Consider the following 68,644-nt stretch of genomic DNA (forward strand, 5'->3'; position numbering starts at 1 on the left):
GTGCTGGCTTTCTCTAGATGCGGCAAGCAGGCGCTACTCTTCGTTGTGGTGTGCAGGCTTCTCATTGCGGTGGCTCCTCTTGTTGCGGAGCACGGGCTCTAAGCACATGGGCTTCAGTAGTTGCAGCACGTGGGCTCAATAGTTGTGGTACACAGGCTTAGTTGCTCTGTGGCATGCGGGATCTTCCCAGACCAGGGCTTGAACCCGTGTCCCCTGCACTGGCAGGGCAGGCAGATTCCTAACCACTGCGGCATCAGGGAAGTCCCTGGTTCTCTGTTCTGATTTATACGTTTCAGGATAAAATCTGCGTATTTTTCCCCCATTTTTCTTACTGTTCTCGGCCCCAATACCCCAGAGATATTGTCAAAGGTGGAGAATGGAATACAGACCAAAGCAAATAATTCAAATAGATTTTTTTAAGCACATAGCATAGATATTGGTCTGAAGGTTAAAGCTCTTTCCATTTGCAAGACCCAGTCACTTGAGAAGGGATGATGTCTACAAGAATTCTAAAAATCTGGCTTGGCTTTGCTTATCAGGAGCAACGAGTGACTCGGTGTAGCTTTTTAACTCAATCTTAAACAGTCTGGGTTGCTAGAAACACTGTAAAACACCACCTGCATTTTTTCTCACAGTTGACATTTCTTCCAATCAACAACAGAAATCCTAAGATTTCTCAACAAAGTTATCTGAGGTGTAACAGAAGGGCCTAAGCCCTCCCTCTCTCTCATGCAGAATATTGCCCTGAGAGGCTGACTTGCTATAATTCAAGAAATTGGCAATATTGTAGAGGAAACATCTACTGAGCCAATGAGTGTATAATTTCTAAGAACAGTGTCCTGGGAAAAAAGAAGACCATGGGAGCTCATACACTGAACAAACGGAAAGACAGAACCCACCATTAGGAGCAGACCCTGACCAATTCTCACAACTATGGAAATCTTTGGGCTTTTGTGTTCTTGTGAGATTTGAAATAAGAATACACTGGATACAATAAATATTTATTGGATAAATAATAATGCTGCTATAATTTCTAAATGTCTTATACAGATTCTATCAATACACCACTAATCTAAGTTCTTAGAAGTTTAACATTACATAGAAACTTCAGGACAACCTAGGAGTCTTTGGCTCCATTTAACAGAGGAAGGACCCAAGTAGATCATTTGACCTCTCTCAGCCTCAGTTTTGCTTCTGGAAAAGGGGCCTAAAACCACTTCCTTTTCCAACCTCCAGGATTGTTGTGAAGACAAAAAGCAATCATGTAAAACAATTAGTCAACTGTGAACTTTTACATACTATTGTTTTGCACCTATCCAAACATGTTTAAGAATCCACATAAAATAACCTACATTAGGCTTATATATAACAATATGTACACATATCATGTATATTATGAAGTGTATACTCATATTTATATAATTATACATGTAGTTAAATCTGAAAATAGTCCCCTGTCTACCAAGAATGTCTCCCTTTATTAGCTGAGACAATTCACAGTAGGCATACTCTCCCCACAAATACAAACAAGCACAAGGGGTTTTGCAATTAAAAGCAAACATACTGTTTTGCCATCTGAACTGTTTTCATTTTTGGAAGCAGAGCAAAGGGTGATAGGAAGGTGGGAGGTCTAAGGAGGGCTGGTGAGTGGTGGAGACGGGCAGAAGCATATAGAAAATCTGAGCAAGGCAAGCAGAAGGAAGAAGATGAAGACAGAAACTAAGATTCCAAAAACGTAGCTGCCTTGCTTCTGATTCCACCGTCCTGTACCACCCGGCTTTCTCTTATTTGATGTCCTCTAATTGGTTCCTCTTCCAGCACAAACTGAAGAAAGGGAATCCCTTCTGCTTTCTTGGAGTCTTCTGATCTAAATTACAGGTCTGCATCAAGATGTGTGGAGAAAGGATGACCACTGGTTTCTGCACCTGGGCAAGTTCAAGGCAGTATGGTCTACTTCTGGAAAGGCCTGGATTCTCTTTACTTCCAATGGAAGAAAAAAACCCAGCCCCAGCAATGCCCAGAATGGACTGTAGAAGGCAGATGGGCACCGGGTTCAGGAGAATGTACAGATAGACCAGTTCTTTGCAGTCGTTGTCTGAGTCTCCTCTACTGCCCACTCTGTAAATTGACAGAGGATGGGGCTCCCTGCAGGAACAGCAGGTGGCCTTGGCTCGGCCCTCTGACTAACCGGAGCCGAGTACAAAGAGCCTGATGGGTTGACTGAGAATCAGTGATTGGCAGCTGGGAGCCTGGAGTCTCCAGACTTGATGAAGCACAGTTACAGCTCTCCCAGCTCACCTTCCATCACCCGCACCATGAGGTACAGCTCAGCCAGACCCACCACAGAGGCCACGATCAATGCTGCCAGTACCTGCTGGGAAGTGAGAGAACCAGGCTTAGGGGATGCAGGCCAGCTTCCAGCTCTGCAGCCTCTAGCACCTAATAAGGATGGAGAGGACCTCAACCCAGCCCATAAGTTGGGGGGGAAGGAAAGAAAAGAGAATGGGGATTCTCTTGAGGTTATTACCTACCTCTATGACTATTGGCTGGATCTAATGTCCCCCTTGTTTATCACATAAATACCTAACCTGTTCAAGGCATTTTCACATATGTCCTCCCTTTCCCACTAACACTCCCACCTGGGGCACCCTGCCCTGACCAGTACCTACTCACCGAGGTCATTTCTGTGAAGATATACTGGCTTCCAAGGTAAGTGCAGACGAAGGCAGCTGCCACCGTGACAATGAAGTTAAAGATGGTGATGACCAGAGCCTTCACTGACCTCACTTTGGGGAGGAGCCCAGGGAAGAAACCGTTAGGTCAGCATCCTCCAAGAGGCCCTTTTATCTCATGGCTGCCTCCCCCCTCAGCTGGGTTTCCCTCCAACAGCAAGCCTGAACAGCTCAGGCTTAAACCCAGAGCACTGGAGTGGGAAGCAGGGCCATGACTGACCAGTCCCAGGGACAGGCTTTAGCAACCTGATTTCCTAGTACCTCACCTTGCTTTCCCAGGTCACTGAGGGTTCCACCATGCCTTGAATCCTGGGAAAAAGAAAAAGCAAAGGATTTCAGAACGGAAGCAGCTCAGAGGCAGCCCAGCAAGTATTCATTTGTCAGTCTGGGCTCAGCCCTCTTTATTACCCAACACATTAGTTCTGCCTTCTCCATGGATTTTGTCTGGGACCAGTTGGATTCTTCTCTGGACCACAGGTCAAGCATTTCAGAGAAGAGACATAGGTTCCCAGTACCCATGTACCCCTCTCCTGCTCCGGGGCAGGAGCATACAGAGAATAGGATGGAGCCATGTCAGAAGAATGGCTCCAGGCTCATCCCCACCCTCTATAACCTTTAAGACTCAGTCACCATCTGAGCCCAGAGTCTCAGTAAATGAGTTGGGAATTGTATTTGGCTTGTACGCAGCACAGAGCTTCTACGGTCCCTTAATAGTATACAAACCAAGTTTCCATGTTGTTTCTTTCATTTGTACCTTTTCCCAGAGCAGGGCCCTGCTTTCAGGGGCTACACAGTCCATGTATTGAAGAGCGGGCCCTTACCTGACAGGTGACATTGCGGGTGATCCGCTTATATTCCTCATTGGCCAGATGTATCTTAATCTTCTCCAGACGGGCAACTAGCTCTGGGTTCTGAGGCAGAAAAATCAAATGAGAAGAATGATACTCCCAGCTTGCTAGAAAGCATGTCACAATCACTAGTTTCAGGGGACAAAGTACTAAGAAGACCCACGTACCAGTTCTGCCTCCAGTGCTTTGGAAACTTTTTTTTTTTTTAGATTTCAGTTCTCCAAGCTGTCAGACTAGGAGGACAATATCTGGTTCCCCAACCCCAGCATTCAAGGATTTAAAAGACAAATTTTTGAGCCCAAATGTTGATTCATAAATTTGGATGTATCATGAGTAAACCCAACTCAACCAACACCCACTCTCACAAATATATCCCTTACATACCCGAGGAGGCTTCGCAACCTCTGGGAGATAGATTTCACTGCCTTCTAGGAGCTCATGAAGGTACAGTGTGGAACCTAGGAAGAAAAGATTTCCACAAACATAATGATGCATAGAGCTGAGGTTGAAGGATTAACATCAGAGAAGGGTCTAGCTCTTCAGTTCTTTCTACCAAAATAAAACATGGCCATGCCTATACCAATTCATCTCCAGGATCATTTTCAACTGGGAAGAAACTAGGATAATCCCACATAAGTATCTCCTAGTGCTACATACTGACTTTAATTGTTGGCTCTCAATTACCCTACCAATGTCACAGCCAATAACATGTAAGCCATTTATATTTGCCTTTAAGTTAGGTAATTTCTGTGGCCACAACACAACTTGCCCTAAATAGGTTTAAGGCGTAGTGGTGGCAAATACTCACAGGACACTGTACTAGATGATCTCTAAGGTCCTTTTTAGTTCCAATAATTGAAGAATCTACCCTTCACACTTCTGGGTAGGCTGTTAATTCCAGCAAAAGACCTTACATGTCAGTTAGTCCTACTGCCCCCTTTTACATGTTCAGGGAACTGAGGCCCAAGGAAGAGAAATGATTTCTCCAAGAAGAGTTAATAGCAGAGTTAGGACTAGAACCCAGATGCTACTCCCCGTTCAGATCTTTCAACACACTTTTCCATCATCCTATATCTAAAAACAAAAACAAACAAAAAAAATCCCATTAGGGAATTCCCCGGTGGTCCAGTGGTTAGGACTCCGCACTTTCACTGCTGAGGGCCCGGGTTCAATCCCTGGTTGGGGAGCTAAGATCCCACAAGCTGAGCGGCGCAGCCAAAACAAAACAAAACAAACAAACAAAAAAACCATCAGATTTGGCACTCTTGCTAAGAAATCCAGATTCCCAAACAGGGCAAGCTCACTATGCTAAGTTGTTTTTTAGTGTGGCTTAAAAGAAAGAAACTGAACCTGTGCAGTGGTATTGGGTTAGAACTTGGACTTCCTCAAGGGTCAGGTGGGCCTAAGCGGGCCTGGAAGTAAAGAGGAGACTCAAGAGAACAGAAACTGCACAAGTAAATTTTGTCATCCACGAAGAATTCCCATGGAAATTATGAAGGGAGTGGGCTCCCCAGGGCTTATGAGGTGACTCTTGGGCTGGCCAGATGATCATTCCATGGGTGAAGGAGAGTGATGGATTTGAAACCCAGTCCCCCTAAAACTGAGTTCCCTTAATGAGTTTATAATTAATCTCTCTATCCAAAACTTTATTCCCTTTCTTGTCCCCTCTAACCTCAGTCCTTTGCTAACAATACTAATGAACCAGAGTCAGATGACTAAAACTGCTATTGCTGATAACATCTTTAATGTACTAAAAGTGCTGTTATAGATATCATCATAAACCTGCAAACTCAGGTTGTTTCTCCAGGGCAAGGTAAGCTAACAGACGCCGGAGCCATGGACCACCTGGCCTGAGAATCTTTAATCAGAGACATCCTGACTCGCAAAACGACAATTAGGAAATGTCACATGACAGTGATTATTCCCAGTCTCTTTGTTCTTCTCCCTTAAACGAAAACCCCTTAACTCAAAGACCAAGCTGAAATGGATCTGAGGCTTGTCTCCCACTCCCTTGCTTGGCACCCTGCATTGAACACTGTACTTTCCTTCACCACAACCTTGCCTCAGTAGATTGGCTTTGCTGGGAGTAATGCAAGCCGCGAGTCTGGATCCGCAACAGATACATCCCTCATAAAAATGCTAGAGGTAGGAAAAAAGACCTCAGGAGAGACTAAACTCTGGAAAAAAGGAGGCGACTCTGGACTGGAGACTGGGGCTCACCCCTTTCTCTCAGGTACTGATGCAGGTCCCGGATCAGGCGGAAAGAAACCAGGCGAGCGGGGCCAGCCGGACGATCGCCGCCCTTGTGCTTCTTCCCTAGCACGGCCTCAAGTTCTTCCCGCAGCTTCCCGGGCAGCTGCTCTGGCTCCAGCTCCCCGCCGGGACTCAAAGCGCGTACGAGTCGCTCGCCAACTAACAAGGAAGACGCCATGACTACCCGACTTTAAGGTCAGGTGACCCCGGGACGGAACTTCCGGCCGCCTGTGCCGGAAGGAGCGCGAAGCTCGCGGGGCGGGGCAGAGGGCCAAGGGGGCGTGGAAGCGGCGCGGGGCAGTGTGGGGCGGGGGCGGAACGCCGCCCGGCGGCGGGTCGAGACTTGTGTCAGCAGCCCAGCGGGTACTCGGGCGGGACATGGCGGGCTGTGTGGCCCGGCGGGCCCTGACCGTGGGCAGTCTCCGGTGGTCCCGGTCGCTGACCGGGGCCCGAGGGCCGAGGCCGCTCTGTGCGGCGGGTGGAGCTGGGACCTTCCCACCAGTGGCGACCACGACGACGCGGAGGCACCTCTCGTCCCGGTGAGGGACGAAGCAGGGGGGCCGAGCCCGGAGCCCAGGGAGCGTGTCCCGGGCCAGAGGGGAGGCCAGGGAACCCGGCCGGCTGGGGGTGATTGGAGTTCGACCCGGGAGAGGGTTCTGGCCGGGAGCCGACTGCGCTGCCCGCGACGCGTGCCAGGAGCGGACAAGGGAGCGCGGCCCAGAGCCTTGGGTTGTGCAGGGCTGGCTCTGAGGGGGAACTAGGAACCCTCCCGGAGCGAATCTTACTTCCCAGAATGTGGGAATCCGAGCGCCGCTGTTACTGGGCAGCCCTTTAATTAAGTCCTAGGGCTTTCCCCCAGCCCGTGACTGGGCCAAGGCCTCCCACAGAAAGATGCTAGAAGTGGGAAACAGGATCCGAATCTGCGCCCTGCGTGGGTCCCAGTTTTCAATGTGACCTTGGGGACACACTTTCTCTTTATGTGACTTGGGGAATGGGGTTTGAGGCCATGGGGATGGTGTGAGCAGTGTCTCTAGGGATGGGCCAGGCAGATCAAATTGGGGCGGGTGAATCAAGTGGCAGGAAGCATAAAGTTCACATCTCCAAAATAGTAAGAAAACAGTGCTTTGAAGGACCCCTAGAAAGAGCAGCCCTGTCCGGAGAGACCACTGTAAGAGCTGACCTTTTAGTGGGTGAGATTAGACACGGACACTGGAGAGAGATGATAGCTATTTCCAATTTAAGGCTCCTGTAAAAACTGATTAAATCTGAACAAAAACTAGATTGAGAGAATAATACTAGGTGTAGTGCAGGGGTGAGGACTGCAGTTTAGAGGGGGAGATGGACATGGAATTATAACACAAAATAAGTATTTTTTGAGCACCGTTTATACACTAGATTTTGAGGGAGCACAGGCTAATCAGACACAGGCATTGCTCCCAAAGAACTTGCAGTCTCTAATGGAGATAAGACAGGGACACAAATAACTGAAATGCAAGGTGGAAAGGGCAGTTAAAATGCTGTGGGAGTTCAGGAGGGTGGGTCAGGGAAGGAATGGAGGCAAGGGATACAATTAAGCAGGGTCTGAGGGCATGATATGAGGAATGCTGAGAGTCAAGAGAGAAGAAAGTGATCTGGGAGCAGTCAGATCTTATGGAGGCATCTGTGGCGGGACCTCAAAGGAGGAAAGGCAGAATCTCTGTGGAGTGGTGGCTTGGCAGGACCCTTACCTGCTTCAGCTGGCCCCACTGCTGCTACCCTTCTCTGCTGTCATTGCCCTGGCCCCTCAGTATCCTAGTAGCTTTTACTGATGGATTAGTACCCTTCACTTCTTAGCTGTTCAGTTGCTTGTTCTTTTCCTTCCTAATCAGAAACCGACCAGAGGGCAAAGTTTTGGAGACAGTTGGTGTGTTTGAGGTGCCAAAACAGAACGGAAAATATGAGACTGGGCAGGTGAGTGCTGGGCTGCGTCATCTTTCATTTTCACTGCGTACTCTGCTTCTGAAAGGGTCAGATTTGGTCACAGGCCTGAAAGTTATGGTTTTCTGCCTTGGTGTTTGGTGCCAGACCAGAATCAAGTTGTTTTTTTTTTTTGTTTTTTTTTTAAGATGGGTTTTCTATTTTCCTGGATTTGAATACATTTCATGTGTCATTGGGTTCTGTTTCCAAGTTAGTGTGGACAGAGATGGTTTGGACTGTATTGAGGAGAGAGTCCTGTTGCTGAAGAGTCGTCTAACATAGTGGCTGGTAGGAAGCCAGTGGAGGGAGCTTTCAGAAAAGCAAACCTGCTTTCTGATGCTTTGTCATAGTTGAACTGATTGCAGTGAAGTAAGCTCTGGGTGTGAGGCTCTTTTTCTGTGTCAGCTTTGTGCCAGATCCACTGAGATAGATTTAGGCCCCTTGTAGGTAAGGAGGACTTTTTGTTTATTCAACTTTTTTTTTCCGTATGCCTACAATGGACTAAGCTTTATGCATTGGTGTTAAATCAGAAAGCAATGCCTTCATGGAGTTGACAGTCTAGAAAGGAATTACAATATGCAAATGGTCAACGGCTGTACAGTGTGCTAACTGGAGAGGAGGTGAGGGAAGGCTTCCTAGAGGCCTCAGCTATGGCCTAAAGGATGAGTAGGGGCTTCCCTGGTGGCGCAGTGGTTAAGAATCTGCCTGCCAATGCAGGGGACACGGGTTTGAGCCCTCGTTCGGGAAGATCCCACATGCCGCAGAGCAACTAAGCCCGTGTGCCACAACTACTGATCCTGCGCTCTAGAGCCCGTGAGCCACAGCTACTGAGCCTGTGTGCCACAACTACTGAGCCTGTGCTGTAGAGTCTGTGCTCCACAACAAGAGAAGCCACCGCAATGAGAAGCCCACGCACTGCAATGAAGAGTAGCTCCCAAAGCCTGTGCACAAAGACCCAATGCAGTCAAAAATAAATAAATTTTAAAAAAAAAGGATGAGTAGAAGTCAGCCAGGTAAAGAGGCAGTAAGCACGTTCCAGAGTTGGTCTGGGTGGATCACAGAGTTCAAGGGAAAGAGTAGCAAGACCTTGTGCTGGAGTTGCCAGCACTTGTGCCACTTAGCGGTCGGGGCCCCACCTGGATGGACCTGCTGGACTGCACACTGACTGAGGCCTCTCTTTTCTCCCAGCTTTTCCTTCACAGTGTTTTTGGCTACCGAGGTGTTGTCCTGTTTCCCTGGCAGGCCAGACTGTATGACCGGGATGTGGCTTCTGTAGCTCCAGAAAAGTAAGTTTCCCTATCATTGTGCCTCACAGTATCCTCAGGAGGAGGCCTGACTCATGGCAGACATACATAATTGGGGTCCCAGCACTGAAGGCAGCATCCTTCTGGGCCTTAGGAGCGGTCCCAGAACACTCCCTTGGCACTAATACCCATGGAGACAAAAGTCTTAAGCTAGGAGGTCCCTTTAGGTCTCCCCAGGATGCTCTCCCAAGGCATTCTCAATTTGCATTATAAGTACCCCAGAGGGCATCTGGGGGACTAGGCTTCTTGATTTCTTGATGTTCAGTTAGAATCTTTCCCTTAGTCTCTTATCATCACTAGAGTACATTAAAAAAGAAAAGGCCCAGCTCCATTAAATGGTCCCAGACAGCCCCTGGGATGCGAGAAGAGTGGGGCACGCTGGGCTCCAGGGATTAAGGCAGCAGTTTGATTTTCTCAGCTTGGCCCTTGTTCTCTAAGAGGCATCCAGAGAGTAAGACAAATAATGACTCTACACCACACTCTGTTGCTTGCCGCTGACTGAGGAATGCTGGGCCAGGGTGTGCTGCACAGCTACCCAGCTGGTGCTAAGCTCCTTCAGCTCGGGCACTGGTCTGTTGGGGTGAGGGGGTGGTAGGGAGCTGGGGCAGGCACTGCTTCCGTTTCTCTGGGGTTGATCTTGGGCTGCTTCTCCTGCCCCATAGAGCAGAGAACCCTGCCGGCCACGGCTCGAAGGAGGTGAAAGGCAAAACTCACACTTACTATCAGGTGCTGATTGATGCCCGAGACTGTCCACATATAGTAAGTAAGCAAGATGGTTGTGCCCGGGGTTCCTTTCCATGGGAAAGCCCAGAACCGTGATGGGGACTAAGAAGGAGAGGGGTCAAACAGGCCCAGATCAGCACTGGGCCCTAAGTCCTCAGGACTGGATAGTGACCGAGAAGATCCCTGACTCGCTTCTTGCCTTAGTCTCAGAGATCTCAGACAGAAGCTGTGACTTTCTTGGCTAACCATGATGACAGCCGGGCCCTCTATGCCATCCCAGGTGAGTAAGGAGCATCTGAGTGGTGCCTGTCAATGAGGGGGGTCTGATGTGTCTCAGGGAGAGGATTCTGAGGCCTTTCTGCTGTCCTTTAATCTGCTGGGAGGGAGTATAGATGCTGAGAGCAGTGGTGCCAGGGTCATCCCACCCTGCCATAAGGCCAGGAATTGTGTTTCTTTTCAGCCCCATTCCTCCCCGCCTCCTATGTGAGTTTCACTGTCTCTTTGTCTCTGTCTCTCTGCCAGGCCTGGATTATGTCAGCCATGAAGACATCCTCCCCTACACCTCCACTGATCAGGTTCCCATCCAGCACGAGCTCTTTGAAAGATTTCTTCTATATGACCAGACAAAAGGTAACCTCTATCGTAGAGGGAAGGTGGAGTGGGAGGGCCCTTTCTTCAAAGAGAATATCCCAGAAGCAATTTCAAAGCTCTATTTCTACAATCTTATTTAATCTCCCATTAGACCTGTCAGGTAGATGGCTATTATCTCCTCCTCACAGATATGGAAACAGACTCAGGGATGATGAGAAGGGACTCCAGGTTGCTAGGTAGTGGCAGAGTGAGGTCTGAAAACCAGGGCTCCTAACTCCCAGTCCATTTCTCTTCCTCTGACGTCACATACCTCCTCAGGGCTTATTCTTGGTAGGCAGTTTTGTGCGTTCTTCCAGCCTGTGCTCTTGCTCACGTTTGGGTGTCTTGTTTACCTGGGCCACCACTGGGAAGGGCTTTCTAGGAGGAGCAGTTGGGCAGGGTGTAACACCCTGGACGCTGGCCTGGACTAACCAGTCGATCTCTTGCCCCAGCACCCCCTTTTGCAGCTCGGGAGACGCTACGGGCCTGGCAAGAGAAGAATCACCCCTGGCTGGAGCTCTCCGATGTCCACCGGGAAACAACCGAGAACATCCGTGTCACCGTCATCCCCTTCTACATGGGCATGAGGGTATGTGCCCAGCCTGGGACCTCCCCTCAGGGCGAGGCCCCCGGGTTCTGTGTGGTGTCCCCAGTGACTGCTGGTGTGGGTTCCAAATTTAAACCACGTGCCTGTGGTTCTGCTTTCCAGTGCTGCATGTATTGACTGGGATTGAGCAGCCTCTTGGCAACAGCTGACACCAAGACCTAGAGCAAGGAAACTCACAGACCCCAGGAAGGAGGCCTTCTGGCTGACTCTTCCTTCTCTTCCGGCTCAAAGGGAGCCATGTCTATGAAGAATATACACATACTTGTTTAAATCAGTGTAGGCTTATCTTCCCACTTTTTATGCATTTATTGAGCTATTTCTTGCTTGGCCATAAGCTAGGTCCTGGGGATACAAATATAAATGAAACCCTGTCCCCTGCCTTTCAGGAGCTCATGGTAGTGGCGGGAGGCCAACATACAGCATTCCAAGTATTGAAATAAGGTTGGGATATGGAAAGGCCGAGGAGGAGGGCAGCAGCCTGGACCAGCAGTAATGTGGGGGAAGACAGGGAGGGTGGTGAGAAAGGGAAGAGCCCCATGGCTGGTTTTTGTTGGCATCCAGCTCTGTTCGTGATCTTGATAGGATGAAGAGGAAGGGCGCCAGGGATGGACCCAAGGGAGGCTGCCTCCCTCTGGGCTTGTTGGCCATAGTTGAGACATCATCAGCCCACAGATACCTGTGGCTTTGTTCTGTCTTTGCAAGTACCTGGAATACATCCACTCTCTTGGAGAGATGTTGATTGGAATAGACTTGTTCCTGCCCTCTGGGCCTGAAATTCTTTGTGTTTTTTCCCCCAGGAAGCCCAGAATTCCCACGTCTACTGGGTGAGTGTCTCCCTCGGGAGGAGGGGAGCTCAGGAGGTGTACCTGGGGGCACAGGTTGGGAGGTGGGCAGGTTTACCTCTGGGGGCGGGAGGTGAGACGGTGCAGTGCCGGTGTCGGTCTTTGTTGCCCTGTGCTCTCCTAGAATTCCAAGGGAGCTGGCCCAGGGTCTATTCCTTCTCAGATGTGAACTCTCTCCCCTACCCCCGCAGTGGCGTTACTGCATCCGCTTGGAGAACCTCGACAATGACGTAGTACAGCTCCGGGAGCGACACTGGAGGATATTCAGTCTATCCGGCACCTTGGAGACAGTGCGGGGCCGAGGGGTGGTGGGCAGGGTGAGCATCTTCGGGCCAGTAATGCTCAGTTTCTAGTCCTGCCCAGCAGGCCTAGGAGCTTAGTGCATGGTTTCCTCCTCCTCTGTGGTTAGGGACAGAGGCTTAGTGTGTGAAAGCTTAGGGCTGTTTGGGGTGAGAAACCTCACCCGTGAGATCGGTTTTCTTATAACGCATTTCACAGATGAAGAGACTGAGACTGAGACTGTTGTTTAACTAGCCCATGGTCCTGTAGCTAGTAGAGGCAGGGCCTGGGTTTGAATCCAAGTGAGTCTGCCATCAAAGCTTGTGGTTGCCAGCCTTTTAAAAAATCTACTGGGATGCCCTTGGGTGGGGCATGGACCCGCCACCACTCCTGGTCGTCCTTCCTCTGCCTCTTTACACGTGTTCATCCTCTGCTGGTCCTTGAAGAGATCTGATTTTGCAATTCCTGTGTTACCCTACCCAGTCTCCAGAGAAATACAGTCATGAGAGGACCACATTCAACAGGCATTCATCCATGTTAGCAGCGAGCTGGGGAAGCAGCGTGGGGTGGAAAGAACAGGGCTGTGGGGTTAGTCTGTTTTCAAATGCCCACTGTGTTGTTTATTTACTGCATAACTTTGGGCAAGTTAACCCAAATCTCCGTTTCTTAGGGTCACACCTATTACCTTATGATTACCAGCAGACTTAAGTTAGCAGAAGTTTGCTGAGCACAGTGTGGCTCCTGGCACTTAGGTACGAGTGAATGGATGCTGGACAGGGTATTTACAGAGTAGATCCTGGGCTTAGCATCTTTGCCTGTAACCTCAGCCATTCAGCCTGAGATTATCTTTCCCACGGTCAGAATAAAAGGCCCAGGTCAATGGCTGTGCTGTGGAAGGTGCTGGTCGGCCGTTATGGTGGGAGGCATGAGGGGGCATCCAGCCCGGACTGGCAGTCAGCATGTGGCCCCGGGGTACAGGGAGCTTGTCTGGCCTGACCTATTTTGCCTGAACCCTCACAGGAACCAGTGTTATCCAAGGAGCAGCCCGCATTCCAGTACAGCAGCCACGTCTCCCTGCAAGCTTCCAGTGGGCACATGTGGTGAGTAAGCATATGCTGGGGCAGGGACAGCTCAAGTCCACGGACACTGCGGGTCAGAAAAAGTGAGAGCTTATAGCTTGCAGTTAACTCTGGACCAAGTGAAGTCCTGAGGTGGAGCTTTATCTGCTGTTCATCGCTGTGTGGGTCTTGTCTGATTTATGACTGTTTTCCAGTTCCCTGGGATTTTGTAGAACGAGGACTTAGGTCAAAGAGGTCTGGTGACTTTGATGCTGCACTGAGTTGCCCATGTAGTCGGGTTTTTTTCCCTGGTGTTTCACTCCTTAACCTGAAAGTATAGTTGGGTAGCTTATGCAGGGTGTATCTAAGGGCCAGATTCAGGAGAGCTTCATTTCTTCTTCTCACGTAGGGCCAGGATAGGTTCTTGGGTCTCTGATCAATGTTGTCCTGGCATGAGCCAGGCAGAAGAGAGCCCAGGCCTGTCTTATCCTGCCTCAGTTCTGGCGCTGAGGACATAGGGCTCTACAGGCTTCAACTCTCACTCCCTCTAAACCAGTTTCTCTCACAGGGGCACATTCCGCTTCGAGAGGCCTGATGGTTCCCACTTCGATGTCCGGATCCCTCCCTTCTCCCTTGAAAGCAATAAAGATGAGAAGACACCACCTTCAGGCCTTCACTGGTAGGCCAGCTGAGGCCCTAAGCACCCAGGCTCGGACCCCAAAGAACAGCTCACATCCCACAATTGCTGCAGAACTCTGTCATGGGCCACAGTGGGTCTCTTAATTGTTTGCACCTTTTGATTGTGGGGTTCTTATTTTGGCGGGTGGAGTATAACTGTTTTCTCCAGAAGACCCATGTAGGACTCCTCCAAGGGTGGCCTTCCCCGTAAGCCCTGCCTACGCTGTGTTCCAGTAAATCTTTCCATCAGGAACTCTGTGTTCAGCTGCCATAGGTCTGGAGGAGTTTCCTAGCCTGTCACACAAGTTGTTTAGAATGTGAGGTTTGGTCAATAAACCAGTGCACGCTTGGCCCCCCTTGCCATTTCTGCCCCCAGGGTCTCAGGCTCGCTTTTTGACCCGGCAGGGGCCCTTGGTTGCTGTCCTTACTGCCCTTCCAGGAAGCTGCCCCTTCAGCTAGAGTATCTGTCTCCTTCCTGAGGCTGGGGGTTGGCTGATGTCTCCCAGGTCACTCAGCCAGTGAGGTGGGGGCTGGACTGGACTCTTGTTCCCTTTACCCTCTGCCAAGTGCACAGCGGGAGGCCAGCGTCAGGATCAAAAAAGTGGCTCGGCTCTTTGTGCTGGCCAACTATTGGCATTTCTGGCCTCCGTGGGCCTGGGGGAGAAGTGAGGCAAGCCTGTCAGGTTTTCTGGAGCAATGGGCTTGCCAGCACAGGTCTGTCAAGCCTCCAGATCACAACTGCAGAAACTCAGCCAAGGAGCGTTAGGTATGGACAGTGATGAAGCCAGTCTACTTTCTGAGCTTCTCACAGATCTCCAAGAGCCAGAGATAAAATGTGCTGCATTTTTGCCCTGATTCTTAGGATTCCTGCTCCCCCACTACTGTAGTGATTGTTACAGAGGTTGTTTTCTTGAATTAATATTAAATTTCAGTTCCAACCCTTATTAGTGTTGTCCTTAATCCTCCACCAGGGGGAGCCTGGGTTGCAGGGCAACGGAGTGCAATGGGGCATAGGACCCAGTGAGAACGTAAGGTCAGGTGGCGAACAGAAATACAATGATGATGTCCACAGCAGCGAGCTGACCAAGCTATACTCACTGTAGGCACAGCTCTGTGCCACTGAAGTGTAACACAATTTTATTAGAAATCAGCGTTTTTCCCTCACCTATGTCGAGCAACAAAGAATTGTAGTTACATGATAAAGGAGTTCTGTCATGTCAGGACCTGTGCCATCCTTTAAGCAGAACTTGGTCAGGTAACAGAGTGATTAGAACCTAATCCTGGTCCATGTAGTTAACAGCAGGCTTCCAGTTTTCTCAGAAACTGACAAGAAGGTTTGACCTTCATCCACACTTTTTGTTTACATTCCCCTGGGCTGCTCAGAGTTGAAAAATTCACACAGCCAAGAGCTGCTTTCTAAGTGGGGCTGGGAAACTCAAAGAAAATACCCCAAACCCTTACACCACAGTCTGATCTTAAAAGCTAAGATTACTTCAGTGAGTTCAATGTTAGTATTCAATATTTAAAGACCAAAGAGATATTTTCAGTTGGACAACATAAGTGCCCAGAGTTCCAGAAAGACTACTCACCACTGAGACAGCTGAGGATCTGAATGTCAAAGCAGTAAAGAGAGGCTACAGGGGCTGGGGAGGTCAAAGGACAAGCATTAAAATGCCTCAGTGGGGAGCTGGGACTTTGAGTATTAAAGGGCTTCAGGAAGGCAGCTGAGGAAACAGACCAGGGCCCTCAAGCAGAAGCATTCCAGTCGCTGTGGGAAAGCCACAAAGCCAAAGCCAGAATCCGGTCAAAGAAATGGATTTGTCTTCATCTTGTTACTCCAGTGAAGGCTGGAAGAACCGTTTGTAGCTGATCACCAAGGTGCCTCACCTGGAAGTCTTTATACATTCAAGACAGCGACAAGTGAAAAATGCTTAATTAAAGTCACCTTTCCCCTGCCCCACCATGTCATTTCAGGTCCTTGTGAGTGTCTGCTAACCCTGGCCTGTCATTTGCCCATAGGCTCATGGGGTCAGCCGTGAAGAGCCACCTAGCTATAGTAAGAGTAAAGAGACATGAACTTGGCAAGCTATGTCCCTTCCTGACTGAGTGGGTACTGCTAAGTGCTATGCTGTTTTGTTAGGCTGGCTGAACAGCTCCCTCACTGGCGGCATTCTTTTGGAAAAGAATTCGGATAAGCAGCCTCCTAAGGGCCAAGCCAAACAGAAGGGAATGAATACCAAAGCCCTGAAGAGGAACTTGCACCCTTGCCCAAGAGCCAGTGCTTGCATCTCCACAGCCAAGTACCCAACAAGAAAAATGAAGAAACCTTTCAAGGCTCTCAGGCTACTCACATTATCCTGTGTTCAGGGACTCACCGCTGGGCAGAACCACCATTCCCCAGCCAGGACACAAAACCAATAGCATGGATGCACGGCAGGGAGATGTATGGCCAAGCACAGCGCCTCTGCACAGGGCCTCCAGGAACGTGGGGCTCTGCGCTTGCTGTCCTCAGCTGATGGCAGGCAGGTGTGGTGCCCACGGGCTCCGCAGCCTTCCTGCTGCAGCTCATGCTCCTGGCTGCAAGCAGCTCCCAGCCCCCGTGATGGCTCTTTGGGTTTAGAGTAAGTGAGGACAGCATGCCTTGGAGCCAAGGGCAAGAGAATCAAAGACAGCAATCATGTAAGACTCTAGAAGTCAGTACGTGACCCTAAGATGTAGGGGCAAAGTATCCTTTCTTACAGGGGTGTTATTAGGACCACAGGTCCTAACTCACACATCCTTACCCCCTCAGTGCTCTCTGGGCCAGCTGCTTGGCCAGTTTGGCAAAGCCAAAGATGGTCAGTTTTTTTTTATTGCTTCTTTCCCCTCCCTCAGATTGATTCTACAGGGAAAAGGGGGTTAGGATCAGAGAAGGATGACGTGGGTCAGGGCAGAATACAAATCTCCTGAATAAAAGTACAAAGTGCTTTACAGAAACAGATCCCAAAGGCATCAAAAGGGCCGAGGGTTCTGTTTTACCCAGGGTCTTGGAACCCTGGAGCAGAAATACCCAGTCTCCTCATTATTAGACTTAAAACTAGTCATTTCCTAGATTATTTTTTAAAAACCAAACTCATTAAGCCTGTGCTTAAACACCTTAGGAAAAAAGAAGCCCCACCTTCGGTAAGAAATTGGGCCTCCACAGCACCAGAAGCCACCTTCCCCACAGAGTGAACCCATTCCCCATGGACCTCCCCTGAGGCCTAAAGTAGCCCTTCAGCAGAGCAAAGGGGTGCTCAGCGAAGGGCCAAGGGGAATGCTCTTGGCAGGGGGGTGGGCAGGTCAGTCCATTCAGCCCAGGGGCAGCAGCGGCTCCCTGTGGCAGAAAGGGAGATGCTGAGCAAAGGGGCTGGGACTCAGTCATCCTGAAGTGCTCAGGGAGCTAGGAAAAGAAACGCAGTCCCTCCCCTGCTCAGGCCCTCTGACCTCCCAGGCAGGGCCTGTCATGCCTCTGGGTGCTGGAGCAGAGACCCAAGCCAGCAGCAGCGTGGGGTGGCCAATGGGGCGGGGTTCCACGCGAGAGGAGACAGGGTATCTCGTGCCCTGACTCCGGGAGGGTCTTGTCAGTCGCGATGGGCAGGCTGGTGGCCGAGCTGCCGGTCGTCATAAGTGCTATAGCGCTTGACGTGGATGCGGCGGACACGGTCCCGCAGTTCAAAGGTTTCCTCGTCTTCACTGGGGGACGCCTGGCTGCGGTTCCGGCTTGTGGCCTCCAATAGGGAGTTGTCAGGGACTCGGGGGGTCTCGTAGAGTAGAACGTTGAGTGTCTCCTCATAGATTCGGGCCTCTGGGAACTCCACCTGGGGCAAGGGGGACGAGAGGACCGAATGAGGTTTTACCCCAAAGAGGGAGCAGCATGTCAGGGCCCCTGGCCCTGTGCTGACTCCATAAGGCCTCCAGAACTCACTCAAGAGACATGACTTTCTATCTCAAGAGGGAGGGCGGGGGTCTTCTTCTGAAGGAGGCGTGAGGAGACGGACTCTACGGACACAGAGACGCGGAACACTAGCACCCTCCCCCTGCCTCACCCAATCCCAGACCAATGGACTAGTGTGTGTAGAGGTTATGGCCTTGGCTCTGTGGTCAGGCCTAGGTACAAATACAGCTCCCCCACTTATTAGCTGTGGGGCCTTGGACTTAACCTTGCTGTGCCTCAGTTTCCACATGTTAACATCTACCTCAGTGAGTTGTTGTGAACATTACATGAAAGATGCAAAATGCTTAGCAGAGAGCCTGACGCACAGTAAATGAAAAATAAAAGCTTGGCTGCTGTGAGGCCTTCACGTGCACACAGCTCTCCCCGAGATGAGCTGCCCTTCCACCCCAGCAATGCTCTGCTGTCTCCAAAACACACTGGCGGCAGCGTGCGGGTGCACAGCTGTTCTCCAGGGAGGCACCATCTGCTTGCAGCCGGGGCAAAGAGAGTTAGCTATCTCCTATCAGATCCCTTACATGTGCCTGGCATTGCGTTGTCACTGCAGAGGCTAAGCTGACTGACCAGAAGCACCCAACCAGCGGGGGCCAGAGGAGATCTGAACAGCTATTTCTACTGCCCTGCACTGCTTCTCCAAAGAACTGTCTCATTTTCATAACAGCTCTGTTAAATTCACACTCTCATTCTCAGATTTCTGATGAGGAAACTGAGGCCCAGATGGTTTACATGGCTTATCCAAAGTCAGAAAACTGATAAATGGTGGGACCAGAATTCAGATCTGACTTGGGCCAACTCCAAAGACCCGGTCCTTCCCATGGCACCAGGCTGTTCCCTGCTGGTCAACAGCCCTGCCTCTCAGCTGACCAAAGCAGAGTTCTATACCATTCCCTAAACCCCACGCATTGGCTTTTGTCCTTGAGCAGCACCATCACAGCAAGTTTGGGAAAGACAGCAAAATGTATGCCCGGTGGCAAAAGGTTCAGCCCCACTCACGCGGCAGAAGCCCCATACCTTGGTCTGCTTCTTCTCGGTGGCATACACGATGGACGTGCAGCACACCTCTGCCAGCTTCCGACCCTGCCCGTAGAAGGACCAGCAGCAGATCTCGTCGCCGATGACATCCTTGATGAAGAGCACACGGCCGTTGAAGCGCAGGGAGAGCTTGTCGAACAGCTCGATGTTTTTCAGCAGGTGGTCATCGGAGTTGCTGAAAAACCAGTGAGGGCCCGGGGGCCTGGGAGTGAGGGAGGTCCCAGCACAGGGGCGGGTGCTGGCCGGGATCTCTCCTCCCCTCCGCTGTCGTGCTCATGAAAGGAGGAAGAGTCAAGATGCCAGAGGGACAGCGAGAGAAAGGGTCATGGGGCCCTCTTCGGGTTTGGGGGCCTGTGAGGAAAAGGAGGTGAGTTGGTTTTAAGTTAAAGCAGAGAGGACTGAGGGAGGGAGGTCTCCTCTTACCAGGCTGGAAGGAAGGAGGCTCGCTGCCATCTCAGCAGGAGGACCCCTTCCCTGGCTGTGGGGTGTGACGCTGGCAATATGTCTGCCCACGGGGAGTCCCTGAGAGGGTTTGGGTCTCCGAGCCTGCAGCCTCCTGCATATACTTAACTATGGCCTGTTGAGAGGCCACTGGGGGACAAGGGGGACACTGGCCCAGCTATGAAGAGCGAGGGCTGCCTGAGGAGGAGTCCCAGCCCCTTGGCTTCCCAGCCTTCCTCCAGCCCATAGAGAATGCAGGGAAAACACCTGGCCCGCTGCCTGACATGACACACATTAAGAGGCTGTTACATGTTCAGTCCCATCTACATCCCAGCCAGGGCCCCGCATTGAGTTCCAAATGCCTTGGCTCTGATTTCCCTCCTACTATGTTCTCTTCCCGAGACCCAGACTCATGCCAACTGTGCCAGGCGTGCAGGTGGCCTCCCTTGGGTCTGCTGCCCGATTTCTGTCTGCTCAGCCCTCCCCGCTGCTTCTGTGGCCCTTCCCTGGGCAGTGCACCCCACCCCTCATCAGGTGCCCCCCCTACCTGGTGTAGGAATACTTGTTGTTGCTTCTGTTGTATAGCAGCTTCACCACGGGCTGTGAGGGAAGAGAGCATGAAGGCCAACGGCCCGACACCCCCAGCCCGCGGCCCTCGGCGATCCCTCGGAGGTCCCAGTACCTTGGTGGAGGATTCGATGAGCCTCTCCTCTTCCTTCAGGGATGTGATGACGGGGACGTTGCACACAGGCTGGTAGGAGTCCTTCTTGTCCTGGGTGACACACAGCCAAGAATCTTTTTTTGAGATCTTCTGTTTGCCAGGCTTAGCCAGGCTTTCCCCAGGAGCCGTCAGAGCCCCTCTGCCATGGCCACCCCCTACTTGTTGAGGAGGCATCAGATAGAGACAGGAGGCCCCTGGCAATAGAACTGCCAGCTGGCAAGCAGACCCCCATTCCCAGAAGCCTAAAATCCAGATATCCAGGCAGATAAACTAGAAGCACGGTCTACTCACACCACCTGAGTCCGTCACCTTAAAAAACGACCGGCTGCCAGCTTGCTTGGCCTGGGCAACAGCTGGTGTGTCTAACTAGGTTTGGACTCATCAATCGTACTGACACGTGGCCTTCCAGGAACTGGACCCTACCTCCCTGAAGGAGGGGGCCCATCCCGACCTCATCAACCCGGCCGACTCTGCCTCCGTACCTGCAGGGCAGTCTGGCACATGTTCACCAGCCCCTGAATGAGGTAATATTTTGCTTCAGCCATCAGTTCCTTGATTTCTTGCCGGTTTTGAGGGAGGATGATGGTGTCATCTCGGAGGTAATTCAAAATGGTGCCAAAGTGCTTTCCACATCGGTCTATGAGGATCCAGCCTAGGGATTCAGACAGGCCCCAGAGGGTTACTGTTTGCCTCCAGGTACCTCAGAGCAGGTAGCAGGCAAAGGCCACCTGACGAGCCTGGTGGCAGGTGATAAGGGGCACAGAGCCCACAGCACTGGGTAACGGGAGTGGGAACAGAACCTCCAGCTGTTAAGTCCATGGTTGCTTTTCACCCCTCCTCCCTGAAGCCAAGAACTGGCACATACCGTGGGAGACACAGGCCCTCCAGGCTCTGCGGAGGCCCACAGAGTTTGTCTAAGCTCAGGAGTGCTCAGGCCCACCTCCCGGCAACACAGAAACACCTGGCCCTGCTTGCCTTTGGCCCGCTGCCCAGGCACTATGGCAATGGCTCTTTTGAGAATCTAGTCCTATGTGAATATTTTAAAAGTATGGATCTTCTCCCTGGAAAATATGTAAATACACAACATTCTATGTATAACTTCAAAGAATTCTGAAGCTCTACTAAGAGCTCCAGGTGAAGGAGTCCTGCACTAGGTGAACAGGAAAAATGAATCTAGATTCCAGATCTGCCAGGCTTGAGCCACGCCCTGAAATCACTTCCTCAGGAACTTCTCCTTCCTTCCCCACCCCACCCAACAAGCCCCAGCACCTCACCTTCTTTGTCGGTCAGCACCTCCATGCGCCCACTGAACATGGCCTTGAGCATGGTGTCATGCCGGGTTAGCGCCCGCACGGTGGTGTAGTACAGGGAACCACCCACATTGAGCTGGACGTATTTGTTGCCCAAGCCTCCTCCCTTGAAGCCGCTTAGCTTGGGCTTGGCCCCTGACGCTGGGCACAGACAGGTATCCCCCGACATCTCCCGCTGCAGGTAGATCACCACACGGCAGGAGGTTGGCTTGGAAGGCCCCGCCGTGGTGGGTCACGAGTGAGTGGCCAGTGGAGGCCAGAGCCTCATACTTTCAGCGCTGTGAGCAGGAGATGGGAGAGAAGACAGGAGTCAGCAGAGGAGAGCCCTCAGCCAGGAGGCAACAGGAAGAGAAACACTGACCATCCAGTCATTCTCTCCTTATGAGCCCAAGTCTCCCTGGCGAGGCTAAAGCCCTAGGCAATGGCAAAAAAGACATTCCTGCTGTTCTTCATGGTACCAGGAACCAGGTCTGGGAGCACAGTCTCCCAGAACCCGATGCTGGTCACCTCATCAGTCTCCCTGAGACTTGGCCCAGCTCTGGGTGGCAAGGAGGCCAAGTAAACTCTTGGAGCTAATCAAAGACAGCTCCAGGAACAGACTGGGCAGAGCAGAAGTCCTCACCCTGGGGATCCACCAGTCAGATTCCAGTTGTTTTCTTCCCAGTGTTCCCAGGATCCTAGATTTCCGGCCAAACCTACTGGGAATCCAGCCAGCCTAGGAGTTTCCCAGGAGTCTGAGGGACAGGATGCACTTCCTTTCTAACGATTCTAGGCTCAGGAGCAGCCTGCACCAGTGCTTCCTTTGAGCACCACCCAGAGTCTGGTTTCAGAAAGGCAAGTAACAGCAGCTTCAGGAGAACACGGATTGAGCCAGGCTGGAGTAAGCCAGCCAGTATTCCTGGCAGAGGTTACCCTAGCTCCAGCCAAGGTTTCCTGACCTTCACCTTTTTTGGCATCAGCCCTGTCCCAAGTTCCTGAAATTGTCACCATTTTTCAGGATAGAACAACTACAGGATGGCTATTTTTGCTTCTTTTTCCTGAGAACAGGTCCAGCCTTATCTCCTTCTCTCTTCCTGCCCAACAAGAATGGGGAGAAAGGGCCAAAAAAGACCAGATGATAAATTTAAAAACAATTAGGTGATTTGGAAACTGAAACACTGACGGGAGTTCACAGGAGGGGGAAGCAAGCAAAGCAGAGGAGGGCAAAGCCAGATCACCTCTTATGATCTAATTCTATATGTGTTTTGGCTTTCTAAAGAATCACTAAAATTCATTCACTGAACGAAAACAAAAAGCAAACATTCTTTGCATGTTTATTATGTTCCAGGTACTATTCTAGGCATTTAATATATATCAGCTCATTTAATTCATTTGGCAATAAAACAATATTGAGTACCTACCAAGTTAAGCAGGAGGGATAAAGAGATGAAAAGATATTGTCCTTGACTTCAAGGAGTTCAAAGAAGCATGATAATGTCAGTTAACAAGAAAAAAAACAATAAGCGTTAGCATTTATCATGCCCCTGCTTTGTGCCAGGTACTGGGGATACAGAAGAGAACAAACAAGTCAGCCTCGTGGAGCTTACATTCTAGTGGGAAGACAACAAACAAGAAAATGAATAAATAAGCAGGCAATTCCAGAAGGTGAGAAATGTAATAATAAAGATAACAAAACAGAGAGTGACTAGGAAGAGGTACTATTTTAGATGGAGAGCCAGGGAAAGCCTCTTTGGGAAGGTGACTTTCCAGCTGAGCTCTAAGAGCATTCCAGACAGATGGAAGAGTAAGTGCAAAGTTCCTCAGTCAGACACAAATTTTAGGAACAGAAATAAGGCCAAGATGGCTGGTGCATAGAAAGAAGGGGGAAGTTGGCTGGATGTAAACTCAGGGAAGGCAGGGGCCGGATCATATTGAAGAGTTTGGACTTTATACTAATTGCAATGGGAATCGATTGTAGGGTTTAGAGCAGGGGAGTGATATGATCTGAGATCACTCTGGCTACTGTGAAGAGAATGGACCGCAAGGGTGCAAGAGACCAAGTGGGAAGACTGGAGGAAGCAGTAGTCTAGGTAAGAGATAATAAAGGCTTGGACTGCAGTGCTGGTAATGAAATTAAAAAAAAGTGAAATGACCTCATTTCATCATCACAGCTTGCAGAAGTTTACCTCGTTATCTCTTTTAAGTGTAACCCAGAAGTGCACTGGTTTTCCCACGTTTACTGCCCCACTCTCCAAACAGTGCTTAGCACAGTGCTATGCACATTTAAAAGTATTTGTCAGTTTGTTAGACTGAAATTGTCCCCGAAAAGATTTAGGTAGGTCCCTGGGAGGAATGTCCGAGGAAGGCCCAGGGCAGGTGCTGTATGAAATATTGAATTCCTTTGGTGGCTTGTCATGTACGGGTGAGATGAGCCCCCACCGGCAGATTGCTCAATCAGTAAGTAAACTTGAATAGTGTGAGGTCACCTAACCTTCCTCTGCCCACCCCAAAGGAATAAATCCACTCCTTAACAGGTTTTAACAAATTCCCTATGTATTTTGTGTCTAGCCCAATTTCCCCAGGATCAGAGAAAAGGAGCTCACTAAAGGCTAGGCAGCTGCCAACAGAGGAAGACAAATCCAAGCTAATCTATTCTTTTCCAACAAAGCAATTGCTTTGAGCCCCTGGATGACGTCAGCTCAGATTCCACCGGCTCAGATTCCGCCCAGGCCAATGGGTTCCAGGAATCCTGTGGCAGGTGACGCCCCAGAAAGTAACTCCGGTGAGAATGAAGTTTCCACTGAGAGCCTCAATGCTCTTCCTTCCGGACTTTGTGTGTGGATATTTGGGGATGCTAGGGGCGTATCCGTGTCACACTCGGCGAAGCGAATGGCAACCCAAGACGAATAAAGGACAAACAACCACGGCGGTGTTACAAGGTGGGGTCCTAAGGAAAGAAGGTCCCAGAAATTCGTCATACTGGGGATGGCGAGGGGAGGAGCCGATCTTGGTTAGAAAGGGCGGATCTAGCAGAAACCCAAGGTGTAAATCTTGTGCTTTATCCAAAGGGTCTGGGGAAATTCATCGAGATCCAACCTCTCCGTGGCCTTTGTAGAGTCTTCCCCAGCCCGTACCCCTCCCTACTATCGAGAAACCGAGACCGGTTCTGACACCCACCCCCAGGGCAGGATTTCAGCTCTCCACCTCCCTTCGCCGTCCCACGCCTTTTCCCCAGGACTGGGAGGGACTCTCTTTGCTCAGCCCAGGACCCGTCCATCCCTTCCCCTAGGGCATGGGCCGGCTCGGCTCTCACCCTCCCAGGTGGCGCCTCTCCTCTCAGCTGGGCTGCAAGTCGACACCGTGCCGCCCCTAGACTGTGGCCGCCTGCCCTCCAGCAATCCCGGGCCTTAAACTCCCGTCCTCTACCCGCGGACTCCGCCCCAAGCCAGCGGGAGCCTGAGACTATAAGGCGGGGCAGGCCCAGCACCCAATCAGGGCGGAGGGAGGAGCCCCTGAGAGAATCCCGCGGTGAGCGCACAGCTACTTCCGGCAGCCTTTCCGGCGCAAAGGCCTCTGGGTCTTGTAGGCAGCCATCTCTCCTCTCAGGCCTCTGTTTCCCAGCAGGCTCTGCGGGTGTACGGGCTTACGATGTCGGGAAGTGATGTTAGGCGTAAACAGGTCCTGTAGCCGTGGCCGCTGCTGAGGCTGGCGAGCAGGGCGCCGGCTGCCACTGACCGGAGAGAGAAGCTGCCTGCCGACGTCAGCCTGGGTCGCAGCCGCCGCCGCCGCGGTGGGGTAAACAGGTAAGCCATGAACCTCGGGTCGGGGGACGTGGGCGGGCTTGGGGCGAGATGAGCCTGACAGGCCCGCGGCCCGAGGAAAAGCCTTCCCAGGGTGAAAGAAACGTGGGAATTCCGCCCGGCTCTGGGAGCGGTTTTACCCCCGGCTAGGGCCTGGAGCTTTACGCGCTGATGTTCGCAACCATTTTAGGAGGAAACTGAGGCTCAGATAATTTCAAGGAGTTTACGTAGTGAAGACAGCCAGCTCCATCACCCAGGTCTTCCTAATTTTCCCCACACCCCACGGATGGAGCCTGCTCGTAGCGCCCAGCGTGGGTCCGGAAGAGCCCGGGGGGCCAGGGGGTGGAGAGCGCGTTACCACCCTGATCTTCAGGGAGCTCAGTCCGGCTCTTGTGCCCGGTGCTCCTCAGGTGCGCGTGTGGTGGTAGTTGGGAGAGAATGCCGTAGTCGGCTGTGAACCCTCTGCCTACACTTCCTCTTCGGTCTGACCCATCTCATTCAACTATATGCCAGCTGGCTCCGGCCAGATACACGGGAACCTTGCCTGACTCTCCTTCACTCCTCCTCAAACCCCTGCATTCAATCATCCTTTACTAAGTCCTATCACCTCGACTTACAAAACATCTCAAATCGGTACACTTTTCTTCCGCTCCAAGCCTTGGTTACTGAAACAGCTTGCTCTGTTTGTTGTCACAGTCATTCATGCCACAGACATTTGCTGAGTGCCAGTTCTGTGCAGGCACCGTGCCAAATGCTCGGGTAACAGTGGTGAACAAGATAGTTGCAGCTCCATCCTCTTATTCCCTCCAACCCATTCTCCATCCTGGGTGAGAGTGATCTCTCTAAAAGGCATATCTGACTATGCCACTCTGCTGGCTGCCCATTAATTACCCTTATGAGAAAATCCAGGCTCATCGCTGCAGCTTTCAGAGCCCTCCGCCACCCAGCCCTAGCCTCCCCACCTCGCCTCATCCCGTTTCTCTCTTCCCCTTGCTCAGTGTTTCTACCACGCTAGCCTTTTGGCTCTTGGAACACGTCAAATTTCTCACAGCCTCAGCATCTTCACACATGCTTTTCCTTCTGCCTGGAATACCTCCTCCCCCTTTAACTTGAAAAACTTCTGGACACCCTTTAGGTCTCAGCGTGTCACTTTTTCAGAAGACTTTTGTTCACAAATGTTTTTTGTAATTTTGTTTACATATGAATTATGTCCTCCTGCTACGGCTTCACGTAGCACCATGTGCTTTTCTTCATACTGTTATCACAATTCATGATTATCTTTTTACTGTCTGTCCAGAGGTCAGAAGCTAAAGCATTTTCTTCACTTCTCTATCCCCAGAGCAGGGACTCAGTAGATGTTTGTGAATAAATGCAAGCTCTCAGGGAAGAGAGTGGAAGTTGAAGCAGATCTTTGTGCACTCAGGTTACTTGAAGCAGTTGTTCTAATTAATCAGCTGGTAGGTGTTAAATGCTTAGACTATATGTGTAAATAGAACAAATAGGAAGACAGATCTTTTTTAAAAGCCCAATTATAAGGGAGCTCTGGATGATTAAAATGTTTCAAAATGAAGATGCTTACTTGAATGGGCTCCAGTGAGGCCAAAGGCTCTGGACCACGGTCATACACAGCCAAACATACATTAGTTGGCCCACACAGTGTTGGATGTTTTTTTTTTTTTCCTTGCTTAAAAGTTTTGAATTAGATACTCTCCTTTAAAAATCAGATTTCATATATTAATCTGGATTTCTGGTCCTCTTGAAAATCAGTTCTTGGAAGAATGGAGCTTAATTCTTTTTAACCATTGCTCTTCCTATGGCACACCTACCCCGGGAAGTCACTCGCAGAATCACCCCATTCAGAACAGAACTTCTCTAAGGAAGCTGGAAGGGAAACAGGTGAGGCTGGGGGAGGTGGGAGGGAAGGGCTGGCGCAGGGCCATGTTGTGGTAGCCTTTGGAACACCTGGGGTGTGGGAATTGGTATAGCAGCCAATGGCTAGACCTCAGTAGCATTGCCTCCCTTTTTAGACAGGGTATATGCTCTCTTATTTTTATTTTTATTTTATTTTATTTTGTGTGTGTGTTTAAGCCAGAACGAGGGTGAGTTTTCAGTGTTTCCTTCCCAGAGTTGAGGCATCCTTTGGACCAGGAATGCAAGGTGGCCTGGGAAGGGAGAAGTTATCTCTGCTGGTTCTCTTGTCTACGGAAAAAAAAAAAAAAGCCAAACTCCTTAGCTTAGCAGGGTGTTTCTGATCTGGCTCCATCCGACCTTTCCGGCTCCATCCTCTGTCTTTTCATCTTCTAGGCAGGATAGCCCCTTCCAGTGGCTTCATGCTCTTGTCCAGGCTGTTTTCTCTGCTTGGAATGCCTTTCCTTGGCCTCCTTATCGGTATGTTCTTGATGATATTTCACTTCTTTTTGTGTTTTCTGCTAGAAAGAGACTGACCCCTTTGGGTCCCAGTTCAGGCAGCTGTGCCTGTGGCATACATTTTGGGTAATATTCTTACACCTGGCTTCTTATTTTTTTAACCTTAATTTTTAATTCACTCAGATTTTCTTTTACTTGTCTTTTATGTTGTTCCTGTACTATATTTGAAAAGCTCTTTTATGTCTTTTTGGGTACATAGCTGTGGTTAAATAAATATGCTTATGGCTCACAACTTAGTTCACATGTCACTTCCTCACCCCAAGTTAACTGTTCTATTCTCCTCCACGCTTTAGTGATATTTCTGTAAAAGCACTTAACACAGTATTATTTTTCAGTGTACATGTCTGTCTTCCTCCAGCTAAACTCTGTGCTCCTCCAGGGCGGGCACCATGTTGTACTCATCTTTACCCCCAGCATCTAGCAGTGTTGGCATGTAGTAGGCCCTCAAGAAATGTGTGTTGAATGAACGATGCCTGTGACAAGCAACTGGAGTTTATTCTTTCCTGACCCTTGCTCCTATGACACACCTCTTCCTGGCTGACACTGTTACCCCTTCAGAGCAGGACTGCTCTTCTCTAGGGAAGCTGGAAAGGAAACAGGTGAGGCTCAGAGAGGCAGAGGCAGAGGGAAGGGGGAGCCTTTGGAACGTCTGGGTTTTTGGCATTGGTGTCCGGGGCCAGGAGCGGGGCTGGGCTGGAAGCAGGCATTTCCTTGAGTGGCTGGGAAGTGATCGGGGATTGGGGCTGGTTTCTTTACAGCCATGGCCAAGGACATCCTGGGTGAAGCAGGGCTGCACTTTGATGAGCTGAACAAGCTGCGGGTGTTGGACCCAGAGGTTACCCAGCAGACCATAGAGCTAAAGGAAGAGTGCAAGGACTTTGTGGACAGTGAGTGTCATCTGGGGAGACATGGTGCCACTCAGCTTTGTGCCCCGCCCCCACCCCCGGACTGCAGCTTTTGGCCCTGCCACAGTGGAGCTGCTGGCTCCCAGAAGGTTGAGCCTGGCCTTCATGAATTCCCATGTGCCACCCACCTTGTCTACCTGCCTTCTTGTGTAGTCCCAGAGCACCAATCGAAACAAACACTGCAATGGAGAGAGGAGGGTATTTGTTTAGATATGCCATCTCAGGAACCTTAAACTTCAGAACTATGGCTTGGGGGTGGGAAGTGGAGCTATGATTTGATTTCTTGGGAGAAATAGTGTTCTCAGTGCCCGGCTTGCCTTTATTGATCGATTGATTGATTGCCATGCCTCAGGGCATGGCCATAAGTAGATAAATAGTTCCCTGACCAGGGACCAAACCCATGCCCCCTGCAGTGGAAGTGCAGAGTCCTAACCACTGGACTGCCAGGGAAGTCCCTGACTTGCCATTATTTGGAGTGAAAATTTCTAGAGGCAGTTCAAAAGACTCATTTTTTTTAGCTAGAGATACCCGGGATGCCTCCTGTCCCAGCAGCCAAGCAAACCCAGTAGCAGTGAATACAGAGCAGATCTAGCTAGAGCAGGGATTTCTGAGCTTTTGGACATCTGTAGGCTGTGGAGAGAGCTTGACTGGTGAAAGGCAGCGTGGGTTCTCTCACCAGTCTTCTGATTGCTGTGTGCATGTCGTCCTACCCTCTGGGCCTTAGTTTACTCCTCAGTAACATGGGGTTCCACTACACCCAAGGACATTGAAAAAAGCAAATGCGAGATTAAGTCCTTAAATGCTTTGAGCTTTTTATTAGCTCAGGTCATAGGTGGAAAGCCTCTACCCCACCATTAACTGAAATCTAGTGTCTTATCTGAGGCTTGTCTAGAGGCAGTGTTCACGTCTTGAGGCGGTTCTTTCATGAACACAGCCCTTTGTGCCTCAAGATCCAAATATGCCCCAGTCCAGCTCTGGGCACCTGGCCACCCTTCTCTAGGTTCAGACCAAGGGTGTCAGACACCAAACGTTTTCTGACACAAATTAGAAGGCGCAGTTAGCCCCGCCCTCTTGCTGCAAGGGAACGCTGAGGGAGAGTGGTGATGCTGAGAAAATAAAACATTTTGTTTTGTTCTTTCCCCAAAAGAAATTGGCCAGTTTCAGAAAATAGTTGGTGGTTTAATTGAGCTTGTTGACCAACTTGCAAAAGAAGCAGAAAATGAGAAGATGAAGGTAAGATCAGCATGAGTTTTGTCTAAATCTTGGCCTGGTTCACTAGCCTCTCATCCTTCTGCCCTCTTGACTTATTTGGGGGTCGGGGGGTAGGGGAAGGTGGGCGGGGATTCTTTAATTAGAACAAGATTTTAAATAAGAATACCCATGCAAATATTGAATGATTATGTTGTACACCTGAAATAATTCCTGGTCCAGTTAACCTACTATTGAACTCTGATATGCCAGTGTACTTTCAGTCATTGTTTCCTTTAATCTTCACGTCATCACTGAGATAGGTGTTTACCCTCATTTTATAAATGAAAAAATGAAGGCGTGCAGAGTGTAGATGACTTGGCAAAGGACACAAATGGCACACCAAATGGGCCACCGTGTGCCAGGCTCTGGGGACACTCCTAGGTCTGCGTCAGAGCTGCAGTTCCGTTCTCACCAGGCACTTTGGGATCGTGAGGTTAATTAAGCCTTTCTGACTGACTCCTAAAGCTCTGAGGCTCAACTTTCCCCACGCTGCGCCCCACCCTCCACCGGCCCCAGGCAGCGTCCCTTCCCCACTTGAGGACTTTAATGAAGCCATGGCTTTCTTTGGCAGTATCGTGTTTTTCTAGGCCATTGGTGCTCGGAACTTGCTCAAATCTATAGCAAAACAGAGAGAAGCCCAACAGCAGCAACTCCAGGCACTAATAGCTGAAAAGAAAATGCAGCTTGAAAGGTAAGAAGTTCTGACATAAAGCAAGTTCTTTACTGAACTGCAGTTCTATTTTTCCTTTTCGAATGGTCACCTCTTGTTCTTATTCTTCATCATCGTTCTCCCAGGAATAGTGTCTTAACTTGTCATCCTGATTAAAATAAAAATAAAATTACATTTCATGGGAAAAAAATGTCACTATCAGACAGCCTCTAGTAGTTTGAGAGCACGAACACTCAGGTAGTGAGTGTCCAGAGTTGGCTGGCTCTCTGAAAGGAAGACTCGCAGGGCTGGAGACTTCTTATGGGTGGCCCTAGGTAGGGCTTTGCCTCTTATGTTTTCTCTCTTTCTTGCCCTCACTAACTTCATTTTGAACTCACACCGTTTCTTGGAATCATCTAAATCACTTAACATTCTTCTCTAGAAGAATTAAGTCCATGGTTTATTTCATCCATTTTGAGGGCTTCTAACAATTTTGTTTTTCAGGTATCGGGTTGAATACGAAGCTCTGTGTAAAGTAGAAGCAGAACAAAATGAATTTATTGACCAATTTATTTTTCAGAAATGAACTGAAAATTTCATTTTCTAGCAGGAGGGCAAAAAAAAGAAAAAAACCCCACAACCCCCAAAACAAAAAAACCTCTGTACCAATCCAGTGACTTGACTAATGACCCAAGTGTGTTGTGTGAGATGGTGTGTGAGGAATGCAGCATCTCTGAAGGCAATAAAACAAATCTGGGGGAGCTTGTTTCAGACGTCAGTGCCTATCTGCAGGCGAACACCCAGTGGCCATTGTGGTCCAGGTTCTCACCTCTTGCATTCTCAGTCTGAACTGAGCGGCCTATAAACTTTTTTTGTAAATTCACAAAGCTTTGGAAGGAAAAGCAATAAATTATTATTTTCAAATGGCTTGATCTACCTCTTTTCCTGGTGCCCTTGAAATGTACATTTAACCCTTTGTAAGAGAACCCTGGACTCTCTAGCCCCTGGTCCACAAAACAAACCAGGCAGTGGTCAGCAGCTACCTTTATTTTGACCAGACACAAGAGTCAGACGATAATCCCAACAATCAGACCATGAGGGCTTGTAAGCAAAACAGGCAAAAAGGGGGAACTAACCAGAACCAGCATCTATCATTTTCCATGTGTGTTCACAAGTTTTTTTGTTTTTGTTTTTGAGTTGGCCTCGAGTATGAATTTAGAGAAAGCTAGCAGAATACCAAGTACTAACGTGAAGAGACCCTATATGCACACGCTGGACCTGTCATGCGCAGCTCCCCACCACCCGTTGCCTTTGACTGGGAATGAGACAGGAAGGAATTATTAAACTATTCGGTAGGACGAAGTTATCCAGTAGGAGGGACACCTCCAGCGCAGGTTTGAGACAACAGATGTCAAAGGAACTTATGTTAGGTGGTCTGTAAAAAGTAATAGAAGACTGAGGCTTGGAAAGAGGATAAACAAGGAGACTTTAAAAAATCTCTTCTCCTGGGACAACCTGTTTAAGACAGAAACAATACACCTTCCAATTTGACCCATTTCTGACTGAAGGTCATGCCAAGGTTGAACGTTTAAGGAAAACTAAGTTTAACCCTCTTACAGAATAGCTCACCCCCACCTAGGTGTGGGGACAAGAAAACAGTTTTTAATGAACATCACAGAGGCACAGCTTCAAGCTTAAAAATGGCCTGAGACACCCCAGTGACACGCTGTAGAGTCATGAGTCAAAGGGTTAGTCACATGTATACTGTGGATCAAATGACTCATGAACATGCCAAGTAGGCCATGTTGCTTGGAAGTTTATCTGGTGTCTGGTCTGGTCCTGCCTTTAGTAATCCTACAATGGCACTTGGGCACACAGTGAGGCCTTTGGCACCACTTCCCTATAACCTAGCCCACACCCCTCTGCTCATCCTCAGGTGATCGGTCTGTTTATGCCAGTGCCCTTGGAAGATGAGGGCTTGATGTGCCTCCTGCCAGTGCCTTGGCCTTGTGTGTTGCTGCTGGTGTGTTTCAAATACTACTGAAAACATGGGTTCTGAGCATTTTCCTGGTACTGGGTCCAACAGGAAACTGCCCTGTGGTCACCTCTCCCCTGGACCCGGGGTGATTTTTCCTCATTTTTTCTTTCTTTTCTCCTCAGGCTTGTAGTAGGGGTTGTGCAACATGAAAAGCAGAAGTATAAGAGGGATGAGAAAGTAGGGCATGTAGAGAGATATAAGGAGTAGTCGTTCGTGGAAAGTCTTAGGTCCTTGTCCTCTGAAACAACTGGCTTTGGAGAAATCCTCGAGTAGAAATGTGGAGAGGATTGGAATCAGAGTTGTCATCGTTTGAACCGAGTAGATGATTGCAGGGGTGCGGATCCACCTGCAGCCTCCTGAGGTCATCGAGGAGAGAAAGAGATAAGGGTTAGATCTGCTCATGGCTCCAGGTATGTCCACAGCATCCTCCACCCTGTCTCTGCCTGCTCCCTTCAGCTGAATCATTCTAGCTCCTTTTGCACCAAGTGGAAACTGGATGTGATATAATAATGCCCAAGGTGCAAACTTACGTGACAGCTGGAGCCCTAGCCACTGACTGCCAAAGAACACTGGGTGGTGTCAGAATTAATTCAGAAAAACTCTAGGGCAGTTAAATTGCCATTACTAGTTAAACCAGGTTGGTCTAAAATGCAGCTGGGGAAAGGGGAGGAGGCGGGGGCAGCCCTGTCAGCAACATCTCTTTGCTAAGTAATTATATATAGGTGAGAGGGATCAAGAGATTCTGCTAAGAGATGGCTTGGGGGTTCCAGTGGGAGAGAAGCTGTACAAGCTTAGTTACCATGAACACTGGTATGGCCACCTTCTTTTTAAAGGCATTCGTCATGGGGACACTGTAAGAATAATTTTTATATGAGAAGTTAAGCCATTTAGAGATTAGCTTAATGCTACTTCTTAAAAGGCAGTATGATACTACCCAAAGCAGAAAAGTAAAAGCACCAACAAAAAAGAAATTCTGTTGGGGGAGTGGGGGGGGGAGGGACGATAGGAACAAGTTCAAACTTGAAAGTAGCCTCAGGTTTCATGTGTGTGAGAGATTTCCAGTTGACTGAGGCAGTCCTGCAGCCCAGCTGACCACAGACACTAGCCTGAGCCACATTAATGTCCCTATACAAGATCTATCCTGGCCGTTCCCACCAATCCTATATCACCCTTATACAGCCTCCAGGGACCACTCCCCTCTCCCTTGGTAAAACTTTCCCAAAAGATTTCTGGGACCTGGTTTCAGAGCAAAAATGGGATTTCCCCATTTACTAACCTTTGAAGAAGGCATATATTGCGACAGGAAAGAAAGGCAGCTGAAACACAAGCTCGCAAAACAGGAAGGACTTAAACCACACCGGGGGGTTCTGTAGCAGGGGGTCTTTGAACTCCTCAGTATACCACTGCCGCAGGTTTCTCAGCTGGGAAAAGATGAGGATCACAATGAATACAGCTACCTGGCAGGACAGGCTTCAGCAGCTCCAACCCGCTGGCAGAGCCTCTCACTACCCAGCTCCCTTGGCAGCAGACGGCACACCCAGCTGGCTTTTGTGGTGCAGCCTAGATGGTCATTTAATAAAAACTCACTAGCTCTAACTCAAATGTTACCTTCTCCCAGCAGCTTTTCTCAGCTCTTCCAGCCCGTGTGCTACCCAGCATGTCTGTGATAACACATGTCTAGGTGAGGTGTGGATACTGTCAGGAGCAACAGTATGTGGCACTTAGTAGGCTCTCAGCTGAACGCACAAACGTGAAGTATCTGCCAACAATAGCCTTCTTTATAAAGAAATGATGTGAAAACCATCTTGACGTTTGTCCTTTCAAAATAGCAACTGCACAGCAAGCTCCAAGGGCCAGATTGCCTCAAATACAGAAATAAGTTTCCTTGTCTTTTTTTGGGGGGTGAGGTGCGGGGGGAAGTGTAAGGGAGGTAAATCTAACATCTGCGAAGTTGCAATTTTAGACAATCTAACTTATCCCCAAATCTCAAGTTCCTTGTCATTCTTTACCCCCCTAATTCTAAAGTTTTTTTCTGTTTTAGGAGATCAGTAGTATATTTGCAGAGGAACAGACTCTGCCTCACTCTGGAGAGTGAGTGGTCTCGGTTCTAGCTTGGGCCCCACCTTCGTGATGACACTGTCAAATCAAAAGATGCAGATCCATGTAGATGAGGCTGCAGGCAGGGGAAGGAAGCAGGAGGGTTTGAGGCTGCCCATTTTGTGCTCTTTTAAGAGCCCAAAGCCTAGGGCTCTCCACACTACGTAGACTACTGAAGGTCTGTCACATTTCACATTTAACCTCCTGGAGATGGCATCTTGATATTATGATAAATCAAGACAGCTTCCAAGATAAGCATTTGGCTTACAATGGAAAATCCAAAGATATTTTCCCTGTTAATTTTTAATCTAAAGATAAAGGCTCACTATTGTGAAATAGAGGCCTCTGTGCTGCAAGTGAGCTTTAAGCAAACATCCAGAAACAAACATTCTGTTAGCATAATATTAATTACAAAAAGGCCTTATCTAGGTAATCAATTTATTGACCAAGTGATCTTGAATTTGTATTTGACTTGAAATTTAAATTCACAGCAATATCCTTAGCTTCCTTCTAAGCACTTTTCAGGATGGTAATGTGGTAGAAAATATTCATAGATATTCACTGCACCTCTCCTGGGCTCTATTTTCTCATCTGTAAAACAAGCAACTTGGACTAAATTTTTTAAGATCCTTCTTTGCTTTCTAGATTTACTTAAAAAAAAAATTGGAAGGATGTATTTTGAAAGATTTATTGCAGAATTTAAAAGGCATTCTGGTTCATTTGGGCTTCCCTGGTGGCACAGTGGTTAAGAATCTGCCTGCCAATGCAGGGGACATGGGTTTGATCCCTGGTCCGGGAAGATCCCACATGCCGCGGAGCAGCTAAGCCCGTGCACCACAACTACTGAGCCTGCACTCTAGAGCCTGCGAGCCACAACTACTGAGCCGGCATGCCACAATTGAAGCCCACACGCCTAGAGCCTGTGCTCTGCAACAAGAGAAGCCACTGCAATGAGAAGCCCGCGCACCGCAACGAAGAGTAGCCCCGGCTTGCTGCAGCTAGAGAAAGCCCACACGCAGCAACAAAGACCCAATGCAGCCAAAAACAAATTTTTTTTTTAAAAAAAGGCATTCTGGTTCATTTGAACTTCACTTTCTATTTAATTCGTATACATTCAGATCCACCTATTTCATAAATCCAGGCAGATTTGTACAACACTGTACAAATCTGTAATTGTACAACACTGTAATTTCTAAGGGCTGCAGGATGATAACAGCAAAATTTAAAACACAGTTGACCCTTGAACAACACGGGTTTGAACTGTGCAGGTCTGCATATATGCAGATTTTTTTCAACAGTAAATACTACAGTACTACACGGTCAGTTGGTGGCTGGTTGAATTTGAAGATAGGAACGTGGGTATGGAGGGCTGACTATAAACTGTACGTGGATTTTCGACTGTGGAGGGTCAACACCCTTAACCCCCAAGCAGAGTGATGAGCATGGTACCCAGGGGCTGAGTGCCTGGCTCTGAGTACTGGCTCTGGGCAAAGCACTTAATCTCACTAAACTTGTTTCCCAGTTATAGTACCTACCTCGCTGTTGGTAAGATAAAAAGAGTTAATACTTACAGTCATTAGAACAATGGCTAGCACACAGTAAATGTTAAGATTACTTAACTGAATGTAATACATATTTGGAGAAGTTCAATTTAATCCTGTTAAAATCTCAGCATGCAACTGGTCATGAATAATTATTAGGTAAGACCCCCAAAAATAAAACTGTTTCCATTTATAACTGACTCACATTTGACTCAACTGATCATTGTTACCCATTAAAATAGTCACCTGGCCTACGCACATGGATTTCTAGACCGAAGTTGCTACTGAACTCCTCTTAGTTGCTCCTCTTAGAATGAGCGCACAAACTTTCAGCGTCTAGATGCTCACTTGTTTTCCCGTATTTTAACAGAAGCAAGGCTACCCAGCTGCACGTGATACTACGAAATGCTTCCCATCCTCTCCATGTTCTAATCCAAACTAAATTCTTATTGTTTCACAGTAAGAGTTTTTCAAAGTGTTGATCTGATTCAAACCAAGAAAGATATTTGCAAATTTTAGCCTAACCATTATGTGATCTCCACAAGCTTTTTAGTTCTGGAGAAATTCCTTCTATTTAGGGAGGAAAAACACAACAGATGTTAAAATTTGGCATTTTTCAAAGAGAATGTGAAAATAACTCAGGGCTTTTATTATTTCCCCATACAGAAGCAACAAAACCATCATTGCCCACCCCAAAGCAACAAGAGTGAATACAGACGCAGGCCTTCCAAGCTGGGTGGCCCCTGTGTTACTAAGGTCTTTAAACAGTATCATAGACACACACACACACACACACACACACACACACACACACACACACACAGAGTTTCTGGTCAGATCCTGCCTATGTTGGCCCTTGACCTTTTACAACAAGTCAACTTAAAAAAATAAAGCTGAAAAAGATAAAAAAAAAGAAAAAAAAAAAATCTGAGAAAACTACCAAATCAAATATATAAGTTTAAATGGGGTCTTTATGATTTTGGAAACATTTTAATTGTATTTTGTGAGTGGAGAGCAAGAACTTGTGGGAATGGCACATTCACAAAAGATAGGAAAACCAACAGCTGTTAAGTCTGGAACAGTTGGCTACCTGGAGTAACATAACTGCTATGTATGTATGTATGTATGTATTTATTTTGCCTGTGCTGGGTCTTAGTTGCAGCACTCGGGATTTTCGTTGCGGCAGGCGTGTGGGATCTAGTTCCCTGACCAGGGATCGAACTGGGCCCCCCAAATTGGGAGTGCAGAGACTTACCCACTGGACCACCAGGGAAGTCCTATGACTGCCTAGTATTAAAGGGACTCATAACATCAGAGACTGTGAACAGGCAGCCTGCTTGAGTTCTGTTGGCCACACAGACTTTGCACAGACATGGCTCTCCTTTCTTCAAGGCAACTAATGGCTAATGCGGAGCTGAGACGACCTGTTTAGAAGGATCATGTACCACCTGGGCCTGTGTCGTAGGCTGAATAATGGATCCCAAAGACATCCACATCTTAATCCCTGGAACCTATGAATGTAACCCTATTTGGCAAAAGTGACTTTGCAGATGTGATTAAGTTAAGGATTTGGAGATGGGAAGACTATCCTGGTTATCTGGTGGGCCCTAAATGTAATTACAAGTGTCCTTATAAAAGTTGGGCAGAGGGAGATTGGACTAAAGAAGAAAAGGCAGCAAAGTGATGGACCGAAGCAGAGATTGATGTGATGTGGCCACAAGCCAAGAACACCCACAGCCACCAGAAACTGGAAGAGGCAAGGAACAGATCTGCCACTAGGACCTTCAGAAGGAACGAGGCCTACAAGACTCATTTCAAACTTCTGACCTCCAGAACTGAAAGATAATAAATTCGTGTTGTTTTAAATCACTATATTTTTGTAATTCGTTACAGAAGCAATAGGAAACTAATACATCTTGTATGTTTGAGCTTGTGATTTAACTCATCTCTCTCCTACTTGACAGTTGAAGCTACAGAGCCCTGACTTGCCCAAGGAACTCAAGAAGTTCTTGGAAGAACCAAGTCCCCAGACAATGCTCTTGCCACACACAACCTACACTTTTTCCAGGAAAAGGTAGGTCAGAGGTCTTCCCATTTATGCTTGGAGCTAGGAACAAACCAGACTACGGAGTGGGGGTTTATTGTTGAGCAGTGGCTCTTAACCTTTTGGGGAGGGTCAGACCCCTGGAAAAGTTGATGGAAGCTACGGAAAACAAGGCACACACAATTTTGCATACCCCATTAGGGGTTCATGGACCTCAGGTTAAGAACCCCTGCTCTGCAGAGGAAAAGCATTTAAAGAGAAACAGAGGTAAAATCAAATCTTTACTAGACACGTCAGGCTTGCCTGTAGTTCTGCAGACAGATTGGAGAAGTGTAGAACTGAGGACTGGAATTCCGTGATAGAAGGTTATAGGGTCCAGACATGAAAATAAAACTCAATAAATAAAAAGCATTTAAAGCAAAAGTTAAAGTTTGGGGTAAAGAATGCTCTCCAACAACCAGGAAATGGGGCTTTCGCCTCCGTTTCTACTCAGGTGATCATTCTTGCTCAAACCCAATAAAAGAGGCCGATTTGAAAAGGTGTCGTTTACTTCTGAGCTTTTGAAGTTGCTGGATCCTAATCTTGAAATCAGGACGCTCTGCGAATGTCCCTTAGAGGGGTCTAATACTACTTGCGTTATTTCTTTGGGATTAGTCGGTATTTTTAAAGCTCTCCCAAGAAACACAACTTGAAAACAAATCCAATATATGGCCATAATTTAGACACTGGTTCATCCAGGCTACTTCCCTCAAATACTGACAACTTACCAGAGCTGGGGTGTGGGAGTCTTAAACCCAGGGAAGAACTGTCTTTAAAAGGAGCAAGGTGTTTGGCCCCAGGAGCCTTGGGGAAGCGGCTGGGAAGGACAAAGAAAACCCCGAGGAAGAAGTCGAGTTGAAGGGTAAGGAGGGCCCGGAGCGCCGGCGGGACCCAAGGAAAGCAGGAGGGAACCCTGAGTGGGCGAGGCGGGGCGCCAGGCCGGAGGAGGGGAGATCACGGGGACGCCGGGGCAATCGCTACGCCGAGGGGCGCCAACCTCGGCGACCGGCGGCTAGGACAGACGGCGCCCAGGACAGACGGCGCCCTCACCTCCACGGGGTAGAGATCGCGCGGAAGCACCGCCTGCAGGTCCACGAGCAGGGTGATGGGGATGTGGGAGAGGAAGTAGAGGCCCAGCAGCCACTCCAGGCCGCGCCGGGCGCCCAGAGGCCCCATCATCAGTCGGTTGGCAGAGCAGGAGCCTAGCTAGACTACGCTGGAGGGAACGCGACGTGAGAACAGGCCCGCAATCGCGCCATCCCAGGAGCCCGCGCCCCGCCCCGCCCCGCCCCGCCTCGAGGGCGACGAAGGCTGCTCCCATTGGCTGAGAAGCCGCGCGCGGGCCGGGAGCGTCCGCCGAGGAGGCCAGCGGACCGTTTCCATTGGCCGTGGGGAGCACCGCGTGACTTGGGGGCGGGGCTGCTCGGCTGCCGCGTGGGGCCGCTCCGGGCGCGGGGCTTGCACAGCCAGACGTCCTTCCTGTCGCAGGGCCTTCCGGCCTTCTCTCCGCGATCGCGTGTCATCCGTGGCCCTTTCGCTCATTACTCTTACGTTCCTTCGCTCCATCCATTCAGTGCTTGCTGGGAGGCTCCTGTGTGCCCGGCCGTGGGCGCTATGGAGATGGAGCGCCCAGTGCAGTGGGGTGTCACTCATCAGGGCCGGCCGGACAGTGCGTGGTGGTCCGGGCCGTGGCGGCAGTCACGGGCCGTGGGAACAGCGGGCAAGATCCCTGTCCCTCCGGAGTTAGGGTCCCTGAAGCCTTCTGAAGGATGTGTAGGAGGCAGCCAGCCTCAATTAAGAAAGAAGCACGGGGATATTGTAGGAGGTAAAATTGATAATTCGTGGTGATTGGCTGTGGAGAATGAGGGAGGCTCAGTGGTTCATTTTCTGCAAATATTGATCTTTAGTTATATGCTGGGTGCAGGTCTGCCCTGGGACAGGATGGGTGGGGCTGCCATTCACTGAGAAGAGTGAGGTAGAGGAGAAGTGAGTTGAAGAGAAGATAATTTGGTTCTGGCCATGTTGTCACTGAGCGGTAGCCTCTGTGGCATCTGAGTGGAAAAGTCTAGCAGGCAGTTGGCCGAACATGTCTGAAGATGTAGATTTGTGAGGCATCAGCGTTTGATGGGAGTTGAAGTTTTGAGAGCAGAAGGCCTGTGAGAGATCTTAGGCGACCTGCAACCTTAGGGGTCATGGGACGAGGGGGCTGAGATACAGGTAGACAGCAGGAGTGTGATGTCTCAGAGGCACCGGCAAGGAGGGAGGGTCAGCTGTGTCAGAGCAACACCTGTGACCTTGTGGGAACAGCTGTGGCTGGTGGAGGCAGGAGCCTGATGACAGCAGGGCAAGGAGTAAGGAGATGGGGAAATCGAGGCAGGGAGCTAGACATCTGATTATGAAGGGGAAGAGAGATGGGGCAGTGGGTGGAGGGGGATGTGCTCAAGAGAGGCTTATTTATGTACTTTTCAGATGAGAGAGACCGGAGTACTTTCATTTGTTTAGATGCTGCTTGAAGTTTCTCGGTCCGGGGAAAGGTCGTCCATGTAGGAGGATGAGAGCAGAAAATGTGGCTCAAGGCCGCCGAGGAGCTGGAGAGAATGGATCAGGTTTCGGTCAGAGGAGTGCTGTGCTCCCCAGGGTGGGCCCCGTGGCACTAGGACAGAGAACTGTGGTCAGCGTAGAGGACCCAGCTGAGATGTGTGGCCATTGATCTGGAGGCCCCACTCTCCTAGGCTGTGTGCTTTTCTCCATCATGAGATCTGCACAGAAAAAGGCTGTTCGACTTGTCCAGGGTTGGGGTTAGAAAGACAGTGGTGATGTTGAGGAGTTGAACAAGAGAGTAACTGAAGGGACGGAGCCCGCAGTTCAAGCAGGGTAGGGAGTGAGTGACATAAGGCCAGAGGGGGCTGGTAGACTGGGAGAAATTGGAGAAATGAATGGATTTGAGGCCTTGCTGAGGAATGAGCGCTAATGTGATGGGAGTAACTGGATGGATGGGCCGGAAGGTTGGGAGAGTATGACACGCGGGTACAGGTGTGTGGGTTCCGGATCTCAGACGTTCTGCCCATGGGAAGCTGTGGCTGAAATGGAGTGGAGGGGAAGGTATTTGGAGATGAAGTCAAGGGACAGAGAGCCCAGGGTGTGGGAGGGATGGGCCACAGAGGCCACCTTGGATGGTGGTGGCAGTCGGGTGGAGAGAAGGCTGTGAGCCCATTGCCAAAGTCTTCGGTAAGTAAGGGGAGTGACCAGGAGGGAGGTGGGCATGGGTTGAGGTCTGGCTTAAACCTCGGAGAGTGGAGGGGAAATGGATGTGGCCTTGGGGAGCAGGGAGGCTGGTGACCCCACCTCCTGACCCTGAGCTAGCGGACTGTGAGAAAATGAGCAGCCAGTGCTGGGGAGGGCCGTGGGGAAGCCGAGCCCTTAGGGGCAGGGGAGCTAGGTGTCATCTACTGCAGGAGGTAAGGGCTGAGGGTGTGGAGGGCTTTGTGAGCCCCATAGTAGAGGGGTTTAGGCTCTGGAGAGGAGAGGGGTGTTTACTGGGGAGAAGAATCAGAGCAGGGTGGAGGGAGAGCACAGCAGGAGAGGCAGTGGAGGTTCCTTCTGGGATGGTGAACAAGGGATAAACATTGTGAGAACACAAAGTTCTGGCATCCCCAGGGCCTTTAGGGGGTAGGCTGGAGCGCTCCTGCACAGCTGTACTCAGGAGGGGGCCTGGCAAGAGCGCCCCCCCTTCCCCCAAGAACGGCTTTCAGGACATGGCAGACACCTTTTAAGCTGTAGTCCATGCTGACTGTAACTGCTTGCTACGGGGAGGGAGCGTGGGGCCCCTAGGCTGGGATTTGCCCAGGGAATGGGGTTAAGTGTACAGCTGTTAAAGTGACTTCCTCCAAAAGCATCTCACTCAGCGAAGTTTGTTATCTGTAGATAAAGATTTTCAAGGCCAAGCACTTCTGGAAGGCTCTCCATCCAACAAAATCTCTGTCCAGCTGCTGTCTTATGTTTGAAATTCCTTTAGTGGGGGAACCAAAGCTTGACAAGGTCAGATAAGTAGTAGAAGATAAATGGCCCTGGGGGGGAGGACAGGGTTAGTCAGCGGATTCTCACCAAAAGCAAGTGTTGAGTGAAGAATGACTTAAAAAAAAATGTTCTGAGCAGCTTCCCTGTCCTTCTGAGTGAGAAGAGGTGACGTTTAGCACCTTTTGAAAATTATCTGTATTGTGATGAGACGGACACCACTAGCCCGACAATGGACCCCACAGTGGTGGAAACAATTCTAGCCCGTAACCCCAGCCGAAAAGTGCTCGGAGAAGGCCCGCGCTAGACCTGCCACCTTCCTCTTGGGCAGCAACTATGCAAGGCTCTTTCCTCTCCTCTCTGCTTTTGTTTCACTCTTCTCTCTCCCTAAAATGCACTCACCCCCCTCACCCCACCCCTGCCCGCCTCCCCATTCTTAGGTGTTTTAAGTTCCAAAGGCCTGCTGCCCTGACTGCCTCTGTCTGGGGGATCGTTGCTGTCTCTGAACCTCCGAGGCATTGCCTCTGACATGTTCATTCTTTTCACTCTGAGTAGCACTGATCTGAGTACATGTCTACACCATCTTAGGTGTACGGTTCAGTGGCATTAAGTACATACACGTTGTTCTGCAACCATCACCACTGTCCACCTCCAGAACTTTTTCATCATCTCAAACTGAAATTCTGTACCCATTAAACAATAACTCCCCATCCCCCTCCCTCCTCTCCCCAGTAACGCCTATACTATTTTCTGTCTCTTTTCTAGGTACCTCATATAAGTAGAATCATTCAATAGTTTTCCTTTTGTGTCTGGCGTATTTCACTTAGCATAAGGTCTTCAAGGTTCATCGATAGATCATGTATCAGCATTTCTTTTTTTTAACTAAAGTGTAGTTGATTAACTAAAGTAAAGTAATGTTTTGTTTCTGGGGTACATCAAAGCAATTCAGTTATTTATATTTTCTTTTTAGAATTCTTTTTTATATATCCTTTTAAGTAATATATATATTTTTCATATTCTTTTTCACCATGGTTTACTACAAGATACTGAATATAGTTCCCTGTGCTATAGAGTAAGACCTTGTTTGTCTATTTTTATGTATATTAGTTTATATCTGCTAATCTCAAACTCCTAATTTATCCTTCCTCCCCCTTTCCCCTCTGGTAATCATAAGTTTGTTTTCTATGTCTGTGAGTCTGTTTCTTTTTTGTAGATAAGTCCATTTGTATCTTTTTTTTTTTTTTTTTTAGATTCCACATCTAAGTGATATCACGTGATATTTGTGTTTCTCTGTCTGACTTACTTCACTTAGTATAATAACCTCTAGGTCCATCCATGTTGCTGCAAATGGCATTATTTCATTCTTTTTTATAGCTGGGTAGTATTCTATTGTTTATATATATATATATATAAACTTCTATATAGAGAGACAATATATTCTATTGTTATATATATATATATACACACATACATACACACACACATCTTCTTTATCCATTTATCTGTTGATGAACATTTAGGTTGCTTCCATGTCTTGACTATTGTAAGTAGTGCTACTATGAACATAGGGGTGCATGTAGATCTAATCTCTGGAGACAAGCAGACCATTGGTTGCCTGGTGCTGATGGAAATGGTTGGGAATGGGACAAGGGAATATTCTGGGTGATGAAAATATTCTGTATCTTGATTGTGGTGGTTGTTACATGGGTGTATATATTTTTCAGAAGTCATAAAGCTATACCCTTAAATTAAGTTTTATTGCATGTTATACTAAGCTCATAAAAAGTCACTTAACATCATTAGTCATTAGAGAAATACAAATCAAAACCACAATGAGAAACCACCCCACATCTAAGATAACTATAATTTAAAAAGCAGCAACAACAGAAAATAACAAGATTAGAGAGAATTAGCAAGCCTTGGGGAGAATGTGGAGATACTGGAACCCTGTACCTTGCTGGTGAGAATGTAACATGATGCAGCCACTGTGGAAAACAGTTTGGTGGTTCCTCAAAACGTTAAAATTACCATATGACCTGGCAATTCTACTCCTAGGTCTATACCTAAAAGAACGGCAAACAGGGATTCAAACAGATACTTGTACTGATACATGAATGTCATAGCAGCATTATTCACAATAGCGAAAAGGTAGAAACAAGCCAAGTGTTTATCAGTAGAAGAATGGATAAACGAAATGTGTTATATACAGTTGACCCTTGAACAACATGGGTTTGAACTGCATGGGTCCACTTATACTTAGATTTTTTTCAATAAATACATACTCCTACATGGTCTGTGGTTGTTGAATTCATGGATGTGAAACCAAGGATGGAGAAGGCTGACTGTAAACTTTACACAGATTTTTGGCATGGAGGGTCAGTGCTTCTCACCCCTGTATTGTTCAAAGGTCAACTGTACTTACAATGGAATATCATTCAGCCATAAAAAGTAATGAAGTTACGATACATGCTGTAACATGCATAAGCTTTAAAAACATGCTCAGTGGGGCTTCCCAGGTGGCGCAGTGGTTGAGAGTCTGCCTGCCGATGCAGGGGACACGGGTTCGTGCCCCGGTCCGGGAAGATCCCACGTGCCACAGAGTGGCTTGGCCCGTGAGCCATGCCTGCGCGTCCGGAGCCTGTGCTCCGCAACGGGAGAGGCCACAACAGTGAGAGGCCCATGTACTGCAAAAAACAGAACAAAAAAAAACATGCTCAGTGAAAGAAGTTGGATACAAAAGGACAAATATCTAGGAAAGGAGAATGCTTAGAGACAGAAAGATTAGTGGTTGCAAGGGGCTAGGAGGAGGGAACTGGAGTGATTGCGTAATGGGCACAGAGTTTTGTCTGGGGTGATGACAAAGTTTTGGAAATAGTGATGGTCGCAGAACATTGTGAATGTAATGAATGCCCCTGAAATATACACTTAAAATGGTTAAAATGACCAATTATCAAAGAACTAAAAAGAAACAGTTTTAAATTTCAGCAAAAGTTGAAAGCAAAAAAACATGAAGATTTTAATTTTGTAAAGGTAATGGTTCTCAGAGATATAATTTGATACTTTTATCTCTGCCTGCCTACCCTACATTTTCACTGTGATGTCTAAGAGATGCCTCCGCCTCAGCTATGTCCAAAGCCATGACTTTCTGCTTCCACTCTGTTCCTCCAGATTCCTTCCCCCATAGTTGACCCCTCCTCTGTTTCTCAGGCCCAAACAATGGCATCATTCTTGGCTCCTTCCTTTTTCACAAACTCCAGATGTGAATTGAAGAAAAATAAAGCTCATTCTATCTTTGAAATATATCTAGACCTACCCACATATGAGCACTTGCTCTATTACAGTATTACTACTGGTGAACAGCGAAGTAGATTTTCAGTAAATGGTGCTTAATTAGCTGACAATCTAGGTGGAATGAAATCGAACAAAAATCAATTCCAAATGAACTGTGGATCTAAATGTGAAAGGCAAGATAAACTGGAAGATGACACAGTAGAATATCTTCATGATCTCAGGGTGTGCAAAAATCTGAGGGCAGGAGACTTTGGTCTGCTGTGTTTATGATGTACCTCCACTGTAGACACCCAATATTTACAGAATGAACATAAAAGAAACGTCAACATTCTCATGAGCGATATACACACATACAAGTACTTGGATCATTGTGAAGACACACAATGTTCTTAAAGGTAAGATTTAATGTCATATAAATGTCACTTCTCATTAGTCTATCATCTAATGAAATCCTAATTAAAAACCCATTCAGGGAATTCCCTGCGGTCCAGTGGTTAGGACTCCGTGCTTCCTCTGAGCCATGAGGTGTGATAAGGCCTACCAGGAGGTAAACAATATTTTAAAGCCACAATTACTACCATTTTGTCGAATCTAGGACACTGTGTATTATAAGGTGCATCACTGGTTCGTGTGCCGCTAAGAAAAACACTGCCAACTAGCCTATGACTTCTTAGATGCCTCCTGATTCAAAGATCTCACAAGTGTGAATGGCATTGACGCATGGATTCTCAGACAGATTAACAGAAAAAAAATTAAAATGCCAGAATAGACCCCAAAACCTACGTGATTAGTAGAAGATTAATATTGCAGATAGCTGGGAAAAGAGGGATCTTTCATCGACTGGTATTGAGAAAATTAGGTGGTCATCTAGGAAAAAAGCCTCCTATCTCACACCTGATACACACACACACACACACACACACACACACACACCCCAACTGGACCAAAAATGCGACACCAAAAAACAGTTGTAGAAGAACTTGAGGGATAATAATTTTTATATTATCAGAATAGGGAATACCTTTCTAAATATGTCATAAATTGAGAAGCCACACAGAAAGACTGATAATCTGACTTCTTAAAAGCAAAACCCAGAGGCAAGGCCGACACTGCCCCACAATCTAAGTGAAAATACAAAAGGTAAGCTGGGAAGTAGCCTGGCTGCTCCTCCCACAGAGGGCTTGACCCACCCCATCGTATTTCCAGGGTCCTCATTCTCCCCAGACCCCCACTCACATGGCTGCTGCCAGTGCCAGTCTATATGGGACCTCAGCCATCTCCTAAAATTCGAGGGTTATTTTATACAAACGTAGTGGGTTGAATGGTGGCCCCAAAAGATGTGTCCCCTAGAATGTACAAAGGGACATTTTCTTTCTTTTTTTTTTTTTTTTGCGGTACACGGACCTCTCACTGTTGTGGTCTCTCCCATTGCGGAGCACAGGCTCCGGATGCGCAGGCTCGGCGGCCATGGCTCACGGGCCCAGCTGCTCCACGGCATGTGGGATCTTCCCGGACCGGGGCACGAACCCGTGTCCCCTGCATCGGCAGGCGGACTCTCAACCACTGCGCCACCAGGGAAGCCCAGGGACATTCTCTGAAAAAAGGGTCTTTGTGGAATGAGTGAAGGATCTGAGATGAAGTCATCCTGGATGAGGATGGAGGAAAGTGCTTGGGGCCATACCAGTGACAGCACGCATGCCGAGTTGCAGGCCACATGGGATGGTCGGGTGGTCCTGGTCTGGGTGCTCTTCTGGAAGTTTCCATTTACCTACCTGAGCTACCCCTCCGCTCCTGGACCCCACTGCCTGGGGAGAACTTACAACAGCAGGTACAGGTAACACATCCTCTTTAACGGGTGGCAGCCCGGCAACTCCTGCAAAAGGTCTGACAGAGGCCCATTCAGACTGGGCCATCCACACGGCATGGCCCCTCACTCCCAACCACCAGCCCAGCCCCGCGGCCGCTGACAGGGCAGGGAGCGTGGCCTGAGGAGCAACTGCAAGCGCTCTTGCTGCCTGGGAGGGTGTTTCCAGACCTTGATCCAGGCACACCTGGGAAGGGCTGGCTGGCTGAGTCAGGCTGCCCAGATCGGCCAATCCTTGCCCATCAGGGGCTCACAGTTGCAGAAAATGGGCCTTGCTGCACCAGCCAGGTCCAAGGAACAGGTGTGAGGTCCTGAGGGTCAGGATGGACATGGGGCTGCAACTTCGGCTTGTTTTCTAATCCTTTTAACTGACCCATGAGTGGGAGGCAACTGCAAGAAGACCCTCTCCTCACAAGAGGGATCTAGGAGTCAGGGAGAGGAGGGGTGGTGGGCGGAGACAGAGGCCTGGTGCCTGGTTGCAGTGGAAGCCTCTGGAAGAGCCAGTGGAAGGAGGCTGCACAGAGTGAAGCCCAGGGTCACAGACATGTCAAGGAGCTGCTGTTTGTTAGTTCAGGTCCTTCTCTGAGCTGCTCAGGGTCAGCTCTGACGGACAGGTGGGGCTGGGGTGCTTTGCTTCGAGGGCTATGGGCGCAGTTCCTGTGTGCCCAGCCCTGCGGGGGTGCCTGCCCAGGTGGGCCCTGTGGGCTGCTGGGTGCCTGCCCAGGTGAGCTCCATATCCTGGGAGGTGACTGCACAGGTGGGACCTGTGCCCTGGGAGGGGGCTGCCCAGGTGAATCCCATGCTCTTGAATGTGCCTGCCCACGTGAGCCCCGCGGGCTGCTGGGTACTTGCCCAGGTGAGCTCCATATCCTGGGAGGTGCCTGCCGGAGAGAGCCCCCTGTGCCCTGGGAGGGGCATGTGAGCTAGCGTCCTCTCTTTGCAGCCAGCACGGAGTTGCTTAGCGACTCCGCCGTGGACACCATGGACACTACTGGGATGAGATGAGAACCAGGAGAGGCTGCTGGTGTCTGAACCTCTGCCCGGGCCCGTCTAGAGCAACGAGGTCAGTAGGTGGGTGCTGGCTGCTGTGCTGTGTGAGGGAGGCCCCACGGGTACCTCTTGTTTCTTCCACCTGACACCACGGAGGCACCCCCCCTCCCCGCCTGGGACAGAGGGTACAGCCTGCCCCAGGCAGGTGGGAATTCCTGGTGACCCTGTCGGGGACACCAGAGGGAGGGAACAGGCAGGAGGGGAGTGGGCGCCCACGCAGAGCCATGGGGCTCGGGGCCCAGGGGGCCTTTCTGGGTCTGAGTTGGGAGTGGACGAGCAGTGGTGAGTGTGACCCAAGAAAGCTGCCCTGGTGACATGAGACTGACCCCGCTCAGGGAGACAAGCCTCCCAGGTGACCCCCAAAACAGGATTGGAAGACAAATCCTGTTAAAAGAAAGTTTTGTAACATGAATCCTGCTGAAGGAGAGGCTTTGCAAAGCTGATCCCCTAAGAGGAGGCTCGGTGAGCTCTTCCCCTCAGGGGGGGACGTGGAGCCTGCCGGGAACAGGCAGTCCCCCTGGGCGGGCGGCGGGTGCAGAGCCCACTCTGTGGCCCCATGTCTGTGCTTCTGGCCGGGTAACTTGGCTTCTCGGAGCCTCAGCTTCTCAGTCTGTTCAAGAGGTGATGGCAGCATGGATTGACTAGTAAGTTGCTCAGAACAGAGTAGAAGGGGGTCTTGTGGAAATTGCACAGAACATCGTCTTTAGGGGAATCGCAGGTCCCGTTTCCCACAGGTCTGTCTTCAGGATCAGGAGAGCGGATCTAAGCAGATTTGCAGTAGAGCCTGGGGACGGGCTCGGTTTGGTGGGTCCTCCTGTCTCCTGAATCATGGACAGGGAAGCTTCAGCGGGCAGTGGCAGGTTCATCCCACCTCTAGAAGTGTCTGGACTCCAAGGCCCAGCAGCCCCTGAGCCCTGCGTCTGGGCCCCTCGGAGGCAGGTGGGACAGGCTGGCCTCCTTCCTTCCCAGGACATGTGAGGTGCAGGCTGTCATCAGGGAGAAGCAGGGATGGAGGGGTATCCCGTGTGGGAAGAGGACATGGGGCAGATTGTGTACGTGGATGTCCACACCAGGAATGTGGGTCAGTGCAGGGGGACTCGGACACCAGGAGGTGCAGCTGGTGGGCCTGAATAAGCAGGGCTGGGGGTCCCGTGGAGGCGGTGGGTCGAGCTTCACCCGTGCTGGGCCTTGGACTCCCCGGCCTTCCTTGTCCTGGTCGCTGGGGAGGAGGGGCTGAGCGGTGCTGGTGGAGTGACCACCAGGCCTTGCCAGTGTTGGCGCCTCTGGCTCTTGTCAGGGAGCCCGTGGGGTGTGGGTTCTGCCGTGCCCGCCAGGGAGGAGGTCTGGAGGGCTCCGGCAGGAGGCACTGGTGTGGCCAGCACCTGTGCAGAAGCTTCCAAGCCAGTGTCCAGAGAGAACCCCTGCCTGTGGATTTCAAGTCCACATACACAGATCAGCTTCTAGTGGGCTCGGATTATTTTCTAGACACAAAGTCCTAACACCCTGTGTGTCCACGGCACATGGAAAGGCACATCTGATGTGGTTCCAGGTGCTGCCTCTGGACCCCCTCCTGCCTGGACGCAGAGCAGCCAGTGTCACCATGTCGTGACTGTGTGTCAGGCGGGGGGCTGGGGGGAGAGCAAATGGTCCAGGCCCATGAGGGGCCATGCCATCCACGGAGCCAGTGCTGTGGCTGTAGGTGTGCCCTCCGCTCACCCCACTGGCAGAGGCTACTATCCCCTTACAGATGGGGAGGCAGTCGGTGTGGCACCTGAGGTCGGGGCCTGTGGCTGGCAGGCGGTGGCGGTCAGCAGGGGGTACACCCGAGGTCAGGGAAGGCTCTCAATGTGTTTACAGAGAAGATGCGAACGTGGGTGCAGGTGCAGAGCTGCCTGCAGATACTGCTGTGAACGCCCCTGAATTCTTTCCTGAGAATATTGGCGGAGGGGCATTCAGACAACAGGGCAAACAGCTTGTTCTGGTGGCTGTTGTTGGGGAAGCGGGGCATAGACAGGGGCTCAGCCCGCAAAACCCTAGAACTGCCCCCAGAATGGCAGGAAGTGGTTCTTCCACCTACTAGCCGTGGAGGGAAGGAGTGAGGTCTGCGGGGCCACCTTCACATTCGGGGACTTGCTTGGGAGGCTCGTATGCTCAAGGCTAAGATGGGTCACAGCACACAGTAGGGGTGCATGGGGGGATCCCTGTGCTGGCTTCCTCATGCCCCCTCCTTCACTCGAGGGTCATGAGAGTATCGCTTCCCCCAGTGAGGAAGGGTAAAACCATGACATTTTCCCCCAGGGAAGCTCATTAGGGACTTGGCCCCCAGCTGGGGCTGGTCACCTGGCATCGTCTGCCCTCAGCCTCCAAAATGCCAGTGCCCAGAAGGGGAGCCAGTGTTCAGCATGAAACACATGGTTTGTGCAAACGGCGTAGGTGCAGGGGCCACCCCTAACGGGAGGGAGGTTTAGATAAAAGCAGGGAGCCATTCCCCAGCTGTAGTAGCTTCCTGGGGTGGCCATGACAAATGACCACAAATGGAGGCTCAGAACAACAAAAACCTATCCTCTCTATTCTGGAGACCAAAAGTCTGAGATCAAGGTGTCTCAGGGCTGAGCTCCCTCCCGAGGCTCCAGGGGAGGATCCTTCCTGGCTTTTCCAGCTTTTGGAGGTTCCAGGCGTCCCTGGGCTTGTGGCCACATCCGTCCAGTCTCTGTCTCCATCTTCACGAGGCTTGTCCTGTGTCTGTCCTCTTCTGTCTCTTCTAAGGACACCTGTCACTGGATTCAGGGCCACCCTCAGCCGGGATAAACTCATCTCCAGATCTGTAAATAGGGTCTTTAAACCCTATTTCCAAACAAGGTCCCATTCCCAGGTTCTGGGGGGCCAGGACATGGACATAACTTTTGGAGAGGGCCCATTCAACCCATACCGCAGCCCAGTTCACAGACGCTGACCAAGGGCCATCCATGCCTACTGACCTTCCTCAGGACAGCAGTCAGGTTAGCGATGTTCTGTCTTTCTGCACAGAGGCATCTTTTGTTTCATGCACTTGATGGGGGGAAATGCTGCTGGCTGACCTCCCAGTCTTTCCAGGGACCATGCTGAGCTATCCTCCCTGGGAGTGTGGGAGCACGGCCAGGGCACCCTGTATATGCTCTGTGCTCAGTGGTCATACACCTGCTTGGGGCTGGGCACCCTCAGTAGGCTAGACTGGCCCCTGGACCACTGCACTTTCTACCACATCAATAGGTGCACTAAGTGCGGGCCTATGACCATGATGTGTGGACAGGCACTCATGCCTGCCGCATGGCCTCCAGCCCACCATGGACCCTCCAGTCCTGCTGTGGACACCCCCATCCAGTCATGGACTCCCGCTCCTGCTGTGGACACCCCCATCCCATTAACCCCCAAGAGACCTGCTGAATAGGGGTGAGAACTCCACTGAGAAGAAGAGACCAGGGATGTGCATGTGCCTTTGAGGAAATCATTGCTCAGAAGACCCCAGCATCTATCAGCAGTCTTCTCCGTGATCTGTTGACCTTTGCTCTTCCTCTTTTCATCTGATATCTTGCCAGATCGTTCACGGAGAAATTAGGTCCTATCTGGCAAGAGCAGAATCGTCTTCCCAACACATGAGAAAAGAACAGGCATGGGCCCGCACCCATCTTATCCTTCCCTGCCTGCCCGGCCCTATCATGACAGGAAGATGTGTCCCTCCTCCTGTCAGAAGCCAAATCCCAGATAAAGGACTTAGATGTGAAGGAAACCAGAATATTGTTTTGAGCTATGGACACTTAAAAAAAAACAACCAACAATAGCAAAAGCAAATGATCAAATGCCCCAAAATACGGATGTTACAGAAAAACCCGAACGAACTTTTGGGCCAACCCAGTAGGTGCAAGGAAGGGCGCGGGGACCTTTCTGCTCTTTCTTCCCGGAAGCAGGAGAGAACATATCCTCCCCCACACCCACCCCAACTCCCGCTGCCATGGAAGACGTCCTCCCTCTGCTGGAAGGAGAGTGACATTGTTACCGTCAAGGGAAGAAAGTGGATAATGAGAGAATTCTGTACAAATGGAGTTTGTTAAACATAATTCTCATACTCCTTCACTTCCCCAAACAGTGTACTTCCTCTTCCACAATCGCCTCTCTTTGTTCAACACAATAGAAAAGCATTTAGGTGTTGCCACTTCTCTGGGTCTTTCTTTATTTCTGTAGTGGGGCACCCTGTGTCTTGTAAATCTTATGGGAAATAAATGTGTGTGCTTCTCTCCTGTGAATCTGTCTCCATTTAATTCTCAGGACCAGCTGTCAACTCTAAGAGGGTGGAGGTATGGTTTTGTCTCGGTGACATTTTTCTTGCCAGCATCTTTGAATTCTACCTCTTCCTTGGCTTGATTCTTCAGTATGCTGACATGCTCTCAGCTACCATCTTCAGAAACTCTGTGAGAATGAAACACATTCTTACCCTATGATCCAGCCCTCAGAATTTTTGGTATCAGTGGACCCAAATGAGTCGATTGCTTACATCTACTCAGAAACCTGCACCAGGGTGTTTAGGGCAGCTTTATTCAGAACTGCCAGAACTTGGAAGCAACCAAGATGTCCTTTAGGAGGTGAACGGACACATAGACTGGGCTACATCCGTGCAACAGAATGTTCTTCAGCACTGAAAAGACAAGAGAGAGATATGGAGCCATGGGGAGACAGATGGGGCACCTGAAATGCATATGACTCACTGAAAGAAGCCAATCTGGAAAGCTGGCATACCTTAGGGTACCAACTACATGTGATATTTGGGAAAAGGCAAACCATGGAAAGGGTGAGAAGATCATTGCAGCGCCAGGGTTTTGTGGCAGGGTTGAGGGGTGAGGGCTGATAAATAGGTCGAGCACAGAGGCTTTTTAAGGCGGTGAAGCTATTCAGTGTGATACATTCATTCATGGTGAAATACATTTGTCAAAGCCCATAGAATGTACCACACCAGGAGTGAATCCTAATATAAACACTGGACCCCGGTGATGGTGTCCATGTAGATTCATTGATAGTGACTGACACACACAATGTCGGTTGGATAGTCAGGGAGCGGGGGGCTCTGAGCACCTGTGGGGATGGGGACAGGGGGAGCAGCAACAGCAGAGCAGGGCATATGTGGGACCTCTCTGTACTCTGCCCAATTCTACCGTGAACTCAAAACTTCTTTAAAAAAAATAAAGTCTATTTAAACAAAGAAGCGAACATTCGAGTAGTATCACATGGCTGCTCGTCTTCAGTCCTCAATTTTTTTTTTTTTTTCGGTACGCGGGCCTCTCACTGTTGTGGCCTCTCCCGTTGCGGAGCACAGGCTCCGGATGCGCAGGCTCAGCGGCCATGGCTCACGGGCCCAGCCGCTCCGCAGCATGTGGGATCCTCCCGGACCGGGGCACGAACCCGCGTCCCCTGCATCGGCAGGCGGACTCTCAACCACTGAGCCACCAGGGAAACCCAGTCCTCAATTTGTCTGGGCCACTTGAGAGTGGAACTTCAGCGGACATTGTCCTTTCAACCCGCATCATTTCACAGTTTCATCTGACATCTGCTTTTTATCTCACTACAATCTTTTTTAAGATAATATGTCTTCTTTTTTTAAAAATTGACGTATAATTGATGGGCAATATTATATTAGTTTTCTGGTATAACACATAGTGATTTGATAGTTTTATACATCACAAAATGATCACCAAGATAAGTCCAGTTACATGTCACTATACAATGTTGTTACAGTATTATGGACTCTATTCTCTATGCTGTATGTTACATCCCCATGACATTTGTTTTATAACTGGAAGTTTGTACCCCTTAATCTTTCTCACATACTGCGCTCATGCCCCCAGCCCCCTCCCCTCTGGCAACCACCAGCATGTTCTTGGGATCTATGAGTCCATTTCTGTTTTGTTGTGCTTGTTCTTTCGTTTTGTATTCTACGTAGAAGTGACATCATAGGTTCTCTCTCTCTGTATGACATATCTCAGCATAATACCCTCTAGGTCCATTCATGTTGTCATAAGATTTCATTCTCTTTTATTGGCTGAGTCATATTCCACTGGGTGTGTGTAAATATGTACATGAAATCTTTCTTATCCATTTGCCAGTTGATGGATACTTTGGTGGCTTCCATATCTTGGCTATTGTCAATAGAGCTGCCATGAACATAGGGGTTTGTATATCTTTTTGAATTTGTGTTTTTGTTTCCTTCAGAAAGATACCCCCAAGTGTAATTCCTGCTTCATATGATGGTTCTATTTTTAATTTCTTGAGGAGCCGCCATAATGTTTTCCATAGTGGCTGTACTAATGCACATTCCCAACAAAAGTGTATGAGGGTTCCCTTTTCTCCACATCCTCGCCAACTTCTTATTGGTTGCCTTTTGGATGATAACCATTTTTTCAGGTGTGAGGTGATAATTTCATTGTTGTTTTGGTATGCATTTCCCTGATGATAAGTGATGTTGACTAGTCATGTAGGTGTTGGCCACCTGTATATATTCTTTGGGAAAATGTTCGATCTTCTGCCAATTTTTTACTTGTGTTTTAGTCTTTTAGAGGTTGCATTGCATGAATTCTTCGTCCGTTTTGGATATAAACCCCTTTCCCGATATATTGTTTGCAAATATTTTCTCACGTTCAGTAGGCTGCCTTTTCATTTTGTGGATGATTTCTTTGCTGTTGAAAAGCTTTTCTTTTAGGTGGAATCCCATTCGTTTATTTTGCTTTTGTTTCCCTTGCTTGAGGAGACAGATCCAAAAAATATTGCTCAGACTGATGTCAAAGAACATACTGCCTATGTTTTCTTCTAGGAGTTTTATAGCTTCAGGTCTTACGTTGAAGTATTTGATTCATTTTGAGGTTATTTTTGTAGATGGTATGAGAAAGTGTTCCAAATTGATTCCTGTGCATGTTGCAGTCCAGTTTTCCCAACAAGATTTATTGAAGAGGTTATCTTTTCCCCATTGTATATCTCACCTCCTTTTTCATAGATGAGTTCACCATACATAATGGGTTTTTTTCTGGGCTCTCAGTTCTGTTCCATGGGTCTATGTGTATTTCTTTTGTGCCAATACCATACTGTCTTGATGTTTCCAGGTTTGTAGTATAGTTCGAAATCAGGGAACATGATATGTCCACGTTTGTGCTTCTTTCTTAAGATTGTATTGACTATTCAGGTTCTTTTTTGTTTCCACACATATTTTAGAATTCTTTTTTCCAGTTCTCCAAATAATCCCATTGGCATTTTGATAGGAATGGCATTGAATCTCTAGATTGCTTTGGGGTGTGGAATCATTTTAACAATACGAATTCTTCCAATCCATGAGCATGGCATGTCTCTCCATTTGTTTGTGTCCTCTTCAATTTCTTTCAACAGAGTTCCAGTTCTCCGAGTACAGGTCTTTTACCTCCTGGGTTAGATGTATCCCTAGGTATTTTATTTTTGTTAATGTCACTGTTGATGGAGTTGTTTTCTTAATTTATCATTCTGATAGTTGTGAGTGTATGGAAATGCAACTGATTTCTTTAGATTAATTTTGTATCTTGCAACTTAACTGAATTTTCTGATGAGTTCCACTTGTTTTTGGGTGTCATCCTCAGGATTTTCTCTATAGAGTATCATGTCATCTACAGACAGTGACAGTTTTAAACTTTTTCCTCTGCCATTGAATTCATTTTACTTCTTTTTTTTTTAAACAAACATTTTATTTTGTTTATCTTTATTTTTTTTTGGCTGTGTCGGGTCTTAGTTGCAGCATGTGGGATCTTCGTTGAGGCAGGATCTTTCATTGCGGCACGTGGGCTTCTCTCTAGTTGTGGTGTGTGGGTTTTCTCTCTCTAGTTGTGGTACACAGGCTCCAGAGCGCATGGGCTCTGTAGTTTGCGGCACGTGGACTCTCTTGTTGAGGCGTGCGAGCTCAGTAGTTGTGGAGCATGGGCTTAGTTGACCCGTGGCATGTGGGATCTTAGCTCCCTGACCAGGGATTGAACCCGCGTCCCCTGCATTGGAAGGTGGATTCTTTACCACGGGACCACCAGGGAAGTCCCCCCCCTTTTTTTAAATTGAAGTATAGTTGATTTACAATGTTGTGTTAGTTTCTGGTGTACAAGGAAGTGATGCAGCTTTATATATATATATATTGTTTTTCATATTCTTTTCCTTTATGGCTTATTATAGAATATTGAATATAGTTCCCTGTGCTATACAATAGGACCTGTTGTTTATCCATTCCATATATAAGAGTTTGCATCTGCTAGTTCCAAACTCCAAGTCCAACCCTCCCCTGCACCCCTCTGTTCTCTATATCTGTGAGTCTGTTTCTGTTTTGTATATAAGTTCATTTGTGTCATATTTTAGATTCCACATATAAGTGATATCATATGGTATTTGTCTTACTCTGCCTTCACTTATGATAATCTCTAGGTCCATTCATGTAGCTGCAAATGGCATTATTTTATTCTTTTTTTAAAAAAATATTTATTTATTTATTTATGGCTGTGTTGGGTCTTTGTTTCTGTGCGAGGGCTTTCTCTAGTTGTGGCAAGTGGGAGCCACTCTTCATCGCGGTGCGCGGGCCTCTCACTATCGCAGCCTCTCTTGTTGCGGAGCACAGGCTCCAGACGCGCAGGCGCAGTGATTGTGGCTCATGGGCCTAGTTGCTCCGCGGCATGTGGGATCCTCCCAGGCCAGGGCCCGAACCCGTGTCCCCTGCATTGGCAGGTGGATTCTTAACCACTGCGCCACCAGGGAAGCCCGGGAGGTTTTTTTTTTTTTAATTACAGATTCTATTTCACTTCTAGTGATTGGTCTGTTCAAATTATCTATTTCTTCTTGATTAAGTTTTGATGGGCTGTATGATTCTAGAAACTTGTCCATTTCTTCTATGTTGTCCAATTTGTTGGCATATAATTGTTCATAGTATTCTCATGGTTTTTTTTTGTATTTCTGCATTATCAGTTGTTTCTTTCCTCCTCTTTTTTTTTTTTTGGATACGTGGGCCCCTCACTGTTGTGGCCTCTCCTGTTGCGGAGCACAGGCTCCAGACACACAGGCTCAGCGGCCATGGCTTACAGGCCCAGCTGCTCTGTGGCATGTGGGATCCTCCCGGACCGGGGCACGAACCCATGTACCCTGCACCAGCAGGCGGACTCTCAACTACTGCACCACCAGGGAAGCCCCTCTTTTGTTTTTTTATTTTGTTTATTTGGGTCCTCTCTCTTTTCTTCTTGGTTAGCCTGGCCAAAAGTTTGTCGATTTTTGTTTACCCTTTCAAAAAACCAGCTCTTTGTTTTGTTGATTTTTTAAAATCTCTATTTTATTTGTTTCCTCTCTGATCTTTATTATTTCCTTCCTTCTGCTGACTAGGTTTTGTTTGTTCTTTTTCTAGTTCTTTTAGTTGGTAGGTTAGGTTGTTTGAGATTTTTCTTGTTTGTTTTGAGGAAGGCCTGTATCGCTATGAACTTCCCTCTTAAGACTGCTTTTGCTGCATCCCACAGATTCTGTATGGTTGTTTTCATTGTCATTTGTCTCAAGGTATTTTTAAATTTCCAATTTGATTTCATCGTTGACCAGTTGGTTTTTTAGTAGCATGTTGTTTGGTCTCCATCGTTGACCAGTTGGTTTTTTAGTAGCATGTTGTTTAGTCTCCATTTTTTTCTCGTTTCTCTTTCTGTGGTTAATTTCTAGTTTCATGCTGTTGTGGTTAGAAAAGAGCTTGAAATAATTTCTGTCCTCTTCAATTGGTTGAGGCTTGTTTTGTACCCTAGTATGTGGTCTTTCCTGGAGAATGTTCCATGCACGCCTGAAAAGAATGTGTATTCTGGGTTTTTTTGGATGTAATGTACCGAAAATATCAATTAAGTCTTACTGCTCTATTGTGTCATTTAGGACCTCTGTTGCCTCATTGATTTTCTGTCTGGAAGTATTGTCCACTGATGTCAATGGGGTGTTAAAGTCTCCTATTACTGTAGTCCTGTCAATTTCTCCCTTTATATCTGTTAGTATTTGTTTTATGTGTTTAGATGCTCCTGTATTGGGTGCATATATGTTAATGAGTGTAATATCCTCTTCTTGTATTGATCCTTTTATCATTATGTAGTGTCCTCTTTATCTTTCTTTATGGCATTTTGTCTGATATGAGTATGGCAACCCCCACTTTCTCATCATTTCCATGTGTATGAAATATCCTTTTTCATCTCCTCACTTTCAATCTATGTGTGTCCTTTGCTCTAAAGTGGGTCTCTTGTAGGCAGCATATTGTAGGCTCTTGTTTTATTATCCAGTCTGCCACTGTGTCTTTTGATTGGAGCATTTAGTTCATTGACATTTAAGGTAATTATTGATAGATATGTGTTTATTGCCATTTTAAACCTTCTTGTATTTAAACCTTGATTTTGTATTTCTTCTTTTTTTTTATCTTTTCCTTTTGTTGTTTGATGGTTTTCTTTTGTATTATGCTTGTGTTCTCTTCATTTTCGTTTTTGTGAATCTAGTGTATGTTTTTGATTTGTGGTTACCCTGTTTTTCAAGTATGTTAAGCCAGTACTGATCTACTTGCTTTAGATTGGTAGTCATATAGGCTCAAACACATTCTAAAAAAAAAAAACCTACATTTTCCTCCTCCCCTCCCCCGCATTTTATGATTTTGCTGTCCTCTTTTACATCTTCATGTTTATCCTTTTGCCGCTCATTGTAGTTATCGTTTTCACAATTTTTTTTCTAATTAATTTAATTTATTTATTTTTGGCTGTGTTGGGTCTTCATTACTATGTACAGGCCTTCTCTAGTTGCGGTGAGGAGGGGCTACTGTTTGTTTTTTTTTTTTGGTGGTACGCGGGCCTCTCACTGCCGTGGCCCCCCCCCCCCCGCTGCGGAGCACAGGCTCTGGACGCACAGGCCCAGCGGCCATGGCCCACAGGCCCAGCCACTCCGCGGCACGCAGGATCCTCCTGGACTGGGGCACGAACCCATGTCCCCTGCATCGGCAGGCGGACTCTCAACCACTGCGCCACCAGGGAAGCCCCGATGGGCTACTCTTTGTTGCGGTGCGTGGGCTTCTCACTGCGGTGGCTTCTCTTGTTGTGGAGCATGGTCTCTAGGCACGTGGGCTTCAGTAGTTGTGGCACAGGGGCTTCAATAGTTGTGGCTCATGGGGTCTAGAGCACAGGCTCAGTAGTTGTGGCACACGGGCTTAGTTGCTCCGCGGCATGTGGGATCTTCCCAGACCGGGGCTCAAACCCATGTCCTCTGCGTTGGCAGGCAGATTCTTCACCACTGTGCCACCAGGGAAGTCTGTTCACAAAATATTTTTGATTTTTAAAAAAATCTGTTTACTGTCTTAAGTGATATACTTTCCAGTTGTGATTTTCTCTTTCCTGTAGATTCTTGCTTCTTTTCTGTTTAAAGAAGACCTTTCCATATTTCTTTTAGAATAGGTTTAGTATTGCTGTATTTTTGGTTTTTGCTTATCTGAGAAATTCTTTATCTCTCCTTCTATTCTAAATGATAATCTTGTTGGGCAGAATATCCTAGGTTGCAGATTTTTCCCTTTCATTACTTTGAATATATTTTGCCACTCCCTTCTGGCCTGCAGTGTTTCTGTAGAGACATCAGCTGATAGGTTTATGGGGGGGTTCCATTGTAATTAACTCTTTGTTTTCCTCTTGTTGCCTTTAGAATCCTCTGTTTAACTTTTGCCATTTTATTTATTTATTTATTTTTAATAAATTTATTTATTTATTTTTGGCTGCATTGGGAATTTATTGCTGTGCATGGGCTTTCTCTAGTTGCAGTGAGCGGGAGATGCTCTTTGTTGCAGTGTGCAGACTTCTCTTTGCAGTGGCTTCTCTTGTTGTGGAGCACAGGCTCTAGGGGCACAGGCTTCAGTAGCTGTGGCTCGTGGGCTCAGTAGTTGTGGCTCGCAGGCTCTAGAGTGCAGGCTCAGTTGTGGTGCACGGGCTTAGTTGCTCTGCAGCACGTGGGATCTTCCCGGACCAGGGCTCGAACCCCTGTCCCCTGCATTGGCAGGTGGATTCTTCACCACTGTGCCAGGGAAGTCCCACAATTTCTTTAAATACTTTTTTCATCCCCTTTTCTCTTTCTTCTCCTTCTGGGATTCCTATTATGCATAGATTGGCACAGTGTATATTTTCCATAGGTCTTGTATAATGCTTTCATTTCTTTTTTAAATAAATAAATTTATTTATTTATTTTTGGCTGAGTTGGGTCTTCGTTGCTGCACGTGAGCTTTCGCTAGTTGCAGTGAGCGGGGGCTACTCTTCGTTGTGGCGAGCAGGGTCTACTCTTCATTGCAGTGCACAGGTTTCTCATTGTGGTGGCTTCTCTTGTTGTGGAGCACGGGCTCTAGGTGCACGGGCTTCAGTAGTTGTGGATTGCAGGCTCCAGAGCTCAGGCTCCGTAGTTGTGGTGCACGGGCTTAGTTGCTCTGCAGCATGTGGGATCTTCCCGCACCAGGGCTTGAACCCGTGTCCCCTGCAATGGCAGGCAGATTCTTAACCACTGTGCCACCAGGAAAGCCCTGCTTTCATTTTTTTTTTAATGTGTCTTTCTGTCTGCTGTTGTTTAAAAAAAAAAAGTATTTATTTATTTATTTATTTAGGTTGTGCTGGGTCTTAGTTGCAGTATGCAGGCTCCTTAGTTGCGGCAGGTGGACTCCTTAGTTGTGGCATGTGAACTCCCAGTTGCGGCATACATGTGGGATCCAGTTGCCCAATTGAACCCGGGCCCCCCGCATTGGGTGCATGGCGTCCCATCCACTGCACCACCAGGCAAGTCCCCTGTCTGTTGTTCTTATTGGGTGATTTCCATGATTCTATCTTCCAGATCACTTATTCACCCTTCTGCATTATTTAGTTTGCTATTTATTGCCTTCAGCTCAGCTTTTGTCTTGGCAAATGATTTTTCTAATTTAAATCGGCTACTCTTTATAGTTTCTAGTTCCTTTTTACAGTGATCAGCATTTCTGTAGATAGCTTTTCTTAATTCCTTCAGTGTTTTTATTATCTCCTTTTTGAGGGCTCTAGCAGACTGGGGAGGTCTGTTTCATTGTTCTTTCAGTGGAATTCTCTTGTTTTTTTAATTGGGAGTGGTTCCCGTGCTTCTTCATTTTACTTATAATTTCTCTGACTATGAAGTTGGGAGAAACAGTGTCTACTGTTGTCATGAAGGGGTGTTTTCGTGTGGGAGCACCCCTGTGTAGCCTCCATGAGCCTAATATTTTTGGTGCAAGGGCTGCTTTTAGTATGGATGCCTGCCACATCTTTTCTCATTGTGTGCTGGCTGATATCCCCTTGATAGGGGGTGTGATTAGTATTGTGGTGACCAGAGCCTGCACTGGATGCTGAGCAGCGCCTCCTCTTTGCTCTGTGATTGTAAAACCCTCTCGAGGGCAGAGTCTGTTCCCCAGTTGTTTGAGTAGAGGCCCCCAGATCTGTTTCTGAGCTGCAGTGTGAGGTAGGTGGGACTGGAGCACTTCCGCTGGGAGAGGAGCCACTGCGTATTCCTCTGCAGGAGCTGTCCACCAGGAAGTGCACTCTGTGGTATCGCCTATCACCCACCGTGCCCACTCACAAAGCACACTGTCGTTGCCACTGCCGTTGGCCCCGCTTCAACCATGAGCATGCTGGCATTTGGCCTGGGTGTCCCTCAGGCACTGTGCTCACAAGGCCACCAGCACAGATCCGAGGTCTGTCAAAGCCAGGCACAGGGACTGCCATAGTTGCGCACCTGGACCTGCCGTGGAGCTACAGAATGAGCCTTGACCCTGGCCCTGCCTCCGCGTGCCTATAAAGACCTGCAGCTGCTAACACCGGACCCACCCCAGCCATAGGAGCGCCAGTAATCCGCTTGGCTGGGGAGTGCAGCAAGGTGGCCGGGACTGCCTGTGCTGGTCTCTCTCTGTTCCGTGTGCCACAGTCTGGCTGCTGTACTTCCCTCTGAGCCTCTGAAGCTCCCTATCTGTCCCAGCTGATCTCCCAGCTGGTAAAGGGGTTCCCAGGCTGAGGGAACCTTTCCCCTTTCACAGCACCCTCCCAGGGGTGGATGTCCCATCCGGAGTCCTTTTTTTTCTTTCACATTTCCTGGTTACCTGACCTTTCTTGCAACTTTGGTTGTATGAGATCTTCTGCCAGCATTCAGTAGGTATTCTGTGAGAATTGTTCCATACGTAGATGTATTTTTTATGTATTTGTGGGAGGTGTGCTCTACATCTTTCTATTTCGCCATCTTGCCAAAATCTCTCATTTCTTTCTTTCTTTTTTTATTTTTTGGCTGCGTTGGGTCTTTGTTGCTGCACGCGGGCTTTCTCTAGTTGCGGCGAGTGGGGGCTACTCTTTGTTGCAGTCTGTGGGCTTCCCATTGCAGTGGCTTCTCTTGTAGAGCACGGGCTCTAGGTGCACGGGCTTCAGTAGTTGTGGCATGCAGGCTTCAGTAGTTGTGGCTTGTGGGCTCTAGAGCACAAGCTCAGTAGTTGTGGCACACGGGCTTAGTTGCTCCGCGGCATGTGGGATCTTCCCGGACCAGGGCTTGAACCCCTGTCCCCTGCATTGGCAGGTGGATTCTTAATCACTGTGCCTCCAGGGAAGCCCCATTTCTCTCTTTTTTAAGCTGGAATAATATTCCATTGTGTGTATATACCATATTTTGTTTATCCATTCATCCATTGATGGACACTTGGGTTGTTTCCACCTTTTGGCTATTGTGAATAATGCTGCTTTGAACAGTGGTGCACAAATATCTGTTGGAATCCCTGCTTTGAATTCTTTTCAAAGAATTGTATATACATTTCTTGTGTATATATACATACATATATATATACAATATATATACGATATATATATATGATGTATATATATATATCATATATATATGTGTATATATCCAGAAATGGAATTGCTGGATCAAAGGGAAATTCTAATTTTTTTGAGGAACTGCCACACTTTTTCATAGCAGCTGCGCCATTTAACATTCCTATCAGCAATGCACAAGAGTTCCAGTTTCTCACATTCTTGTCAGGATATTTTATCATACAGTATCTTGTATGATTTTTTAAAAATATCTTTTGCTTTTTTTTTTTTTCTTTTGCTTTAAATATATTTTTATCAGCACTTCGTAGCTACAGATTCCAGCTAATTCTAATTGTGGAAAAATGACTATCATATAAACTGATCGTAAAGTCCTCATTGGCAAACCAAGTGGTCAAAACAGATTTACCTTCTGTTAGAAGTCTGGCTTCATTTTATACGTTTCCATAAAAAACCTCTCACTTCTGAATTTCAAGACAGAACTGTGCCATGAATTTGTTGCCTGAATGAAATAAAGCACTACCAGTTTCAGTATTTCTTCCTAATGCTCTCTTTGCTTTACTTTCAAGGTGTTCTCTTTCAAGATTGATGTATTATTTGACAGTAATGAGATGAAAGAGGTGAGGTCCTTATTAAAAAAAAACCAAAACACACGAAACTGTTTACTTGGCAACCCAGGAAGTTTTTACACACAGGGACATCGTGCCGCAGTAATATTTAAGATGTATGAGAAGTATGTCTATCTTTTGTAACGTGGGAGAATGGTGATCATGAAGGGGTAGGTGGAAAAGGACACCCTGAAGGAGAATGGTGATGGCGGAAAACAAGTTGAAGTTGACTCTCTTAAAAAACATGTGCTGGGAGCGGAGTCAAGATGGCGTACTAGGAGGACACGGAATTCGCGTCTCTGCGCAACTAGGGCACCCACCAGGCACTGGTGGGGTACCAGTGACTGGGTAGGACGTGGGGCATGGTGGGAGTGAAGGGGGAGGAGAAGTGGAGGCAGGACGGGACTGGTGCCCATGCCCAAGGGGGAAATCGGGGAACCACTGGGAGGGCAGAGGATCAAAAGGTAGTGTGGCCAGGATTCCCCTGCCCACTTGGGCCCCCAGGAACCTGCTGAGATCCCAGGCCTGATCCTTTGCTCACCAAGGTCCCCTCCAGCCTTGCGGGTCCTGAGGGAGAGGGAGGGAGGGAAGGGGGAGCAAAAGTAAAGGCCGGAACTCCGGGACTGGCACCCCTGAGGGGTGGCTGGAGGAGGGGAGGAGTTCCTACACCAAGCGGGACCCACCCATGGTTAGGGGTCCAGCGGCGACGGGGGAGACCCTGGAGGAGACGGTGGGGGAGGGGTAGAAGGAACGGAAGGGAACATGGCCAGCGCTTTCCTTGTCCACTTAGGCACCGGGGAGCCTGTTGGGCTCCCGGGCCTAATCCTCTGCCCTTGGAGCCTCCCTCCTGCCACGCACAGCCCAAGCCCCGCCCCTACACCCCCACCCAGGGCCCCACCTCTACACTCGGAGACTCCCTCCAACATGCTGGGCCTAAACTCCACCCACAAACCTTCACTCAGGGCCCTACGTCCAAACTCCAGAGCCCCACACTCCACAGGCCCTCCTTTCCACGTGCTGCCTCTCCCCTTCTGCACAGGTCCTAAGCAGAGGCCCCGCCCCATGCTCAAATGTCACCGCCCCACCCACCTAGGTCCTGCCCCACCCTAAACCCCGCCCCTGCCTAAGTTCCACCCCCACCTAAACTCCGCCCCCATAGCCAAGGCTTTTTTTTTCTTTTTTTTTTTAATTTTATTTTTTATACAGCAGGTTCTTATTAGTCATCCATTTTATACACATCAGTGTATACATGTCAATTCCAATCTCCCAATTCATCCCATTCCCCCCCACCCCACCCACTTTCCTCCCTTGGTGTCCATTCGTTTGTTCTCTACATCTGTGTTTCAATTTCTGCCCTGCAAACTGGTTCATCTGTACCATTTTTCTAGGTTCCACGTACATGCATTAATATGCGATATTTGTTTTTCTGACTTCACTCTGTATGACAGTCTCTAGATCCATCCATGTCTCTACAAATGACCCAATTTCCTTTTTCTGGCTGAGTAATATTCCATTGTATATATGTACCACAGCTTCTTTATCCATTCGTCTGTCGATGGGCATTTAGGTTGCTTCCGTGTCCTGGCTATTGTAAATAGTGCTGCAATGAACATCGGGGTGCATGTGTCTTTTTGAATAATGGTTTTCTCTGGGTATATGCCCAGTAGTGGGATTGCTGGATCATATGGTAATTCTATTTTTAGTTTTTTAAGGAACCTCCATACTCTTCTCCATAGTGGCTGTATCAATTTACATTCCCACCAACAGTGCAAGAGGGTTCCCTTTTCTCCACACCCTCTCCAGCATTTGTTGTTTGTAGGTTTTCTGATGATGCCCATTCTAACTGGTGTGAGGTGATACCTCATTGTAGTTTTGATTTGCATTTCTCTAATAATTAGTGATGTTGAACAGCTTTTCATGTGCTTCTTCGCCATCTGTATGTCCTCTTTGGAGAAATGTCTGTTTAAGTCTTCTGCCCATTTTTGGATTGGGTTGTTTGTTTTTTTTAATATTGAGCTGCATGAGCTGTTTATATATTTTGGAGATTAATCCTTTGTCCGTTGATTCGTTTGCAAATATTTTCTCCCATTTTGAGGGTTGTCTTTTCATCTTGTTTATGGTTTCCTTTGCTGTGCAAAAGCTTTGAAGTTTCATTAGGTCCCACTTGTTTATTTTTGTTTTTATTTCCATTACTCTAGGAGGTGGATCAAAAAATATCTTGCTGTGATTTATGTCAAAGAATGTTCTTCCTATGTTTTCCTCTAAGAGTTTTATAGTGTCCAGTCTTACATTTAGGTCTCTAATCCATTTTGAGTTTATTTTTGTGTATGGTGTTAGGGAGTGTTCTAATTTCATTCTTTTACATGTAGCTGTCCAGTTTTCCCAGCACCACTTATTGAAGAGACTGTCTTTTCTCCATTGTATATCCTTGTCTCCTTTGTCATAGATTAGTTGGCCATAGGTGTGTGGGTTTATCTCTGAGATTTCTATCCTGTTCCATTGATCTATATTTCTGTTTTTGTGCCAGTACCATATTGTCTTGATTACTGTAACTTTGTAGTATAGTCTGAAGTCAGGGAGTCTGAATCCTCCAGCTCCTTTTTTTCCCCTCAAGACTGCTTTGGCTATTCGGGTTCTTTTGTGTTTCCATACAAATTTTAAGATTTTTGTTCTAGTTCTGTAAAAAATGCCATTGGTAATTTGATAGGGATTGCATTGAATCTGTAGATTGCTTTGGGTCGTATACTCATTTTCACAATATTGATTCTTCCAATCCAAGAACATGGTATATCTCTCCATCTGTTGGTATCATCTTTAATTTCTTTCATCAGTTTCTTATAGTTTTCTGCATACAGGTCTCTTGTCTTCCTAGGTAGGTTTATTCCTAGGTATTTGATTCTTTTTGTTGCAGTGGTAAATGGGAGTGTTTCCTTAATTTCTCTTTAAGATTTTTCATCATTAGTGTATAGGAATGCAAGAGATTTTTGTGCATTAATTTTGTATCCTGCTACTTTACCAAATTCATTGATTAGCTCTAGTAGTTTTCTGGTAGCACCTTTAGGATTCTCTATGTATAGTATCATGTCATCTGCAAACAGTGACAGCTTTACTTCTTTTCCGATTTGGATTCCTTTTTTTCTTTTCCAAGCCAGGACATGGAAGCCACCTAAGCGTCCATTGACAGATGAATGGATAAAGAAGATGTGGCACATATATACAATGGAATATTACTCAGCCATAAAAAGAAACGAAATTGAGTTATTTGTAGTGAGGTGGATGGACCTAGAGTCTGTCATACAGAGTGACATAAGTCAGAAAGAGAAAAACAAATACTGGATGCCAGCACATATATAGGGAATGTAAAAAAAAAAAAAAAACACGTTCTGATGAACCTAGGGGCAGGACAGGAATAAAGACGCAGATGTAGAGAATGGACTCGAGGACACGGGGAGCGGGAAGGGTAAGCTGGGACGAAGTGAGAGAGTAACATTGACATATATACACTACCAAACGTAAAATAGATAGCTAGTGGGAAGCAGCTGCATAGCACAGGGAGATCAGATCGGTGCTTTTGGACCGACCACCTAGAGGGGTAGGATAAGGAGGGTGGGAGGGAGATGCAAGAGGGAGGGGAAAAGGGGATATACGTATGCATATAGCTGATTCACTTTGTTATACAGTAGAAACTAACACAACATTGTAAAGCAATTATACTCCAATTAAGATGTTAAAAAAAACAAACACATGTGCCTACACACCTCCTGGAGTCTTCACTTATCCCCAGGGGTATGTGTATCCTAGTTTAAAGAATGCTTGTGTAATTAATTTTATCCCCCTCCCAACTAGACATTATTTTTGCTTTATGCAGTCTTTGTTTGCTTAGTTTCCCCCACATGTTCACCAATTTCTTTGTTCATTCTTGTATTGGAAATCTGCTTGTAATTATCCTTCTTGAAGTATAGCCTTTAGAATTGCCTTTGGTGAGAATCTGTTGATAGTAAACAATTGGTTTTCTCAAAAGATCTTTATGTTTTTACACTAAATGTTAGTTTATAATTCTAGGTGAATTTTCTATCAGAACTTTGGCTATATTATTTGGTTATCTTCTAGCTTCAGGTTTTGCTGTTGAGAAGGCAAGTTTCACTGTTATTCTTTTTAGGCAATTTTTTCTGTTACATTTAGGACCTCCTCTTTGTCACTCTGCAGCTTCACTAAGTTGTCTATCCTGCTTATGATTTGTTGTGCTTCCTAAATTCAACGATTCCTAACTATGACCAAATCTAAGAAAAGCTCAGCTATTATTTAATATTGCCCCTCTCGTATCCTTTTATCTTTGGAACTCCAATTTTATATAGATTCAATTTTTTTTTACTCTATCCCCCAAGTCTCAATATTTTATTATTTTCTGTGCATCTGTGTTATTTCTGCTGTATATGAGGCAGTGTATATTGGGTAAGTTTTTACAAGTTTCAGTTTTTCTTTGGCTGTGTTCAATGTTCTTATTTTTACTTTCAGTGACTTTTTAAAATTTTATTTGTGTGAGTTGATTACTTTTCAAATATGCCTGGTCATGTTTCAAACACTTTTAGTCCTTGCTTGGCTTTTGGATACCTTCATTTTTCTAAATATTCTTAAGCATAATCATTTCGTATTCTGTATCCAATACTTCCAATATCTGAAGTACTTGGTTTGTAATTGTCTCTTAGTATAGTGGCTTATTTCCCTGTGCTTTGTAATTTGGACTGTGAGTTCATATTTGGGTGGGCTTTATCTACCAGAATCCTCTGGGGCCCCAGTTAAGGATGCATTCCCCT

General features: G+C 48.0%; 5 protein-coding genes across 7 annotated transcripts; 2 read left to right on the forward strand and 3 right to left on the reverse strand.

Annotated features, from left to right (window-relative positions):
- Positions 1–785: 785 nt before the first annotated feature.
- TMEM199 (transmembrane protein 199) lies at positions 786–6,035 on the reverse strand. 2 transcript variants are annotated; one of them, XM_029211475.1, is made up of 6 exons: positions 5,801–6,011; positions 3,965–4,038; positions 3,554–3,643; positions 2,999–3,041; positions 2,674–2,786; positions 786–2,371 (listed from the first exon to the last, which is right to left on the reverse strand). In XM_029211475.1, the coding sequence occupies exons 1-6, from the start codon at positions 6,009–6,011 to the stop codon at positions 2,279–2,281; spliced, it is 624 nt and encodes a 207-aa protein (XP_029067308.1). In that variant the 3' UTR covers positions 786–2,278. The 2 variants fall into 2 exon arrangements, with proteins under 2 accessions (XP_029067308.1, XP_029067307.1); XM_029211474.1 differs by having other exon boundaries at positions 986–2,374; positions 5,801–6,035.
- Positions 6,036–6,138: 103 nt separating this feature from the next.
- Positions 6,139–14,854, forward strand: POLDIP2 (DNA polymerase delta interacting protein 2). The gene is made up of 11 exons (XM_029211478.1): positions 6,139–6,372; positions 7,702–7,783; positions 8,978–9,075; positions 9,756–9,852; positions 10,021–10,096; positions 10,339–10,446; positions 10,899–11,035; positions 11,851–11,877; positions 12,087–12,212; positions 13,195–13,274; positions 13,801–14,854. Exons 1-11 carry the CDS (start codon positions 6,212–6,214, stop codon positions 13,913–13,915), a joined length of 1,107 nt encoding a protein of 368 aa, XP_029067311.1. The 5' UTR covers positions 6,139–6,211; the 3' UTR covers positions 13,916–14,854.
- A 32-nt stretch (positions 14,855–14,886) lies between these two features.
- On the reverse strand, positions 14,887–24,803 carry TNFAIP1 (TNF alpha induced protein 1). 2 transcript variants are annotated; one of them, XR_003791903.1, is made up of 8 exons: positions 24,680–24,783; positions 21,352–21,665; positions 20,560–20,729; positions 20,039–20,128; positions 19,904–19,956; positions 18,895–19,090; positions 17,376–17,749; positions 14,887–16,550 (listed from the first exon to the last, which is right to left on the reverse strand). XR_003791903.1 is itself a non-coding variant. In XM_029211479.1 (7 exons), the coding sequence occupies exons 2-7, from the start codon at positions 21,554–21,556 to the stop codon at positions 17,513–17,515; spliced, it is 951 nt and encodes a 316-aa protein (XP_029067312.1). In that variant the 5' UTR covers positions 21,557–21,665; positions 24,680–24,803; the 3' UTR covers positions 16,705–17,512. The 2 variants fall into 2 exon arrangements, 1 of the variants encoding a protein (XP_029067312.1); XM_029211479.1 differs by lacking the exon at positions 14,887–16,550 and having other exon boundaries at positions 16,705–17,749; positions 24,680–24,803.
- Positions 23,935–31,022, forward strand: IFT20 (intraflagellar transport 20). Its single transcript, XM_029211481.1, is given in 8 exon segments — positions 23,935–24,305; positions 24,991–25,169; positions 27,952–28,162; positions 28,165–28,192; positions 28,352–28,480; positions 29,646–29,731; positions 30,337–30,440; positions 30,903–31,022. Coding segments are annotated over 6 exon segments (480 nt in total). The 5' UTR covers positions 23,935–24,305; positions 24,991–25,169; positions 27,952–28,111; the 3' UTR covers positions 30,985–31,022.
- A 529-nt stretch (positions 31,023–31,551) lies between these two features.
- TMEM97 (transmembrane protein 97) lies at positions 31,552–39,415 on the reverse strand. The gene is made up of 3 exons (XM_029211480.1): positions 39,208–39,415; positions 33,713–33,857; positions 31,552–32,792 (listed from the first exon to the last, which is right to left on the reverse strand). The coding sequence occupies exons 1-3, from the start codon at positions 39,334–39,336 to the stop codon at positions 32,533–32,535; spliced, it is 534 nt and encodes a 177-aa protein (XP_029067313.1). The 5' UTR covers positions 39,337–39,415; the 3' UTR covers positions 31,552–32,532.
- Positions 39,416–68,644: the final 29,229 nt, after the last annotated feature.

This window comes from Monodon monoceros, unplaced genomic scaffold, assembly GCF_005190385.1.
Source record: "Monodon monoceros isolate NGI ecotype Baffin Bay Population unplaced genomic scaffold, NGI_Narwhal_1 Super_Scaffold_9, whole genome shotgun sequence".
In the NCBI taxonomy this organism is placed as follows: Eukaryota; Metazoa; Chordata; class Mammalia; order Artiodactyla; family Monodontidae; genus Monodon; species Monodon monoceros.

What these genes read in the sequence shown, in the direction of transcription:
- TMEM199 (XM_029211474.1), bottom strand. Translation starts at nt 6,011, where the DNA reads ATGGCGTCTTCCTTGTTAGTTGGCGAGCGACTCGTACGCGCTTTGAGT. An exon ending in TCAGTACCTGAGAGAAAGGG is followed by an intron (nt 4,039 to 5,800) that starts GTGAGCCCCAGT and finishes TTTTCTTCCTAG; the next exon opens with GTTCCACACTGTACCTTCAT. An exon ending in CCCGCAATGTCACCTGTCAG is followed by an intron (nt 3,042 to 3,553) that starts GTAAGGGCCCGC and finishes TCTTTTTCCCAG; the next exon opens with GATTCAAGGCATGGTGGAAC.
- POLDIP2 (XM_029211478.1), top strand. Translation starts at nt 6,212, where the DNA reads ATGGCGGGCTGTGTGGCCCGGCGGGCCCTGACCGTGGGCAGTCTCCGG. An exon ending in GCTTCTGTAGCTCCAGAAAA is followed by an intron (nt 9,076 to 9,755) that starts GTAAGTTTCCCT and finishes CCTGCCCCATAG; the next exon opens with AGCAGAGAACCCTGCCGGCC. An exon ending in GCCGAGGGGTGGTGGGCAGG is followed by an intron (nt 12,213 to 13,194) that starts GTGAGCATCTTC and finishes GAACCCTCACAG; the next exon opens with GAACCAGTGTTATCCAAGGA.
- TNFAIP1 (XM_029211479.1), bottom strand. Translation starts at nt 21,556, where the DNA reads ATGTCGGGGGATACCTGTCTGTGCCCAGCGTCAGGGGCCAAGCCCAAG. An exon ending in GGTGCTGACCGACAAAGAAG is followed by an intron (nt 20,730 to 21,351) that starts GTGAGGTGCTGG and finishes CTGAATCCCTAG; the next exon opens with GCTGGATCCTCATAGACCGA. An exon ending in CCGAGAAGAAGCAGACCAAG is followed by an intron (nt 17,750 to 18,894) that starts GTATGGGGCTTC and finishes CCCTTGCCCCAG; the next exon opens with GTGGAGTTCCCAGAGGCCCG.
- TMEM97 (XM_029211480.1), bottom strand. Translation starts at nt 39,336, where the DNA reads ATGATGGGGCCTCTGGGCGCCCGGCGCGGCCTGGAGTGGCTGCTGGGC. An exon ending in GCGATCTCTACCCCGTGGAG is followed by an intron (nt 33,858 to 39,207) that starts GTGAGGGCGCCG and finishes ATCTTTTCCCAG; the next exon opens with CTGAGAAACCTGCGGCAGTG. An exon ending in AATATATGCCTTCTTCAAAG is followed by an intron (nt 32,793 to 33,712) that starts GTTAGTAAATGG and finishes CGATGACCTCAG; the next exon opens with GAGGCTGCAGGTGGATCCGC.